This window comes from Brienomyrus brachyistius, chromosome 20 (assembly GCF_023856365.1).
Source record: "Brienomyrus brachyistius isolate T26 chromosome 20, BBRACH_0.4, whole genome shotgun sequence".
In the NCBI taxonomy this organism is placed as follows: Eukaryota; Metazoa; Chordata; class Actinopteri; order Osteoglossiformes; family Mormyridae; genus Brienomyrus; species Brienomyrus brachyistius.
In genome coordinates this window covers 2898843-2969616 of record NC_064552.1, presented here as the reverse complement: position 1 = coordinate 2969616, position 70774 = coordinate 2898843, and the positions used below count along the sequence as shown (strand labels likewise).

The following is a 70774-nucleotide window of genomic DNA, read 5'->3' as shown; positions in this document are numbered from 1 at the left end:
AATGTGAAAAATCTCTGTCAGCGTGTGAAAGCAGCCAGGTGAGCCGTTTTGGTCTACTTTGTACAGCGGAACAGGTTTGTTTGCTATGTCAGTGTGAGGCGGCGAGGCCTGTGTTTCCTGGTTATTGGGGAGACGAGCTTCGCGACGCGCCCAAGGTCAGCCCGGGCGAGCTACTGCTGGTTTTCCGAAGAACACAATGAGGAAGAACATGTCAAACACCAGCCTGTCTCGGCTAATCTGCGGATCTGCCCCTTATTCTGGCTTTTCTCCGAAAATTCCCCTGATTGTACCGAATCCATGCCTGCATGTTTATCTGTGAGCATCAAATTACCTGATAATAAATCACAAAAGAAAAACATGCAAGACATAACACAGTGCTAAAATTTGACCTTTAATATGCAAATGACTTAAAACACGTCAGCAAAGTGTGTAGAGCAAACCACAGAGGCAGGCGACTAAACACAGAATCTGCCGCCATGATCATGCTTCCAGAAACTGAAGGTACTTCTTCCAAATTTCCATTCTAGTCGTTCCCACTAAGGCTCATAGCTGGGATTCCCGAGTACAGCTGCAGCACGACTCGCATGCAGAAGTTAACGGGAATGACAGAACGGTGTGCCCGAGAGTACGTCTCGGTCTGTAACTTCATCCACTTGTCCCTTTTTTTTCTGGCGTTCCCGGAGTTTGTCAGAACAAATGTATCACTGAAAACTGTTGGATCTTCCTTTTAAATTCATGTTGCCAGGACCCACTACCAGCTAAGCTAACAGCAAGCCTCTGGACTGTGGGAGGTACCCCATGCAACATGGAGGGAACATACAAACTCCACACTGTAAACACAGAAGATATGAACTCAAAAAAGAGTGGAGGTGGGGTTTAAACCCACTAATCCATTGTGCCTCTCTAAAGCAGTGAACATATAATGTAAAAATAATAATACAACAAGCACACCTGCAACTTTGTAAAGAGAAGCTAAAAATGCCCACTGATTGGCCTTTAATCCTCACAGCCAATCAAACAGTCAGATGGCATCAGTTATGCCCAGATTGGATTGGCTCTGATATCAGGCACAAAATCACAGTGTGACTTATTCTTTGTGGCACCTGCTTCTCCGAGTATCCGAGCAACTACATGACAATGATGGCAAATAAAACAGCACCGTAAATGAAGGGCGGGTAAGTAAACGCAGGGCTCGGCCTCCCTCCAGATGGCCCAGGTCTTCCATTATTCCCACTGGCATGCAGACAGCGTGCACCTACTTTTTGCAGAAGAGGAACGTCAGTGGAGTGGAAACATTCGGTGGTCCATTCGGCGGGCTGGCTCACGCTCAAGGCTGCAACAGCTGAAAGCAGTAAATCTCTGTAGCACTCTCTGTTGGACCGGATAGTGATCCTGGTGTGAAGAACCGCCTGATCTGAAGGACGGCTGGATTGGATAGTAAGCCTGATCAGAAGGATGGCTGGACTGGATAATACGCCTGATCAGAAGGACGGCTGGACTGGATAGTACGCCTGATCTGAAGGATGGCTGGACCAGATAGTAAGCCTGATCTGAAGGACGGCTGGACTGGATAGTAAGCCTGATCAGAAGGACGGCTGGACTGGATAGTACACCTGATCTGAAGGATGGCTGGACCAGATAGTAAGCCTGATCAGAAGGACGGCTGGACTGGATAGTACGCCTGATCTGAAGGATGGCTGGACCAGATAGTAAGCCTGATCTGAAGGACGGCTGGATTGGATAGTATGCCTGATCTGAAGGACATCTGGACCAAATAGTAAGCCTGATCCGAAAGACAGATAGACCGGATAGTAAGCCTGATCAAAAAGACAGATGGACCAAATGGTAAGCTCAATCCATAGGATGGCTGGACCGGATAGTAAGCTTGATCTGAAGGACAGCTGGACCAGATAGTAAGCCTGATCTGAAGGATGGCTGGACTGGATAGTAAGCCTGATCTGAAAGGCAGATGGACCACATAGTAAGTCTGATACAAATGATGGCTGGACCGGATAGTAAGCCTGATCTAAAGGACGGCTGGACAGGATCATAAGCCTGACCTGAAGGATGGCTGGACTGGACAGTTAAGCCGGATTTGAAGCATGGCTAATGCATGGCTGTCAGCGTTAGCCTAAGGATGAATAGACGGTTTGATAAGCTTGGCATTCCAGAGACTACCTAGATATACCCATTATTCTGTTTTTCATTAGCTATTTGTTCATGGCATCTTAATACCCACTGTCCACTTCCCCACATGCATATCTGCATAATGCACAGCTGGAGGGTCCACACCCGCTGGTCCCTGCAGACCTTTGACAGGCAAAGTCTTTCCCAACTGCGGTTGGCCTACGAGCCGAGGATTAAAGTGTGTTTCTGAATATAACATACAGGGGCTGTGCCTCGGACTGGCTGGGGTGAAAACGAAAGCCACAATAACGGAAGGGGCACTGTTGGAGCTCACTGTAAACAAACAGTGAGAGCAGAAATTAGAACATGTTCCACAACTTGGGCCAGCAGTGACCTAGGTGGCCATGAACCTCCAGCATGTGCCAGGAGAGTGTGGCGAGAGCGTGTGGCAGAAGTGTATGCTAGGAGCGTGTGCTGAGAGTGTGTGCCGGGAGAGTGTATGTCGGGAGAGTGTGTCAGGAGCGTGTGCTGGGAGAGTGTGTCAGGAGAGTGTGTCAGGAGCACTTGCTGGGAGAGTGTGTCAGGAGAGTGTGTCAGGAGAGTGTGCTGGGAGAGTGTGTCAGGAGAGTGTGCCGGGAGAGTGTGTCAGGAGAGTGTGGCGAGAGCGTGTGGCAGAAGTGTATGCTAGGAGCGTGTGCTGAGAGTGTGTGCCGGGAGAGTGTATGTCGGGAGAGTGTGTCAGGAGCATGTGCTGGGAGAGTGTGTCAGGAGAGTGTGTCAGGAGAGTGTATGTTGGGAGAGTGTGTCAGGAGCGTGTGCTGGGAGAGTGTGTCAGGAGAATGTGCTGGGAGAGTGTGTCAGGAGAGTGTGTCAGGAGAGTGTGTCAGGAGCATGTGCTGGGAGAGTGTGTCAGGAGAGTGTGTCGGGAGAGTGTGTCAGGACCATGTGCCTGGAGAGTGCGTCAGGAGAGTGTGTCAGGAGAGTGTGTCGGGAGAGTGTGTCAGGAGAGTGTGTCAGGAGAGTGTGCTGGGAGAGTGTGTCAGGAGAGTGTGCCGGGAGAGTGTGCCAGGAGAGTGTGGCGAGAGCGTGTGGCAGAAGTGTATGCTAGGAGCGTGTGCTGAGAGTGTGTGCCAGGAGAGTGTATGTCGGAACAGTGTGTCAGGAGCATGTGCTGGGAGAGTGTGTCAGGAGCATGTGTCAGGAGAGTGTGTCAGTGTGTGCAAATGCATGCACTCATGATGACTTGAGAGTGTGTTGCACTTTGCCTGGGTGCTGCCACGGGACTAATGAGCTGTTAGAGGGGAAATCCGACCTCCTCCCTGCCCTCGAGAATAACCCCACCCTGCCCCCTCTGACCCAGCCCCTTTCGGGGAAGGGTTCCCTGCTGTTTTCCCGAAAGAGATCTCGCTCGGATAGCACTGCATGCCATTTAGCTTTTATTATCCCTTACATAACTGGTGTATTATGCGTATAGGATCGTAAGGCAGCAATCAGAATGTTTATACCGGCACAGGGAGTTCTGTAAGTCAGGGCCAATCAGCGCTGGCTGACTCCCCTGGAGCTAAATCTAGGGTCATCAGGGGGCAAAACTGCAGTCAAACAAGCAGGAAGGGGTGGCCTGTGGGACGACGCCCTCACCCAACCGGGGGATTATCAAGATATACACATGCAGCCATCCGGACAGTGTCACCTGATTGGCTGATCACACGGCAATATGACAGAACGCCACACAGATTCGTATATAGTAACAACAACGAGTGACACAGCCTCATAAATCTGAGTCGTAAACATAAATGTGTTGCGTATTATCTATCATCTGTTAATGCCGATTTACTCCAGCTTACCGCTATAAAACTCTCTTATCACCAAATATACCAGCAGCGCATAAATCATTTACTACCATGACAGGAAAAGATTAAGAAGGAGGGGGCACCTTGGGGGTGTAGTTTACGGCTCAGCAAGGTGCTGGCTTACTGCTCTCATTACATCACTGTACTTTCAGAGTGCTTAAACAAGACTTACGAAGTGAAATAGGCCTGTAACACTCTTATAGCATTACAGTCCTGTGAAAGAGCCACAGGCCTGCAACGACTCCTACGACATTAGCGTCCTGTGAAAGAGACGCAGGCCTGCAACGACTCCTACGACATTAGCGTCCTGTGAAAGAGACGCAGGCCTGCAACGACTCCTACAACATTAGTGTCCTGTGAAAGAGACGCAGGACTGCAGTGTTTCCTATAGCATTAGCATCCTGTGAAAGAGACACAGGCCTGCAGTGATTCCTATTGCATTAGTGCCTTGTAAATGTGACCCAGGCCTGCAACGACTCCTACAACATTAGCGTCCTGTGAAAGAGATGCAGGCCTGTTGCGATTCCTATTGCATTAGTGCCTTGTAAATGTGACCCAGGCCTGCAACGACTCCTACAACATTAAGGTCCTGTGAAAGAGATGCAGGCCTGTAGCGATTCCTATTGCATTAGTGCCTTGTAAATGTGACCCAGGCCTGCAACGACTCCTACAACATTAGCGTCCTGTGAAAGAGATGCAGGCCTGTAGCGATTCCTATTGCATTAGTGCCTTTTAAATGTGACCCAGGCCTGCAACGACTCCTACAACATTAGCGTCCTGTGAAAGAGATGCAGGCCTGTAGCGATTCCTATTGCATTAGTGCCTTGTAAATGTGACCCAGGTCTGCAATGACTCCTACAACATTAGCGTCCTGTGAAAGAGATGCAGGCCTGTAGCGATTCCTATAGCATTAGTGCCTTTTAAATGTGACCCAGGTCTGCAACGACTCCTACAACATTAGCGTCCTGTGAAAGAGACGCAGGACTGCAGTGTTTCCTATAGCATTAGCGTCCTGTGAAAGTGACACAGGCCTGTAGCGATTCCTATAGCATTAGCGTCCTGTGAAAGTGACACAGGCCTGCAGTGATTCCTATAGCATTAGTGCCTTGTAAATGTGACCCAGGCCTGCAGCAATTCCTGCAATATTAGCAACACAGAGTAGTACAGGACTCAAACTTTTCGCCAGAAGGTTGCTGTTTCTCTTCTTCTGTCTGACACAACGGAGGCCCGGACACCAGGTGCCCTGTTTCCCAGAGTTGGTAAATAATTCATTTTTTCCTTCCAGTTTGTTACACATTAATAGTGAGGTAGGTGTCCGTTCCAAGGCGTCCAAGTCCAGAGTGCATCGGCTGTACTGCAGTCATGCTAATGAAGACCTTTCCATGTACAGGCTCTCCTCCAATCACCTGTCAGCTCACTCCCCCCCATTTCATGACCAGTCCTCCTAGCAGATGTATGTGATGCTGGGCATTTGAATGGTGGTGGCAAGTTGGGGCATTAACACGGTGTGGGGCAGGTTATGTCCCTGATTTTGCGTGTGGCTATCACCAGCCATGACAACTGAAGCACGTCCATCTGTTGCCAGCCATCACGGTCTTAAAAAGGCATGAAAAAGCACTGAAAGCCCAGAACAGTAAAACAACACCTTCAGCAGCCAACGCCCCTCCCCCCATACAACTACCCAGAATGTTCCAGAACATGAAGCCCGGACTGGGAGCATTTGCGGCCAGATACATTCTTAACTGTGCATCGCATGAGTTAAAGAAGTACATGAAGGCATGCTTCTGCTGGTTCGAAAAAGCCAAGCATGCCAGCCAGCGTAGGGCTGGCGGTTCCATGATGGGGCTGTTGTCGTTAGCGACGTAGCGTGTAGTGGGAGTGACGGCGATGCAGCTCGCAGGAAGAGCAGGGACGGCGCTCACACGTGCGAGATAATGTTCAGAGGCCACGGTAAATTACCCTGAAATACAGTGAATGATTACAGTAGAGGAGTAGATGCATGCTTACTGTAAGTGAGCGCATGCGGCAGACACAAAGGCGCAGCAAGGATAGTGTGAGCGCAGGGGAGCATGTGTGAATGAGCGCAGGGGAGCATGTGTGAATGAGCGCAGGGGAGCGTGTGTGAATGAGCGCGGAGCGTACCTGTGTGTACGAGACAGCGTGCTAATAAGTACATCAAAACGTACCCATATGAAAGGCGTCAGCAGGAAAGAAGACGTCGATGTCACAGACCATCTTCACGTCCACGATCCCTCAATGCCCAAAATTGTTTTGAACTCCAGGAAATGTTAACGATCCCCATTGACCTGAAGCTATGGCCCGTATTTCGATTTCGTTAACACTGGTATCCCGGAAGTGAAGATTAAAACTAAGGGAAATAGAGGAATAACCTTGGTCACTGAGCGGCCCGGGTTACTGGTCTCACCCAGCTGCTCCCTGCGTGTGGAGCGGCCCGGGTTACTGGTCTCACCCAGCTGCTCCCTGGGTGCGGAGTGGCCCGGGTTACTGGTCTCACCCAGCTGCTCCCTGGGTGCGGAGCGGCCCTGGTTATTGGTCTCACCCAGCTGCTCCCTGGGTGCGGAGCGGCCCGGGTTACTGGTCTCACCCAGCTGCTCCCTGCGTGTGGAGCGGCCCGGGTTACTGGTCTCACCCAGCTGCTCCCTGGGTGCGGAGCGGCCCTGGTTACTGGTCTCACCCAGCTGCTTCCTGGCTGCGGAGCGGCCCTGGTTACTGGTCTCACCCAGCTGCTCCCTGCGTGTGGAGCGGCCCTGGTTACTGGTCTCACCCAGCTGCTCCCTGCGTGTGGAGCGGCCCGGGTTACTGGTCTCACCCAGCTGCTCCCTGGGTGCGGAGCGGCCCTGGTTATTGGTCTCACCCAGCTGCACCCTGGGTGCGGAGCGGCCCGGGTTACTGGTCTCACCCAGCTGCTCCCTGCGTGTGGAGCGGCCCGGGTTACTGGTCTCACCCAGCTGCTCCCTGGGTGCGGAGCGGCCCTGGTTACTGGTCTCACCCAGCTGCTTCCTGGCTGCGGAGCGGCCCTGGTTACTGGTCTCACCCAGCTGCTCCCTGCGTGTGGAGCGGCCCTGGTTACTGGTCTCACCCAGCTGCTTCCTGGCTGCGGAGCGGCCCGGGTTACTGGTCTCACCCAGCTGCTCCCTGGCTGCGGAGCGGCCCGGGTTACTGGTCTCACCCAGCTGCTTCCTGGCTGCGGAGCGGCCCGGGTTACTGGTCTCACCCAGCTGCTTCCTGGCTGCGGAGCGGCCCGGGTTACTGGTCCCACCCAGCTGCTCCCTGGGTGCGGAGCAGCCCGGGTTACTGGTCTCACCCAGCTGCTCCATGGGTGCGGAGCGGCCCGGGTTACTGGTCTCACCCAGCTGCTCCCTGGGTGCGGAGCGGCCCGGGTTACTGGTCTCACCCAGCTGCTTCCTGGCTGCGGAGCGGCCCTGGTTACTGGTCTCACCCAGCTGCTCCCTGCGTGTGGAGCGGCCCTGGTTACTGGTCTCACCCAGCTGCTTCCTGGCTGCGGAGCGGCCCGGGTTACTGGTCTCACCCAGCTGCTCCCTGGCTGCGGAGCGGCCCGGGTTACTGGTCTCACCCAGCTGCTTCCTGGCTGCGGAGCGGCCCGGGTTACTGGTCTCACCCAGCTGCTTCCTGGCTGCGGAGCGGCCCGGGTTACTGGTCCCACCCAGCTGCTCCCTGGCTGCGGAGCGGCCCGGGTTACTGGTCCCACCCGGCCATATATTAGTGCGCGCGATTACAGATGCTGGGCTCACTTCTCACCCATGAAGATTTCACTATTCATACATCAGACACAGCTGGAGGTGAAAGGAAAACAGGGCATATTCCCACACACACACATACAGATACGCATAAAAATACACTGTCTCTGTCAGAAATACAAAAACACACGAACAAAACATTCACATACACATACAGACCCTCCCTCACAAAAACCCTCACTTACACACACGGGGAGACACACACGAACACAAAAGCATTCAGAGACACAAACTCCTATTCCTGCGATGTAGTGTCTGAACTGGGCTTTAGAGGGTTTCTACTGTTGCTATTGTGAAGATACAGTTGTGAGAGAGTGGGTCACATGGACTGGATCGGGGTTTGGATCACTTATGGGTGAATTAGGTGACCTGGTTTTGTAAAAGAGGCTGTACTGTTTGGAGAAATATTTCTCATATTTTTGGATGGTTCCGCTGTTTTGTTGATGGAAACTCATCCATAATGACCCTGGACTTTTCCCAGGAACAGCAGGCTCCAGAATGGGGTTTTGGGATAGAAGCCAAGGTCCTAAGACGGTATTTGGTGTTTGAGGTTTTTAAGGTGCCTTTTAAGACACCTCTGAGCTTTTGCGATAAATATAGAGCGCGTGCACTCCCAGGCACACGAGCGCTCACATCTGCCAGCCGACCATTAATCACACGCGCTTAACTAAGAATACAGCATTTCTTCAGAACTCGCACTGTGCACCTTTGTACACTTCCGTGGAAAGATATGTTTGGGGGTGGGTGGGGCTGCTCTCGCTGTCCCACAGCTTAGAGGCAGATACACTCTTTGCCGTCCCTTAAACCGTGACTTTATGTGTCTAAGGGCTCAGTGTGTTAGCATAACTGGAGTTGCCGGACAGTCAGCTGACTTTAAACATTTGACATTTAAGACTTTAAAGATATATTGCACGATTACATTAGTGTGTAGATCTGGTGTGTAGATTTTCTCTGGTGTGTTTGGGTTATAGAAACGAACTGATAGCTGGTTAAATATATAGTTTAAAAAATGTGCGTATGTATTATATATGACTAAGTTCACCTGTTTGTTGTTATTTTTATATTTCTTGTGAATGATTATTCAGATGAATATTATTGCTTCATTGTGTTCATACCACCAAAGGGGCTTGAAATATGTGTGTGTATGTGTGTGTGTGTGTGTGTGTATATATATAGAGAGAGAGAGAGATAGAGAGAGAGAGAAGGGGAGAGATAGAGAGAGAGAGAACAGCTGCCTGCAATTGCGTAACCACGGTGACTGTACTGTATGTTCAATTCGCTGAAATCGCACTTCCCAGTAAAAGGCTATTATGTGGTCCTCCCTCTGTGAACTGCACTGAACTCGCTGTGCGGCCGATCACTGGCCACGCCGGGTCGCGTGTGCCCCCCCCCACCCCACCCCTGGATGCTGTGTCTGGGTAAAAAAGAAAATTCGCCGCGGGCTCATTGCTTGTGGTAACGGGGCTTTTCGATTGAAATCGCGGTTGAGTGAAGTTTCTGCTTGACGGAGGCGTTTCGCGGAGCATAAATAAATATAAACACTGCTGGTGCTGATTAACCCATAGAGAAAACTCCGCCACAGTAAATTATAGGACTTGAGATAAACGAAGGCTTGTTTGCCAATTGCGCAAATGTAACAGTACATAGGAACGATTCAGCTATCACATGTACCGTCATTCTCTCCTTTGACAGGAACACACACACACACACACACACGTTTGTATTTATGCCTTTGTGGGGACTCACCATTTACTGTATCTCTACGGGCTATGACGACCTTAACCCCCACCCAGCCCTAACCCTAACCAAACAACATACAGGACTTCTGGCATTTATACTTTTTTGATTGCATTCACAGATTATTATAAAATTGAGTTTGAGTTTGTTTCACATTGTTAAGTTTTTTTCACATTGTGGGGGGGCATTTGGTCCCTACAGAGTAATAAATTCATCGCCCACCCCCCCTCCCGCTTTGGATTTCCATGTATAATCCTGGCTGTTTCATAACCCTAATAGTCCTTTTCGATTTTTCTTCAATACAGGCGAAGTGAGTTTGTGTCTCTGGCTGGAGCCCCGTCAAAGTCTCGCATTAAAAACCTGCCCTGACTGCAGCCGGCCAGCTGACCCGGCTGCGACGCTGCGGTGGCACCTGCGTCAGTTCGCGTTCTGAGCCTGTAAGCAGCACGCAGACTTCGCCCGTTATCTCTTCACACATGCCGTCGTCCATTTGTGAGCCTGAAGTGAAGCACTGGAGAAGCCGTTCATCTTCCTGGAAGCAGCGCATGACAGCAGCGTGAGGAGCTGAGGTGTGATTTTTATACCCCCCACCCAGCCATAAATGCGGGCGCAGTGGCTTCTACGAAGCCCGTCCGGTCGCCCACCTGCCCTGCTGCACGCCGCTAGCGTTTCCTGCCCTGCATGGCTGCAGAGGCACGCCGATTCTTGGTAAGGCTGTTGTTTTTGTGGGCCGCCCGGGGGGGGGATGGGGGGGGTGAAAAAAAGCAGTGCTGTTTTGGTAAGGTGAACATCACTCAGAGCCAGGTGTACTGTAGCTGCGCCCCCCCCCCCCCCCCTACAGGGACGGAAGCAAACTTCATCACTCTGCCCACCTCAACCCCCCCCTCACTCTCTCACTTGCTTTTTGTTTTTTTGCAAATAAACAGAGTCTGTGAGTTTTCTCTCATGCCGCGTGTGTGTTTCTCATGGTTGTCGTGTGCAGTTTGGGGGACTGCCAGGAGAACAGCCTCTGCTTTGCACGCACACACACGCATGCACACACACACACACACACGCACACACACACACACATTCCGTGTATACATGCTACACGCAGATGCACACTCACAGACAGGCACTGAGACTCAGGTTAACCCTGTAACCAATAGCTATGCTTCATCGGCACTGATTCTGCACCCTTGTCCCGGAAACATTCGCACATGTGAGGCTCCCCCGGGGTTTTAATTACTTGTCCCTGTACTGTTCCCCTTCTTAAAGGGACCTCATCCCCATTACAGAAGCTTGGCTCTTATCATGCAAGAGGCCGATATATATCATGACACAAGGCAGTGACCCTGCTCTGTCCCACCCAATCTGCTCTCTCTTCCTACCCAATCTGCTCTCTCTTCCCACCCAATCTGCTCTCTCTTCCTACCCAATCTGCTCTCTCTTCCCACCCAATCTGCTCTCTCTTCCCACCCAATCTGCTCTCTCTTCCCACCCAATCTGCTCTCTCTTCCTACCCAATCTGCTCTCTCTTCCTACCCAATCTGCTCTCTCTTCCCACCCAATCTGCTCTCTCTTCCTACCCAATCTGCTCTCTCTTCCCACCCAATCTGCTCTCTCTTCCTACCCAATCTGCTCTCTCTTCCCACCCAATCTGCTCTCTCTTCCCACCCAATCTGCTCTCTCTTCCCACCCAATCTGCTCTCTCTTCCCACCCAATCTGCTCTCTCTTCCTACCCAATCTGCTCTCTCTTCTTACCCAATCTGATCTCTCCCCATACAATCCACTCTCTCCACCTCTCAGTCCAGGTATTTCTGACTCCATCCCTCCCCATGTGTCACAAGTCACGTTTCTGAATCACCGCCATTCCTCCCCTGTCCCTGTAGTTATGACCCCAGAGGATGACCCCTCATCAGTTGCCATGGAAACCATGCGAGCGCGCACACATGCAGCATCGGGTAACGGATTTGGCATGTGACAGGCCACAGATGAAGAGGCGGAGGGCAGGAACAGGCCGCTGCACATGAACTGAGAGTATCTGTGAGCCGCCGTGTGGGTCACTGGGGGGGGGGGGTAGGGGGTAGGGGGGGCTGAGGCCCAGACTTTGCATGCCGGGCAGGCAGCTGGGGGCAATTCAATTAAAAAGCCTTTTCCTGGAAACAGGCTCCTGACGGCACAGAAGGTATGTAGGGAATGGAAACCATGTGTAAAACTGAGGGGGGGGGGGAGGGGGCCCCACCCCACTGGCTGTGCGCAAACACACAGCGGCAAAAATGAACAGACACACATAGCATTTCTATAAAATTACGTTTCCCCCAAAATAATTCTCCATAAAATGGTCCCCACAACATCAAAATAACAGACACACACACACAAACACACACACACATGCATATACATGCAGGCCTACCTCTGCCTTTCAGAGTAAAAATCATACCCACATCCCCATTCCCCGTACACACATATGCAGCAAAACCACAAGCTCTATTAAAGAATCTGTACTCCTTTCATCTGCCCCCCCCCCTGCCATCCAGGGGGGTGGGGGGTTCTGAGGAACCATTCCCGCTTTGACAGTGAGCCCCACCGAGAATGATTAGATAGCGCTGATATCACACGACGCGTTTTATCACAGGATATGCTTGGTCTCTGTTTATGAGAAGCAGCTTGACTGCTTATGAATTCAAGTCCTCATAGGGGTTCAAACCTCCTCGGCGTGATTTGGGTCAGCTCTGCCAGCATGCCGGTGACCTGCCTGGGGCAGCGTACGGGGGGGGGGGGGGGGGGGGGGGGGGGAGTTAGAACAGTGCCAAGGTCCCCTGAATGACAGGGGCCATAAAAAATTTGGAACATTATTGGTTTGGTTTGGTTTGGTTTGGGGCCCTGATATACTTTCATAGTGTTCAGAATTTGTAGCAGTGCCCCGGGAACTGTTTAATGCCCCCCACTGGGCACCAGGGGGGGCTGGGGCAGGCAAGAACCCAGCGGGCCTGGGGGGCAAGCACCACACGAGCTGGCAGTTCGGGACATGATATTCCGGCCTAGGGGCGGGGGTTGGTTTCTGTGCTACCTTCAGGATGAACTGACACAGAGGGCCAAGGTTTCATTACAAACCGGCAGCCATCTCACAAGCCTTGCAGTCTGAGAGTGACCCCCCCCCCCCCCCCCCACCGGTGGTGACTGCCCCTTGCCCCGTCTTCCTCCTGTCTCCATATCCCCACTGGAGGCATCTCCAGCCGTTCTGCTGAAGCACTGCATGAATCGCCCCAGTGCTTGAAACAAGCTTAGCCCAGCGTGGAACAGCACTGCATTCAGACAGGCGGGCAAGGAAGTAGGCAGGCCAAGGAGAGGCACCCCACCCTACGCCAGTCTGCCCCCCGTGCCTCACCCCCCCAATTCGACCTCTAAAACTGTGGACTCAGCATCGCGTGCAGCTATTGATCCATCTCTTTATTCTGCTAAATGCCCTACCCTCCATGGAAATTCTCCCATAGACGAGACCCTGGTGGGCTGTAAAGCAGTCGCTCCTTCACCTTCGGGATCAGCAGAGAGCCAAACCATCCGGAAGTATGATGAGAAGAACACCGTTTACTGTAAGGGCTACATGCTAACGCTAGTACTAGCGTTTGATGGAGACGGGGCTATCGCTGCCCAGGACTCCGCAGGGACTATGCGTGCCTGTATGTGTGTGTGTGTGCGTGTGTGTCTGTGTGTGTGTGTGTCTGTGTGTGTGTGTGTGTATGTGTGTGTGTGTATGCATATGCTGAGATAAGCTGCCCCCTGCTAGCTGCAACTTGATTTCCACCTTTGGCACACTTAAAAGGCCAGACAGAGCCGCCACTCGCCCCCCCCCCACACACACACATGCGTGAGTGTATTTACAGCCTTGAGGATGCGGGGGGGTCTGTTTGGGAACACCTTGTCCTTGGTGTTCTGAGGGTTTCCTGACTGGCACCTCTGTGTGGGGGGGGGGTTCTTTTGGTTGTGATGATGGAAGTCTGGGGGCGGTGGTGGTGAGGTGGGGTGGTTTGGTGTAGGAATTAATTGCACCAGAGTTTTCTGATGCGGTAAGAGGAATTAAATCAACGACAAGCGTGACTCACCTAACCATATGTCCCTGGGTGGCAGAACTGGCAGGAACAAAACAGGGTAGGATAGGACAGGACAGGACAGGACAGGACAGAATAGGATAGGATAGGATAGGATAGGATAGGATAGGATAGGATAGGATAAGATAGGATAGGATAGGATAGGAGAGGGCAGGGCTGAGTAGGACAGCATAGGACTGGACATGCCAGTACAGGACACATATGTTCTCATAAGAAGTTTGTTGTATTTTATGTGCAGTTTGTATGTAGTTTCTCATGTGTGTCATAACTGCATGTGTATGGTTGTATCTATGTGTGTTTATCTGTGTCGGTCTCAGAGTGTATGTCTGTGTTCATGGTTTCCTGCCTTTAGTGGTGACGGATTTAAAAAATAGCTCCACATAACTACAGAAAAACAGTCATTGTGGGGACATGTGCACCAAACAAATGCCATTTTTAATCTCATCTGCTGAGACATTCTTAGGAATTTTCATCTGTTTTTGAGTTGGGTTCATTTGGGGCAATAAATTGATAGTCAGTGAGACGCCCTGATAAGAAAACTTATGTGTATCCCATGAACATATGATTTGACTGAATGTGATGGACCTCACATGCACACACACACACACACACACACACACGCAAACATGCACTGACATGCATGAACACAGAACACATGCATGCATGCACTGACATGCATGCATACATGCACACACATACATGCACTGACATACACACACACGCATACACATACTAACATGCATGAACACAGCACAGCACGCATGCATACATGCACTGACATGGACACATACATGCAAACACACATATATGCACTGACATGCACATGTACTGATATGTATACACACACTGACATACGCATACATGGACATGCGCTGACATGCATGCATACACACATACATACATACACATGCACACGCAAGTATGCAAACAGGCATGCAGACATGTACACAAGCTCTTTTCCTCTCACCTGGAAGAACTGTAGCCCCCGGCGTGGGACCTCATCGGACACCACTTCCTCAAACCGGCCCAGTAGAGCAGCATTGCGTGTGTCGATCTTGAACTATTAACAATACCAACCACTTCTACCTGAAAATGCAGAGACACTTTACGAGTTTATATTATTGCTGCTGCCTGCAGACTTTGTTACATATTTATCCATCCATCCATCCATTTTCCAAACCGCTTATCCTATTGGGTCACAGGGGGTCCGGAGCCTATCCCGGAAGCAATGGGCACGAGGCTGGGAACAACCCAGGATGGGGGGCCAGCCCATCGCAGGGCACACTCACACACCATTCACTCACACATACACACCTATGGGCAATTTAGCAACTCCAATTAGCCTCAGCATGTTTTTGGACTGTGGGGGGAAACCGGAGTACCCGGAGGAAACCCCACGACGACATGGGGAGAACATGCAAACTCCACACACATGTGACCCAGGCGGAGATTCGAACCCAGGTACCAGAGGTGTGAGGCAACAGTGCTAACCACTGCGCCACCATGCCGCCCCGTTACATATTTATGTTAATTTATATTCTGTTTTATTTTCTGTGGCGAAAGGAGGATATACAAAGTAGGAATTCCATCCTACAGCATGTTTTCTGTGCATATGACAGTAAAAATATCTCTCCTAACTGCTACAGAAACCATCTGGTTTCTCCCTAAACCTACCAGTTCCTCTCAGAACCATAGTTTGGGTCACACACATCTTAGTACACGCTCATGGAATGTTCTGGTTAGAACATGCCACCGTCCAGACTGGTTTGAGTCAGGGGAGAAACATTAATGTCAGAACAGATTGTGCTTCTAAGTCACACAGCCGTCACCTTTTACCTGCCTGCCAAATTTTTGTACATGGATTGTTTTTATGAGGCTGGATTATTTATTTTTTACGATGTGAAACTGTGTTTAACCTCGGGAGCATGTCATCCTCTAGGGCCCCTCCCACACCAAGCAGCTTTTCGTCCCTCTGAAGTTACCTGCTGCTCAACACCATCCAGACAGTATGAGATGAAACCAGCAGAAAGGGTTAGGGTTAGGGTGAGGGTTAGGGTTAGACAGCTGCTTCAAATGCAGTTCAAAAAAACATGGTGAAAAAGGAGACCGTGTTGTGTTGAGGAAGGGGGGGGGCAAAGTCTGCACGGACCTGGGCTAGCAGGAGGGGGGGGGCACCGTCTGCACGGACCTGGTCTATCCCGAAGCTCCTGCAGACACCGCGCCGGCGTGGGGATGCCTGGCAGGTTGGGTGTTCTTGGCCCAGAACACATCCTGTGTTTAGTGACTCACCGGCTGACTCAGTCGCTCCTGGTCGTTCTCCTTAAGTGAGCTTTGCAGACTCTCTGGTGCCGTGTGGCCGAGGCGGGCGAATCGGCTTCAGAGCCCAGTGCCGGGGTCACGGCCCGTCGAGGCACTTCGGTAGTGACGACATGCAGCTCGCTAGCTAGTGTGCCTTGCGCACGTTGTGAGAATGAGGTGGAGCTGATTCAAAGTGGGTGGAGATAATACTGGGGAAGGCGAGGCCAGTTCTAACACAGCAACAAGCACTGGTCATTGCACACAGGTCATGCACATCCATCCAGCAATCTCTCTACCTGTGGGGGACCACAGAGAAACCACGACCCTGATTTCTGTGAGATGCATGGGTGATATTTCCCCCTCAGGCTGCCCGCAAAGCCCGCCACACACTGTCCTCATTCCTGCTCTCTGCTGCCCTTCTCCATGTATCTGCAGCCAGCATGACCAGCTAGCAGGGGGATAAAATTGCCACAGTGTCAATCACTTCCAGCTTCAGCAAATAGGGATGCAAGAAACTAACCAATAGCAGGCCAGCCGGCACACAGTAGATCCCACCCACTGGTGGCTTTTCTCCCTCTTCTCTCCTGCTCCTCCTTCCCGCTCGGAACACCGACTCCGTGCTTCTCTCCTCCAGCAGATGGCCTGAGCACACAGCGAACCGGATTCTTTATTTCAAGTGTGGCCGAGTGTGTGAATAAGTGCTCTGGTTGGGAATTTGCACATTTTTCAATGTCAAGGATTGTTTTCTTTTCCTCACGCCAGCAAAGTCAATCATTAATGGGAGGGGGGGGGGGGGGGGGGGGTGGGGGCAAGTCAGCTGGTCCAACCTTCAGCTTTAAGCAGACGCACTGACGTAGGAGTTGGGAGGGGGCTGGCAAAAAATATGAAATATGTCAGGGGGGGCCTGTGATGCCGAGAACCTCGGGGTTATTTTAAGTGGTAATTCATCTGGGGGGATCACTGGGGAGGGCAGAACAGACACAATTTCAAATTCCCGGCACCTAGAGCTGTTACAAGCCAGCACGGCTTTTTCATAAAAATAGGCCGACCTTCTGGGATCCTGGGCGGATCCAGAGGAGAGCAGATACGGCGGCTCGCCTCCGGCCTCTGGTCCCGGACGGGATTCCCTGGAGAAATTAACTTCCCGTCGGAGCGCTCCGTCCGGGAAACCATTCTAGAGCACAGCTGGCTAAAGTCCACATTTCTCTTTGCACAAGAACAGCAGCCAGACACCGGGATCTAGAATAACGAGGCTTAGAACCTACAAACACAGAAATCCTGTCTGTTCCCGAATGATCTCGAGTCAATGAGCTTCTTTCTCTAAATAGGATAGATATGGCTGACAGGATGAAGAAGTGTGGATGTGAGGGAGAGGGTGGTGGGGGGGTCATGTTTGAACAAGCACAGGAAACAGGGAGCTGCGCCCAGGCCATGTGACAGAGAGGGTGGTGCCTGTTTATGCTGGGTGCTGGTCTTGCAGACAACCTACTGGGTCACGGAAAGGCCTGAGCAGGCTGGCATTTACTGCAACATCGCAGAGGAATCAGACTGGGCACTCAAGTCACAGCTGGGACAGGCAGGGGACTGGTGAGGCCCTCGCATGGGGCATGAGGCCAGCGTGACTTTGTGGAGATAAAAGATCAAATGATTATCTAAATGCACGAGTTTGCACTGAAGCAGAATAGGGAAAAAAAAATGAATAATAATAAATCACACACAAGAAAGGAATGATTTTGTAAAAATAGTGCTCTTTAATATAAATTATTGAAATGTCTGAAACAGTCTATAAATATAAATATGTGCAAAGTTTCCTTTTTGTTTGCTTTTGTTATCTTTTGTGTTGGTTTTTCAGATCTTCAAGCTTGTCCTGCCAGAAATCTGGCCGCCATTACCAGGAACTCTTTATAAAAGACTGGAAAATGAACACATATCATCCGTCATCTGTTTTCATACATGTAAACATTGTCTTAAGAACAAAAAAAAAATACGAAGTACGGAATCTGTGGCTCTTCCTCTGAGGGGGGGGGTCTGCTTTCCCCTTTTCGGTACATTCATTAACAAGCACATCAGGCATCCTACTTGTGAAATGAAATGCGGCACAAATGTGTCACGCGTGGCTAACCTGGCAGATAACGGCATCTACCGGGGACACAGAACGAAACCCCTAAATTACTGAATGGGCTGGGGGGGTGGTGGTGGCGGGGGGGGGGGGGGGGTTTGACGTCTCTCTCGGGAACAATGGTGTCATAGACATCCTCCCCCCGCCCCTGTGTTGCCTGGCCCCACCCCCAGCCTCTTTTCACAGATCGCTCACTTTCTGCGCCGTTATAAGACCACTCTCTGTTCCTCCTTTTGGAGTGCCAGCCCCACCAGCCAAATTTGGGGGAAGGGGGTAGAGGGGGCAGAGACAAGGGGCTAATGCACAGGGGGAAAAAAAAAGCCCCCGTTCCGAGTCCTTCTTCCAGTCTCATGGCCAAAACTGGCTGTGGTTCCTCAGAGAAACACCGAGACCCACGGCTTGGGTCTTAAATCCGGGGTAGGGGGGGTTCGGCCATTGGGGGGGGCGGGCTGGTGGTGGCGAGTTCAGGCTACCCCCTCCCAGCTCCATTTCCTGGCCACATATGAGGCAATTGTGGTTGGCAAGCAGCAGTGGAAATGTGTGTGTCACCACGGACTGCTGGCTCCAGGGCTCAGCGAGTCAACAGAAGCAAATCAAAGGGAAGAGGGATCCCATCCTTCCACGAGAACTGAACAGGCAGCCATAGCAGCATTCCCGACATTTCCCCCGGCAACATCGTCCCGGCGTCTGCTACACATATGCCAGGTTGCTGCAGCGATGTGGAGGGGGGGGAGGGGGGGGGACCTGTCACCTGGGCGGGCGGCACCTCGTCCGGCGTCTGGCATCGACTCGAGTTCTTCGCTCCTCCTACCCATCCGAGGCTAATGGAAGCCAACCGGACGGTTCTTCACCAATTGGGCCTCCTTCTGTCCTTCTGTTCCCATGCTCTGCAAGTTTCCTCCCTCCCTGGAGGGGGTGGGGGGGTTAGCATTAAGTCAGCGGAATTTTGTGGTTGGACCTGGGGCCCATGGACCGAGATCTTTAGATGGGAGCATCATAATCCTCCAGGAAGTTCTTCAGACCCTGTGGCAGCTGCTCCCTCTTGCTGGAGACGTCCAGGTGCCCGTTGACAGTCTTGCGGCACAGGTGCTGCAGCGAGGACATGCTGGTGGTGAGTGGCCGCAGCAGCTCCAGTGGGATCTTCTCCATGCCGGTTTGGATGAAGAAGGTGCTGTGAGGTCCCGCCTCGGAGGACATGTAGTGGTGCACCAGCTTGAGCACGCAGTCGAAGCTCGGAACAGGCGATGGGGCCATGGGGTCCGTCTGCAGGAAGAAGGAGGTGCCGTCGAATTGGATGCGCAAGTTCTTGGTGCCCGACGTCGTCTTGACACTTAGCGTGAAGAAGTGTCGGTTGTCCGAACTGTCCCGCACCAGGAAGGTGCCGGCAGGTTCCGCACTGAGGAGCCCGTTGGCCTCCTTGCCACTGACGGCACCCCAGTAGAAGCCGCTCTCCTGCAGTTTGTGCATGACCTTCAGAACCAGCTGGTACTCGGGCTGCGAGCCGAACATCTTGTATCGGTCTTCCTGCAGCTGAGCGCCAGTGTCAAAAGGGCTGCTGCTCATGACGGGCTCCAGCTTGCTGTAGGTTACCATGGCGCTACACCCACGCCCTGCGAGCTGTCCCGGCGGATGCCGTGCGGGGCCCCGCGGCGGGTACGGGCAGCCAGGAAGCAGGCGGGCACCGCTGTAGCATCCAGGGCGGGTGGACGTATTGGCTCTGCGGTAGGCAGCTGGAGGGTGGGGAGAGAGCAACAGAGGTCTGAGTCAGAGAAAAAAAGATCGGAGGGAAACTCGGGCCAGGATGCGTTGGTAAGCTGGAAAGCAGCTCGCTTACCCCTGACAGTAATTCACTCTCCACTGGTCGTGCAAGGTGTCATAACGAGAGCGCAACAAAGACAGTGGCAGCGCGCAGCTTTCGAAAGCCGAGCCGACGTAGGATGGCGACTCTGAACCCAACGCCAATGATGCAACTGAAAGTTTACTGAGAGTTCAGCCGAATTCCGCTAGGTAGCTGTTCGTCTGTCCGGGAATCACCGATCCGGATCTCCCAGGTCTCCTGCAAGCTAGACGTGTATGTTTGCCAAGTTCATTAAACACCTATGTCAGTGTGCAAAGCGCTCTCTGCGGTCATGGTGCACATACTTCACATTCATTTACTCCATTAACTGATTTCTTTACGTGCAATGGGCAGACTCTCCAATCAGCACGGTAAATTATACTCCAGCAAGCTGTCTGCAGCGAATGCCGTAAGGTCTATTCATAGAGACTGAATCCCTTTGGGGGAGAGGTCCCCCATTTCCCCCTCACCACTCGCCCTTTTCATTCCGCCAAGTTAGGTGAAGTTGCCGTCTAGCCGGACGGCATTCAGCGGCCGCAAAGCCGGGCTGCGATTGATCGGCACGCCGCGATCGCACGATGAGGGAAGCGCTTCAAAAACACACAGATCCGAACGCTTCCAAAATGATTTATCGATTAAATTCCTCAGTTCTGCATTTCAATCGCTAATCTCCATTCCGTCGGCGGTAAAACATGCACAAACCCACGGAATCGCAGACGCGGGCATGTAGATCGCATTTACTTTACAAGAACATGCAGAAAAAGTGCAAGTTTGCTGAGCAGAGCAAGAAAATAAAGAGCAAAGGAGAGGCGCCTTTACCTTGACGGTGACTTTTTCCTCCAAAATGGAAGATGTTTTTTCGGTTCTGTTTGGAAGGGAAAGCATTCAGATGGCAAGGCGCCCGGGAGATTGTAAGGTCCAGTGTTTCCGCCGGTCACTGATGGCTGGAGCCCGTCAGCGCTGCCCGCCGCTATATACTCGGCAGTGACACCAAGTTGCGTGTGAGCCGCACAGCTCTACCGCTTTATAAATAAATGGCTCCACCCCCACATCTTCCAGTAAGGAAAAGAGAAATCTTGTGTTCTCTCTTTCTGGAAAGAGACAGAGAGGCATCTTATAAATATTCTCTCTCACCCTCCCTCCTCTCTCTCTCTCTCTCTCTCTCTCACACACACACACACACACACACACACGGTTACAACCCCCCCCCCACACACACACACACACACACACACACACACACTTTCTCTCTCTCTCTCTCTCTCTCTCTCTCTCTCACACACACACACACATAAATAATCATCTCGACTGCTTTTTTTTACTCGAACGATTCCTGGTATTCACACAGAGAAGTGTACCCCTCCCCCTCTCTATTCTTGCAAGGTGAAAAAGTTAAAACGAGCCGGGCTGCTGCATTGCGCGGACAATGACAACATTACTACCTACCTATTGCTCGTAACAGATGTGAGTACTACACTGTGGAATTATAAGTTAAATATAACTACCAATCGTAAGACCGGTATTTAGAAATACGACTTATATGTACTAAATAATACAACACACGTTGCATACAGAAAACTCGTTTAAAAACATTAATTACTGGCAAGCTGTAATTATAATTCATATTATTAGTGTTGCCTAATGTTAGCTTTTTTCGTCATGCATAATTAATGGTTGCCATTTTCTACATGGTTCTCACTGTAGCCCAGGGTTTGCAGACACCCCCCGCATAGTATTATGGGTTTTGGGTGCAAAAGCAAGACAGACCCCCCAATATTGAGAAGGGAGGAGGGGCAATCTCCCTAATATCATATATAATATTATGCTTGGTTTACAAAAAAACACACATCGTATAAATATATCTCACCATATAATTTTAAGTATTTTTAAATTTATCTTTCTGATAGTTTTCACCTAGGAAGCCCCTACCCTCGGTTAATTAAATTCTTAAAAGCATAGTTGGTGACTTGTATAGTTGGGAAACGTGCCCCGGGCTGGCGGAGAGTCACAGATCTGCGAGCGATGAGACAACAGACGAGCGGAAAAGCGCTGCACGGCTTTGTATGTAAATTTAACTCATAGAAGACCTCGTAGCATAATCAACAGTTAATCAATAAAAGATTAACTAGAATTTAATTGTCCCGTGTCGATCAGATTTCATAAAGATTATCTTTATGCAAACTGCAACTAGCTTGGTTAGTTAATAGCATAACACAAATTGCAACGCTGATAACGCAGCGGTAAATAGCCATTTACAAATGCGTTCGTCACAATTCTCATCCCATTGTGTTTGAAAAAGAATGAGTAAGAAGCTCATCAAAAATGGGAAACCAGACATTCGGCATTTATTTGGAAAACACCATAAAGTTACTCAATTACCAAAAACCGGGAGTGCTGGGAGAAAGTACCTTTTATTGCAAAATTAGATTAAATAAATCCCCTATATTTACTTATATAACTCTCATTGTCGATATTTTATGTGTGTTGTGTTTGTGCCAGTGACATGAATATTAGTGAAAATGGAAAGATGAATATCACTATATATTGTAATTGTAACAGAAATAGTTCACGAATAAAACTTATAGTGCGACTACAGAACCGCCCTATAACTATAATGCCAGGTGACGACACACCTCTGACCTGGTACACCCCCCATAATGTTAATATGAAAAATACGCCCCTGTTCTAAACACGTTTATGCGCCGTACTTCACGGTTTAATACGGAACAAAGAACGCCCCCTACTGGAATACTAATCTCAGCAAATGAAGTCGGACAGTTTCTGTTCCTGACTGTTGTGCCAGCTACCGTCTCTCGTAAACCGCCACGATGCATGCCATGCATAAAAATAAGTTGCATAAAAATACCATGCATAAAATAGGCTACATGCATGACAAAAATCAGTTATGAACTTTTTTAATGATTAATTACTTAAGTCTTGTTTTCTACCCGCAAATTGAAAAAAATGTAAGGCGTATGGTTATTTTGAACGACTGTTTAAACTGGCTCACAGATTTAAAATGGGTTTGTTAATACCACATCGCTTGTAAGTTGTCTTAAATAATTGAACGAGCCGTTCCCCAGAAGTCATGTTGTAATTGTGATATTGAGTAATAGTTTACTAATAGCATGACACATATTGCCAGTAATTTTCAAATAGGATAATTCTCTTGTGAACTCTCCGAACCACGTGTTTTCACCTTAATATATAAATCTGGGAAAACACTTTGTTGTGCAATCTATACGAGCATTTTATCCAGCCCTTATTTCCGCAGAACTTCAATAATTTCGCTATAATTTTGCCTGAAAAATAGCGACCTACAGGAACAATATATTATCGGTTACTTTTCCTTGGCTAGTACAGAGTATGTTGGCATTAACATCACGTTGAGATTTTATGCGATTTGTAGCCGCACATACAATAATGCAAATTATTGGACATTGAAGGTCTAGTGGAAACTCGACATTATTTAAAATGTCATGCGTGGGTTTGTAGCAGATGCTTTAGGGGAAATGGTGCAAAGCATGCTATTTAGTGATGTAATGCTATTTTTCCAGTTAATTTGCACGCCGTTTCCTCCAGGATGTAAGGGTTACTCCAGTGAATGATGATAAGCAAAGGCTTGGCGCAGAGCTCCCTCCATGTTTCTGTACAATAAAGTTTCCTTATTCAAAGTCCTCCAGCGTAATGGCGGCTCCCATGGCGTGGAGGAGACTCGGGTATCCGGCTTTGGCGCCGGCCTTGTGTTGTGTTTTTAACCGCATTTCAGACAAATGCTTTCGGATGCGGGATAGGAGAAGGAGGTAAGAGGCAGAGGAGCACGTTTCTCTGCTTATTTTATCTGTGAGGTGTTCTTTAGCTGTACATGTCACATGTGGTGTCATTGCACTGCACCCCGGGCGGCAGTTTAAATCTCCCAGATCGCGCTGTGTCCGGATATTGTGCAGCTTGACACTGACATTGCTGTTAGTGGCGAGACAGTATGTCTGTCTGTAGCTATTGTTTGAAAAAAGGCGATCATGTGCCTCTAAGCGGAAATCGCCGTAATGGATAGTCGTCTGATTTTTGCAGTAACCAGCTATGTGGAAGTTCTGAGCCTGGTTTTGACACTTATTCTGTTGTGTGCTAAAGCACACGGCGCGTCCCTTTTATTGTCAAACGTTCTGAGTCGTTTTGGGTTTATATATGCAGGACAGGTACCGCCCAGTCGTAGGAAGTAAAGCTTCCTTTCCGATGTTCTGGCAGATTACGGGATAAGCAGGCCGGTCGTTAATGGATAAACATGCACACTTGGAAATCAGTCGTGAGGACGATTTACTGAAGAGGATAGGGACTGCGAGGATTGTAATGCGCTGTGTTGCACACTAACCTGGTGATAAGTTTATAAGTATCACTCTCCCCCCACTGCTCTAAGGCCAGAGACTAGCTCTTTCTGGAGGAGATCCTCAGGTGCTCCTAAGCCATCTGAAAGGGATTATTTTGTCAGCATGTTCTGGTTCTGCTCCAGGGACTGCACCCGCTGGGACATGACTGGAATGGCTTGTTTGCAAGATGCCCCGACCAGTTCGGGAAATTCTCCTGAATTTGTAGAAGCAACGGCTTCACTTTGAGGTTTCTCCAGATCCTCAGACCGTTCACCCTGCACTCAGTGACCCTCATTTTGAGCTCCTGGTCTCTCAGTCAGCACCCATAGATCATGACCACAGCTCTGCACAGAGACACAGTCAATTGCATGCTTTGATCGTGTTTGGAGAGGGGATATCTCGTGGATTCTCTTTGGAGGATTCGGTTTAGCTAAGCTTTCCCAAACCTCAAACTCGGTCCTCGGGCCCCACTGTCCTGCTTGTTTTCCAGCTCTCCCTGCCCCACACACTGCTGATTACCTGGATCAGGTGTGTTCAGTCAATCAGAAGCTGAAAGACAGCTGGGACTTGTGTGTGGGGCAGGGATAGCAGGAAAACAAGCAGGGCAGTGGGGCCCGAGGACCGAGTTTGAGAACCACTTCCCTAAGTGAAAGGCCTAATTCCCATAAAACCCCCCATCACCACCACTTTATGCTCCTAAATCTCCTTTAGCACACTAACTGGTGGTGGTTGCAGCAGATGTGGTGAATGGCTGCATGATGGCTGCCTGTCTTGATGGATGGCAGAAAAACCTGTCTTCCTTTAGGGGGCTGGGCTGGGGTGGGGTTGGGGTGTCATTTGAACCCTTCCCCAGAAGTTTTTGTGACCCTGGCTGATAGACGGAGGCCAGAGGAGGAACCATTGGAGGTCATGACACAATGAGGGAGCTGCCTGCTGAGGCTTCAGCGGTAAAGCTTGCCAAATGACTTGGGGTGGGGGGGTTGAATGGATCTGAGGGTATGCCGAGTGCATTGGAAAACAGGTCATCTAGGGGGAATGGATGGGCAAGGGAGTTCCCCTTATTTCCAGAAAATTTGCGTAAAGGTTCTCTGGGGGGCCGGCTGGGTGGATCCAGCCTTTCAACTCCTTGGAAAGCATGAAACGTCTCTGCTCCGCTTCAGTGCTAGCGATGATGCTCATGTTTGTGCAATAACATTGTTATTGGTGTTATTGCTTTTCGTTTCAGTGCTGCTGAACTCTCACTTGCTCGGAGGCGGTTAGTTTTGGGTTCTCACAGCTGGAATGTGAAGGCGGGTGGGGGGTGGAATTGCTGGAATTGAGTGGTTTTGGTTCGCCGTGAAGTTCCAGCATGGTTATGATGTCACCTCACCTGAGGATCTACCATGCTGCCCCTGGTGGCCTGTACAGAATTTTCTCCCAGAAACGATGCCTCGCACTCCTCTTTGCTCTGAATGAGTATTTGCAATAGTTCCAGCACTGGTATTTGTTATGCAAAACAGGAGATATCCCCCCACAAGGCACCCCCACCGGCCCATGAATATGTGTGAAGGATTTTTATTTTAAATAAAAACGAAAACCAGTGTTGAGCATAACTGGACTCCCTGCTGCGGTGGTGAGGGTTTTGTTGACGGCACCTTTTTTGGAGTGGATCTCCGCCCCTTTTTACAAACGCCGAGACGCCTGTCATGCCAGGTCTGCAGACTTGCGGCCAGGTGTTTTTTAAAAGGGCAGGTGACATCACACTTTGCATTTGTGTTTATCGAAAGACCTTAATCTGAATGAAGTCATCCCTCTGTGTCAGGCTGGAGCCTGGAAACATCAGAGCACCTTTATTTTGGACTCCTATACCATTCACGCTTGCTTTTGGGTCTTGTTTCTTTGGAGCGTCATCAGCTACCACACACTTGCTATCTCTCCTGAAAATGGGTTTGTGTCCCGCTAGGGCCCAGCTGAACGTGGGTTTCAGTCCCGCCAGGGCCCAGCTGAACGTGGGTTTCAGTCCCGCCAGGGCCCAGCTGAACGTGGGTTTCAGTCCCGCCAGGGCCCAGCTGAACGTGGGTTTCAGTCCCGCCAGGGCCCAGCTGAACGTGGGTTTCAGTCCCGCCAGGGCCCAGCTGAACGTGGGTTTCAGTCCTGCCAGGGCAAAGGCTGCAGGTTCTAAGCCAACTAATTGCATATTGACTTATTTAGCAGAAATGACTCGCTGAGCCATACAACTTTGCATGGGGACCCCCCCCCCCCCAGTTCCTTCCCTCCTCTGTTTCTTGTGTTTTCCCACTGGAACGACCAGTTGTGGTTCAGACAAAGGCATTTTAACAGCTCTTGTCCAGTCATGCACGGTAGATTCCCTGGTCAGACAATAGAGAGCAGCATGTTTTGTTGTTGGTGTGACACACCCTACTTCCCGCTCACAAACGCCCAAGGGACAGCAGTGTTATTACTGTCGTTATTTATGTGTTTGCTTGACTGGCAGCTTTGTCACAAACTACTCAAACTTCCACATTCTGCCTGGCTTTGTTAACTGGAAGTTACGGCATGAGACGCATGACTGACACACGGAGTCCTCCAAGCCCGGGTGGGATCTGCCTCGCTAGCCTTCCATTCTTCTGCTTAGATGCTTTTGTTAAATATTTGACGATGACCGCCCCCCATCTTTCTCCATTGTGTCAGGTTGTTCCAGTTTATCCAAACCCCATTTTCATCTAGCTGGAAACCTTTCCCCTCGTCTTTATACTCCTTGTAAGTTTCACCTGGGTGTATCGTATTTTGCAGTCGGAAGCCATTGACCTTAGAGTGTGGACATTTCTAGCGGTCTTACCGACGGGTGCTGAAGCAGGGCCGGCCGCAGCTTTGTGCCGGTGATAGCTAGGGTGGGGCCAGTGACAGGCCCATAGGAAAACTAGCATGTAGTGTGACACCAACAGTCAGGATACAGAAGTGTGGCAGGCGCTTAATGAGGCGTGTGTAATTTCATTTTCCCGTTAGCCTAATTATCGCATTAGTGATGCCTGACAGTGCCATACATGGTTTTCATAGTTTCATAGTGTCTCACTGATCAGCTGCCTGTGCCAACTACTGTTCACCATGTTAGCCTGTGTAATAGACTCAGCATCAAACATTAATAGATGACAGTAGCTGTTTTCATCATGTACCAGGTGGTGTTTGGGTCCCTGTCTACTCCAGCCTGTCTCAGGCGGTATTTGGATCACTGTCCTCTCTGACCTGTCCCGAGCGGTGTTTGCACCCATGTCCTCATTGTGTGTGCTCCATCCTAGGTCCTCATTGCTCCTTCTTGCTCCCCTGCTGGCTGAAGCAGAGCCTGTGACCCCCCCGGCCACGTCGAGCCGCCCCAGCGTGGAGGGGCTGCCCCCGAGGTTCCGCTGGTTAGCTGAGCATGCACCAGCCTTCCGGGTCCCTGGAGCCCAAGTCCGTGTGCTGCATTCCCCTGCCGAGTTCTACCAGGTCATGAAGGTCAGTGTGCCCGCCTGCCTATGATTGTCCAGGTGGATATGTTTTTATACCTTGTTGGCATTAAGAACATGTTGTACTATTTATATAAGCCACACCTAACATCACCCATGCGCACGGCTGCCGTGAGCTGGCAGAAAGGTGACAGTAAAAGATCTGCTCTGTGTTTCTGACCGGTCTCTGGTAACCTATCCTTTTGCTTACCAAGGCCACGCCTGCACAAATATCCCTGCACGAGACTGGGCTCCCTCCTCCGTTTTCTTTGCATTCCTTGGTTCCGAGTGAGCAGGAAGCCTTTTGCCATTTTTACAGCCATATTTCATCTCTCGCACACCTTTGCCACTGTTTGCAGAGCCAATTTATACTTTTACGTGGAATGTGGATCAGAGCACTGTCAAAGGAGCCGTCCTTTGATAAAAGTGACACAGGCTCCGAATCGAGCTAAAAGACAACATGACCTGACAGGACGGATGTTGGGGCTGCTGCGCTTCTGGCCCCATGCTAAACCAGTCACTTCCCGGAGCGATTGATTGTTTCTTTTTAGTATAAAAATCCCGTAATGCCATTTACGCGGCGGCTCGGTGACCTGCACGGCCTGTCCTTTCGATTGCAGCAGCCGTGAGGATGTGACAGTGGGCTGAAGGTTGCCTGTTTGCTGCCTGGCCGGCTCTGTGCTCTGTGCTCTGTGCTCGTCCTGGGCTGCAGAGCTGCCCTGTGGGGAGTTTCACTCCGTGCTGTTTATTTCTATCCTGTGGGAAGCTTCCCGTAACCCGGCGCTCTCACTAACCTGAAGTGACACCATACAAAGGAGAGGGTGTAGTTCATGGCGATGGTGAAAGGGGGTTTTCTTACAGATGATAACCAGTTTGGATGTTGGCCGGACGGGCGGTGCTGTGCACATCAAAGTGTGTCAGATAACAAAGTGTCTGTGTGCGATATGACTAGTGCGGGCCGCCTTAAGTGCCTGCCTGGCTCAGGGAGACACGGGATACTTTGGAAAAGCGCACGTCACCGCACCAACAAAGCCCGTGCGTGCGCAATGTGCTCAACGCCGCCGTTCTCCGACAAGGTCGTTAAACGTGAAAGCAGGCATTGTTCAGATCACGTATCACGCTGATTAGATATCTGGAACACGCCACGCATGGAATAAAGGCATGTTTATGGGGGATTTTTTTTTTTGGGTTCCTGTGGAGGAGTCGAGCCGCCGCTTGCCCCATCCTCTTTTCTTGGACCCTTCGGACCCCGGCATTCCAGTCTTTCTCGTGCGCTGTGGGGTTTGTAGCAGAAGGTCATGGAGTGCTGCTCTTTTCTGGTATCATAAGCATCATGCCAATGCCAGAAACTGTGGCTTAAGAATTGTTACGGTGCAGATCTGGATGGCAGCAGCATGCATGTTCTGTACACACAGGGGTGAGGGTGAATTCTGATGTATGTCTATATATGCAAATACACGTATTGCATATACGCTAACTCCTCCTATAAATAGCTGAGAAACCCCCTCAGCATTAATGTTCGTCCGTACGTCTGTCCTTCCGTCCCCTTCCTCTGTTACAGGGTCATGGCGCCCCAGAGCCTGTCCCAGGAAGTATTCGGCTTGAGGCAGGATGCCTCCTGGGCGTAACAGCTGTCCGTCAGACTTAAATATCTGATTCATTTTCGGGAAATACAGTGTTTACATCCTAATGCAGACTGGCAGCCTCAGGCTGGAGGGAGGGGGGTGGTAAAGTGGATCCCAGTGGGCTGGCATCTGCACCGGCGTGTTCTGACCCGTGCCAAACGGACCCGTGTTTCTCTGAGAGGCGCCTGGCCTCTTCCTGGATGCCATTTAGCCCCGGCCCAGTCCGAACACTCTTCCCTGAGGCGAGACGACTGGCTGGCCTTTTTATTTTTTCTTTTCATTTTTTTTTCTATATCAATGAAGCTTACAGTCAGAAATAGGACCCAGTGAGCCGGGAAATGCGTTTGTGGCCGCCTCACAACGGCCAGCCGCCCATCGATCTGAAATGATATACGTGCGTTTGTGCGCGACAGCATTCGCCATGGATTCCCATTGATTGCAGCGCTGGACTTAGCGGTACTCGCTGTCTCGCTTTACTTACCTGCTTTTCCGTTTGTTTTTTTTTTTTTTATCTGTTTTGATTCAGGCACGCATTAAGACGGCCAAGAGCAGGGTGGTGATGGCCTCGCTGTATCTTGGGACGGGACCCCTGGAACAGGAGCTGGTGAGCCTGGCCGGGGTGCTGTCTGTCTGCCTGGCTGAGATGGAACTGAGAGTTCTCCAAATTCATGAGTCCTTTCCATTGGCAATGCTTGGAGATAGTTCACTTCACAGTTCAGTTCAATATACTTCAATTCATAATTCAGTTCAATTCAATTTGGTTCAGTTTTATATAGCGCCTTTCACAACCGAGTTGCCCCATGGTGCTTTACACGGGTGTGTTGTGGTACGTCACGTCATTAAGGCAGAATAGTGCAAAAACAGGGGAAAACAAAAAATAAATGAACAGGGAAGAACAAAAGCTCCAGACCTCCCACTGCCCAGCCTTGTTTATAATATATATTGTTTTGTAGACATTCCAGGGTTATATAATTATATGTACACCGTGACCTCCTCACTCGCCCCACCTCCTCGTTGGGGCTCTGCAGGTAGACTGTCTTCAGGAGGCTCTGGAACGTTCACAGGACACAACCGGCACCTCTGGCCTCTGCGTCTCCATCCTGCTGGACTACACCCGCGGCTCTCGAGGTGCGGATTCTGCCGGCGGTTAATACCTTCCTCAGCGCCCATTTAGCTTCCGTGTGACTGGAGGGGTGGGCTCAGCTTGGGTAACGCCTTTCTCTGCTCATCATCTTCTCGTGCCCTGGACCTCATCTTCTTTGCCTGTCTTTCGCCTGCCGAGGTGCTCAGACCCACAGGTTGTCTCAGAAACTGGAAGCTGAAAGCAGGAGGCTTGAAATTCCGCCGTGTGCAGGAATGGTGCCACGGGGGTTTATGCTCCCAGGGAGGTTATCTGCGGTTCATGCACTGTTGTGCATTCTGGTTGCATCATCTGGAAATATGTTGCAGTTCTTATCAGCATTAATCTAGTTCTGCATATGTTGGACATGTCATGATGCTGACTTGCTCTCAGCCGTTCATTGCTGAAGCAGGTGACACCCAGTACAGGTTTGCATTATTTATTTATTTTTTTATTGCTGCTTACCCCACCCCCCCACCCCTCATTCCCTATCTTTGTGCAAATGCTGTGGGGGACAGTGGGAACTGAGAGCAGAGGTGGAACGCCGTGAGCGTGATCGGCTGTGTCTAAGTGGCCCGGTGGCACCTTGGTGTAGTATCAGTTACCATAGGCCAGTCCTGCGAGTGGGTGGGCCTTCCAGCATGTGTGGAGGATATTTGTGCCACGTTGGCGACGTAGCATGTGAATTCAGCGTGTCCGCGCTTCTCTCTCCCTTGCAGGTACGAATAACTCTCGCTCCATCCTGCTGCCCCTGCTGCGCCGCTTCCCGCAGCAGACCCGTGTCGCCCTCTACCACACGCCCGATCTGCGGGGACTGCTGCGCCTGCTCGTCCCCGAGCGCTTCAACGAGACCATTGGTGTGCAGCACATCAAGGTCTACCTCTTTGATGACAGCCTCATCATCAGTGGGTCCGTATCTGTCTGTCTCTGCCCTCACCTGCCCCCCTGTCACGCTGCCCTTTCTCTCATACTCCTGTACTTCTTTATCAATGTGCCATGCACATTTCCTCAGGCTCTTCTTGGGTCAGGCCACGCCTCTTTTCCGTTTGTTTGGCTGACGCCCTTCAGGGATCAGCGGAAGTTGTAGCCATCCCAAGAGTGACGGGAATGCTACCGTGGCACATCTTGAGCGTCTTGTCCTTGTCTCTTCTGCAGAGCCAACCTAAGTGACTCGTACTTCACCAACCGCCAAGACCGTTATGTCCTGCTGGAGGACTGCCACCAGGTGGCAGACTTCTTTGCTGAACTAGTGAGCGCCGTGAGTGATGTGTCGCTGCAACTGGGGCCGGATGACAGCGTGCGCATGGAGGAGGGAATGGTGCACCCGTACAAAGGTGGGCAGCGTCAGGTTTAAAGCCTCGGAGATGCCCCCTGTTGGCAGCAGTGTTACCATGGGTTTTTACAATTGTTTTATATTGACATTTTTGGTGAGACGGTCATAACTCCTCTGGCCAAGCTCTGGGGTTGTGCGTATAAGGTTTTGCTCGAGTCAGACCTCTGGTGTTTGCAGCTTTCTGCAGTTTATCCGTAAATCCCTTATCTTTGGCAGTTTGTGAGACGTGCATTTCTTGGTAGAGATCGTAGTGGCAGTGATGAGTGGAGAGCAGAAGCGGGCCCAGATGTCACTGGGTAGCGGTGTAGGGACAGATGGGCACAGCAGGTGCGACAGCATCCTTCAGGCAGAGCCACACGGCCTGCATCCCGGATTCTGCTTAATTTTTAATCAGGCTCCCAGAGCTTTACTGTAAGTGTTGCCCCTCTCACTCATTCATCCCGGATCTGATCAATTCACAGCTGATTGCTGCATGGTGAGTGAGTGTGGGTGTGAGTCAGTGTGTGTGCGTCAGTGCGTGAGTCAGTGTGTCTTTCTGTGTGTATTAGGCCTGCACGGTTTTGAGATTTCTCTCATGATTCTTTCGTATTATTTGCATTTCATATCGTCTTTACGAAGACGGACCAAACACTGTGATTGTCACTAATTATACACTTAATTATGACACCTTCAAACAAATGTTTTTTGCTCCAAATTCATCAAAAAAAAAATTATCCACACAAGCGAACGTGACCCTGCTTTGGCGTCAAGCACGACATTTCTTCGCCTTTCTTCTTCCTCACTGTCACCAGAAGGGTCCTCATGTTTTCGAAGCTCATTCTTTCACCATGTCACACACTTCTGACTTTTCTTTTCAAATCCGCCTCCCATTCCTGTGCACAGTGCGTCATGCAGTGTAATGCAGTCCCTGTCATTTGTTGATGCTGCCTATGGAGAAGAAGGCAGAGCTTGATTTGATACAACGGATGGTCCCGAACATGCGGACATGGAGGAATCGCAGTCATGTAGGAGTGAGATCGCACAGGCATGTGAATCCAGATCGAGATTTAAAGATGATTAATCTTGCAGCCCTAGCGTGTACGGCAGTGCACAGGCTCCGCCTCCAGCCTCACTCGGCCAGCCGCTCTCCTTCACACATGCACGCTCTCGCTCTCCCACTCCAGTACAGCGGGCGAAACCCGATCCTCCTCGGTGCCAGTAACCGATGCTTGGCCTCCTGTTCGGCTGCCTTTACTGTACATGCTGGGTCCCGGGGGGTGGGCTGAGTTACTATATATAACCCAGCCTGGCTTGGAGGGGCTAGCCCCCAGCTGACCTGACCTAACCCCATCCCACTGCGGGTCGTCAGGCTGTGACCTCATCGTGCTGGTCTCTGATTGGCTGTAGGGCAGTGCCGTGATTATTTATGCAGTAAACTGCTTGTTGCTGTGTGTTATGGACCCTGGTGGCTGGATATCAAAGTGTCCTCCTGACACCCTCCTCCCCCCCGCCCCCGGTGCAAATCTGTTTCTGGGCAACACCCTTGTTTATCTGCATTTCCCGACAGGAGACCCCAGGGAATGCAATGGGTTGGGCTGGGTCAGGAGGTGCCGGGGCGGGCGTGCCCCCCTTCCTGCGGTTTGGCCGGCTCGCGTCTCCTCGCCACGCCTCCTGGCTCTCCTGATGCCTCCTGTTTCTGTACGCCTTTTCCCACTCAGCTAATTTATGGGCTTTAGGGGTCAGTGCACTGAGATTGATAATGGAAGATAAACAAGTTTTATATGTGTGCGTGTGTCCGTCCCAGTAACGTGCCGGTATATGAGAGTGCCCCTATGTGCCTGTCCCGCCCCCCCCCCCCCCTGAGCAATTTCTGTAGTTCCTTAGACCCTGGACCCTGCCCCCCTCCCGCTAACTCTCTTGTTCCCGCTGTCCCCCCTGACTCCGGCTCACTCTGCTCTCCCCCAGGTGACCGTGCCCAGTTTTCCAGCTCATCGCGCTGCAGGATTATGGAGGTGGTGGACACTGCACGGCTCCACCAGCGGGATGCAGACTCGGCGGCCCACGGAGACACCTGGGTCTTCCCGCTGGTGCAGATGAAGCCACTGGGCATCCAGCTGGACGAGGAGGCCACGGTGAGGCTGCTGACCGAGGCCGGCCGGGATGCCACCGTCTACCTCACGTCCGGCTACTTCAACCTGACGCGCGCTTACATGCGACTGGTGCTGGCCACCCGTGCCGACTACCACATCCTCATGGCGTCGCCCGAGGTCAATGGCTTCTTTGGCGCTAAGGGTGTGGCCGGTGCCATCCCTGCGGCCTACGTTCACCTGGCGCAGCAGTTCTATAACCAGGTGTGCCAGAGGAGCCAGCAGCACAGGGTCCGGCTGCAGGAGTACCACCGTCAGGACTGGACCTTCCATGCCAAGGGTAAGTCTGGTGCGACGGCCCTGTCGCATGTCACAATTGATTGTTTTAATTTTGATGCTATAGCCGCAGTGTTAAACTAACCCCCCCACTCATACAGTGATGCATACTTCGTCTCCCCCGCCCCCCAGGGGGGGTTTCCCAGCAGTGCCTCCCGGGACGTGTGCCTGGCCTGGCTATGAGCAGTTCTGTGCGTCCTCTTCCCCAACAATAGCAGGGAACTCTATGTGCCAGTCCCTCCATCCTGCTGCCCTTCATTACCCACTTTGCATTACACCCCCCCGAGCCCCCTCCTCGGCTTCCCCAGGCCAGCTCTCCATCTCTCTCTGTCCCTGGAGCTCGTCCAGCCCCGTCGGGGGCTCAGCATTCCTTCCAGCCCGACACAACCCTAAGAAAACAGCACTGCTGCTGGCCGTTGGCTTACAGGAAATGAAACCCCCCCCCCCCTCCCATCACCACCCACCGAGCCGATCAACAACACTGCCTGCCTGCTCCTCTTACTGGAACAGCCGGGCCCTGGGGTAACGCCACAGAACACTGGAACAGGGACATGCACAACACTGCTTTTTTTCTGCTTTCTGTTTCTGTTAAGCGGGAGGTATGTCAGCAGTTGGTTTCCATAGTGTGGCTGACTGAGTGTCTGCCCCCTGCTGGGCGCTGCTGTGTATTTCCCAGCCCGGGGCACCTCCCGGGACTTAAACGTACAACCTTACACTATCATCAGCCCTGCTCCATTGAGTCCAGCACCTCTACACCACCTGCCGTCTTTTCCAACCAGGTGGCCCAGCCCCAAGCAGGAGACTCTTCTCACGGCATGTTTTTACGAGGCGTGTAAGCGGCAGGCGGATGTGAACCCCCCCTTAATTATATTCAGCTGCTGCAAGTATTCCCGTCATAATCTACAAATGAGGTTTATTTATGTTGCCGTGCTGCGTCCTGCTCACGACGGCGTGCCCTCTGGGCGTGCCCCTTGTAGGGCAATCCGTGGGGGCGTTGCCAGCATGGTAGCGGTTCTTGTGCTGCAGCAGTGTCCTGTTATCTGAGGGAAAGTAACCGGCTGTGTCCAGAACCAAAGTTCAGAAGGTTCAGAAGAACCTGTGACCCCCAGTGTGTCAGGGCCCGTGGCTCCATGGCTGCCCCATCTGTCAGATGTTCCTTCGAATGTGTCCTGGTGCTCCGTGCTCGTCAGGGACACCTGGGTTATCTTCCCTGACGAAGGGTTGGTCTGTCTGGGAAGCTCATTAGGAAGATGAGAGATGTTTCTCTGGAAGCAAACAGGCGACACAGGCGGCATTCGATTTCATGCGGCCGCCAGTGTGCGGAGGCCGGGTGGAGAGCAGCCGAGTACTTAGCGGAGTCGAGTCAGACGGACATTTCTAGTAAACGCCGCAGCCGTTTCACACAGAGAGGCAAAGTGGAGCATTCAGAGGAGCCGGGAACAGTCGATGGCCATTAAGAGCCCTGAGATGCTGACCCAGAGTCCAGGCAGGGCCGAGGTTCGCCCGCATGCTGAGAGGTGAGAGAGGCTGGCAGCGGGACCATCATCGTATGACAGCAGTGAGCAGCCACAGCAGAGAAAGTTGGATGGAGTAGAAGCTCTGTCACTCCGGGACTGTATGCCGCTCACTCACCACCGCTTCGACACCCCCCCAGCACCCTCGCCCTTCTGTGGCGTGCAGGTAACTCTTAGTGACGCTTGTCAAACCGCGGCCTGACGCGCACTGAACCGCCACCTGCACTGGCACGGCGCACGGATGCGTGCAGGTTTGTCAGTAACCATGGCGCCAGGGAGCCTCCTTTTACTGGAATGGGGCTTGGGTTCGGGGGGGGGGGTGGGGGGGGTGGTGGTGTTCGCTGCCTGGATGGGATCGGACTTGAGGGGGTGGGGAACTTGGGGAAGGGGAGGAGCCTTCTCCCTGACTGGAGCACAGAGCAGTGTTCCTGGAAAAGATCAGCACACACACACCACCTCTGTCTCCGCTGCCTCCGTCCCGCTGTACCTTTGTCTCTCATGACTTAACAGTTTGTGCCAGGAGCACATGATTTCATTACAGCAGTACATGGAGAGGTGACTGGGGGGGCTCAGGTGTGACTCCATGCGCCCCTGAACCTTTCAGCTGCGGTCCCGGTCCGTCCTGAGCCCGGCTGCCTGCCCCTCGGTGATGTCTCGTGTCAGGGGGGCTCCTAAATGCTTCTGCATCAGCTAGCTGATCTCATTGCTGTCTGGTCAAAATACAGAATTAACACAAAACCCCTCCCCCATGTGACTGTCCTCAACGGTCAGAGGGACAGGATAAGAACTCTAGTAGAATAACGTAATTCCCCGAACTTGAAGAAATGTCAGATTTCCTTTCAGCAGACGTGCCGTTATCGGTTTGTTTGCTGTCCCGGCTTCTTCATAGGTCGCAGATTTTCATTTCGAATCCTCTTTGTATTTGAGTGGCTTTTTCAGTGAAGTGGGAATTGTGTGGCTGCCTGAGACAGCTGACTGTAAAACGATATGCTTTTTTCTTTCTGGTTTAAAATCCATATATTGCGATTCTGTTTGGAACAAAGTTTTCCTTTCTTTCAGAAGCGAGCGCCGATAAAAGATCTCTATTGTTCACACAGAAACGGAAAAATAGATTTCTCTGTCTCAGCAAGTGGTTAAAAAAAAAAGCCCGTGATGCCTGGTTCCAAAACGAAGACTTCAGGAAGGCTGCAGACGGCCCAGGCGAAGATGCAGCCCAGACGAAGACCACAGGCCTTCGCTCGCTTACGCACTTCAGTCAGGAGGCCCGACTCAGAGGAGTCACTTCATGCTTGTTTTGTTGCTGCTGAGTCTTTATGTGCTCGCGGTTTCAATAAGGAAGCGTTTTTCTGCAGGTGCTGTGAAAAGTCTGCAGCGTTTCATTTTCGGGTCAGTTTGCATATAGACTGTATGGCCAGAAGTATGTGGACCCTCCCTTACAATGATTACTCTGCTTTTTATCTACTTATGTAACTATAGAGCGATTGACTAATTAAGCCACGCCCATCGCTTACACAGGGGTATCATTAAATGCCCAGTTCACACGATATCCTAAAGCAAACATTAGCAGCGGATTGGACAGGAGTGGTTACTTACCATCCACTTGGAGCATCATAGAATGCCATCACAGGATGCCACCTTTCCTTTAAATCGGTTTGCCACATTCCTGCCCTGATAGAGCTGCCCTGGTCAACTGCAAGTGCTGTGAGTGTGAAGATGAAAATGCCTGGGTTAGGGTTCACCAGCGAATTGGTAGCCGAGCTCACAGAAATGGACCCGATCACCCAGCATCAATGGCGGCACATCCCACCAGCAGTCTTCCAGCATCTAATGGAGAGCCTTCCCAGAAGGGTTAGATGCTTTTACAGCAACAATGAGCCGGCCAATTTCATATTAACACCCTTGGTTTTAGAAAAAGAGATCCACACTGCAGGTGCAGCGTATAGTGTGTTACCTGGAGGGGGGCGAGAGTGGTTCGGAGGGATTGGCCATCAGTTCCATCTCCAGGAGGTCAGCTGTACGTTTAAGCGTCAAGATACTTCACTGGAGCTTAAGGTGGTTTTGCCAACAGCAGCCTTGACTGGGGAACAAGCTGGCAAACTTCGAGCTTCGTGTGCTTGTTCTAAGGCTCTACTTGACCTGCTGGCCACCGGAGCAGATGCAGCCTTTGTCGTGGTCACTGAAGCATCCTGGCTCGGATGCTGTGCTCATAAAAGCATAATGGCCAGTAAGGTTAGGACAGTTACTGGGTTTGGCCTGCTGTTTAAGGTTGAAAACAAGATGAATAACTTGCTACAGAGGAAGGACTTTCCTTGCACATTTTCTCTGGAAACTCACCTCTGCATAATTGATTGTTACATCTGTAGATCAATTTCTAGAGAAATGGAGGGGCGGACCATCGCGTACTCACTGAGCTGTTTTAAGATAATCCTGTCCTCATCCTTTTCATTTGTCGTTTGCGCACGTGCACTGGAATTCTTCTCTTCACCTGAAACAAATCTATAGCTCTGTAGCTTGGGGGTCACAGCACAAGGTCAGCCAACATTCAGCAATGTGCTGAAGGGCCCACAGTCATGCGATTATTTTGCTGAGGTTGGGACTCAAACCATCAAGCTTCTGGTTACTTTGCCCACTAAGCCTCTGACTGCTCCAGGAACTATTTCCTGTGTATTTTCTGGTCACATCCAAGGCTGAAGTCAGACAAGCTCAGTGACTCCTGTCTGTCCTAAAGATTGGGTGAATTTTTCGCAGAATTTCATGGTTTGAATGAGTGTGTGAGTATGTGTATATGGATTGTACAAACACACTCATGTATGTGTGTGTGTGTGTGTGTGACGTTAATGATTGTTGCATAAGAGCAGCGAAGGGTAACCATCAGTATAACATGTAACAGCTTTTCTGGCAGAGCGTGTGTACGAGGTCCCAGATCATGTGGCATCACCTTGGGCCTCTGCTGGGCGGCACTGTTTCAGCTGCTTATTCACGGAACAGACTGATGCAGTACATTAAACATGATTAAGAGCGCAGTAATTACACAAAGGAGCAGCCAAACCTCAGCTTAGACTGTTTAAAGGACCTGTTAAAGCATGCCTGAAATGGTAGCTATGGGGTCAGATGTGCTTTTTTTAACATGGACAATCCCTGAATTCCACTTGGGGGGGGAGCGCCAGGTGTCTCCCATCCTGCCTGCTTGCTTAAATGCCCGTAGATGTGCAGGTTCTGATCAAGGGAATGCCGTACATAAGAAAGAGCTAGTTCGACTGACTTGGGAGTTAAATTCTTTTCAATTTGAGAGAAAACCCCAGATAGACGACTTGGTATCGAGGAGAATTGTGCGTCCCCGGTTTTACTTACAATATGACCAGTGATTGCAGACTAGTTTATACATGCCATCAGTGCATTAACCGGCCGCTGTGAGACTTTGTAATATCTGTTGAGGAAAAAAAGTCTAGTGTTTGGTTTTTTTGCAAGAAAGCTTTACGGAAAGCACAGCTTCAGTGCGGGGGAGTTGCACCTGCCGACACTGAGGTAATAATGACAAAGTAAGCACACCTATTCCTATCCAGGCTCTCATTAGTAAGCAAGCAGCAACAGTGCATGCAGCCTTTACGTGGTTATGACCGTTAGATGGGTGTGAGCCTCCCAGGGTGCAGTGATATCTGGCCGTGGGTATCCATTTCACCTTTACCGTATAATCATGATATAAGAACTGTTTCTCACTCTGCCAGAAAATGCACACACACCCCCAATGTTTGATCTCATGCCCTGGTCAAGGGACTCTTATTTACTTGCTTCCCTCCATTCCTCTGCACCATTTTCATTAAATATCTCTTCTGTATTGTAGAAAAGTTGTGTGTTACACAAGTCATAGGATTCTCTTGAACAAATTCGGTCTGAGTAGATTTAATCGACAGATTAATATAGTGATGGAACCTCAAAGGCTGGGTGATTATCTGAGTTGTGACTTCTGGAAAATGCACGTGAGCTGAGGATTGATCCAATTTTTATAAAAAAGCCTGCCCCCTTAAAAATATTTGCGTCACCGTGATCAGATGGTTGTTGGATCAAATCTCATTGCTGGTAGGATATTGTTACGATTAGGATCTTGAGCAAGGCCGTTAACCTGAGTTGCTCCAGGGACACGTACTCTTGCTTTGATTGAGTGCATGTGAATCGTAATGCTCTCCAGTTATCCTCTCCGGACAGAAAGGGCAGGTTTCCTTCCTGCTTTCAGATCAGCAGCAGGACTTTGTACTGGTACCTGAGCTATTAGTTTGGTATGGTGACACTATGAGCTGCTTGGATTCTGTCTGCTGATTGCAGCTGCCACAACAGTGACTTGCTGCTATAGTACAGAGCTGAGCTTTATCACGTCAGGTGGTGAGCGGTGTTCTACAGGATCTGAGTCAGCCGTGGATTTGAATCACACACGTGCTGTCGATCTGATTCAACCATGTAAATCTATTAAAGTATTAAACTATTCAAGAAATAAAGGACTTTAGACCATCTGCCAAACCTGCACCCAGTCTTAGAAATTTAAGGTCCATCTCATGTATTTGGATTTTGGGCTACATGTGTCTTTCATTACTTCAAGGTGGTCACTCTTCATTCTGCCGCCTCTTGGGCGTGGGCAGTTCTGCTTGCATCCCTGCAGGGAACGTTACATGAAAGCAGTTTAGGGCACCCTGACACTCCTCCCTCCCTGTTCTTGTTCTCGCCTGCAGGGTTATGGTACTACCTGCGTGGGAGCGACCGGCCATGCCTCACCCTCATCGGGTCCCCGAACTTCGGCTATCGCTCTGTCCACCGAGACCTGGAAGCCCAGGTTGCCATAGTGACTGAGAACGAGGGACTGCAGGCCCAGTTGCAGCAGGCAAGGCTGCCGTCTGGCTGCTCCGCTTCCATCTGGGTGCTGGGTCTGTCAGTATTTTATTGTGCGTGTGTGAGCGCTTACATGTGGCCTGTGTGTGTTTGTGCCTGGGTCTGGCTCTGATCCCCTCCCCTGCTCGGCCGGCGTCACTTCGGAGGCTGTGCTGGTGGCTGGGGAGGGGTAGCTTTCTGGGAAGCGGGCTGGGAGCGACGCCTGCACTCTGGGTGTCCCGCTCAGCCAGTTTATGCCCCCCTACCCAGGAAGCCTTTTTTTTTTATGACTTTGCTAAGTGGAAGCAGCACAACTACAGAAAATATTTGAGGTTGGGGGGGTGGGTCCTGACAATTTGACAAAGGCAAACAGGGGTGACAGCACTGTTTCACACCCCAGGCTTCCAGTCCGCTTGGAGCAGCCAGCCAGTGAGATGCACTGTGTCACAATGCTGAGTTTGCAGTGTAGTGTGTGCCTTCGGTTTCTGTGTGTGTAATAGTATTATTGGGGTGTGGGCATCACATTTATGACTTGTTTACCTGTCAAACTATATATCTAGATTTTTCATGAAATCAGACCGCAGTGCAATCCTTGTTAACGCAGTTATTAACTCAGAGAAGGGGCTCAGTTACCTTGTCATATTCATGTATAATATATACTCGTGGTGTTATTGTTTTCATTGAGTACTTAGGTGTACTGCAGAAATGTGTCTCCCGCATTGGAATTAAAGCTGCAAGAGTTGCGTCCTTCGTGACTATGCCATCTGCTGGTTGGCTGAGGTATTTGTACCAGTTTGATGCAGTTGCAGCACTAAAGATGGTCTGTCTTTCTCTGACAGTCTTACAAACAGGCTTTTGTGTGCCTGCCTATGACATCTCAAAACAGGTGGCATAGATAATACCGTGTGGCCAGAAGGACTAACGTAATGTACTTATCTTCAACCCTAAAGCAGCAAGTGAGGGGCACTAAGGGTGTTTGTTGTCTATGGAAATAAATCACTCGTGTACGTACTTGCAGAATCAAATGGAGCCACAGATGATGTCTGTGGGCCCTCTGCTCTATTCTAATGGTTGCCGGACAATATGGATATTTTTAGGGGTGATCTCATGGTGTCTTACGCATTGAATCACAACTCGTACACAGATCCGCACTCAGCAATTGAGAAATGTGGGGGAAAACTCATTCATTTCAAGGATTTAAAGCCTCCAAATGAATGCTGCTTCTGAATACTAATTAGTGCCGTAAAGCCTTCCTGTTTATTTATGGTTCATTGTTTGTTTTTTTTTGGATTTTTGTAATCTGCAGTCACCCGGAGTAAAAATAACAAGGTTTGGCCATTCGTATAGTAGCAGGAAACAAGAGTGATCTTCTGTCTTCTGCCCTCTCTGTCTCCTCAGGAGCAGGAAACATTATATCAGAGGTCCACAGAGGTATCCAGTTCCACATTCAAGCATCCTGACCGCCGTGTCAAACTTTGGGTCAAGCTAGTCACTCCATTCATCAAGAACTTCTTCTGAGTGGCTTAAGGACTGTGGCGTGGAGGTCTTGGCCCCCAGGTAGGTCACGTGAATGCAAGCTACCCTGGCTGTAACGGAGCTTGGCACTCTACTGCCATAGCTTAGAAGTCAAAGCTACGGCTTTACTGGTGGTCAGAGACCCTGACGGGACCCCGAGACGGAGTCTGCTTCTGCTTCAGGTTCTCACTGGTCAGTGATGGCCAGAGGGCCTGGTATTGGTTAGCAGTCAGGAGCCATATGCTCAGGCCTGTTAGCCGTGATGTAGATCCAGTGGCTTTATTGCTTAGTGCTCCATTTTTCCTTAGCTTCCTTTATCAAAACATGGAAAGCTGCCATCGCAATCAAGCTCTTGCTCAGAGATGCAGGACAATCATCTGAATTTAAGTGTGAGATCTTTTTCTCGAAAGGTGCAGAGTCTTGTCCCGATTCAGAGGTTGCAGGATTCTTGCAGTTCATGTATATAGAATGGAGAGCTCAAAGCTTGTACCATGCGCATAATTCAGATGGGAAATTCCTGAATGCAACCTGCCTTTTCACAGGGTTTAAAATTCCGTTTCAGAGTTCAGAGGTTTTTTTTTTGTAATGCCTGCATTTTTTTTTCTTGTTGTGGTTGGAAAAAAATGAAAAGCTTGGATGGAGGTCAGGGATAAGATAAAGCAATGCTACTGAACCGGAAATGAAAGCGGTGAAATGATGAGCACAGTCTGCCTTATCTTCACGTGGCCTGAGAACACACGCTGCTCTGCATGTGCCATGTGACTCCCTGCAAAGCCACCAAAGGCAAAGTAAGATTCTCTGATAGCATGGCCCAGCGAAGGCTGCAAGCTTTCTGCAGACGACTCCGCAAGGCTGCATGTGCCTGGGCTGAAGTGGGGGCTGGGAAATCTAACGTCTTAATCTATCGCCTACTTACTTAGCAAGTGATTTCAGCGTCATACATAGAGATGTTTGCACTGAGTGAACTTAAGAAGGCACAGAATCATATAGCTCCACATGCCATTCTTCTAAGGACCTGCCAATGGGCAGCGAGGCCCAGCTGTGTCGCTCGTCCCCTCGCAGCCACAGACATGCATCATGCATCACGCCCACACTTACTTAGAAAAATGTGGCTGTACTTGTGAAGCAACCGCAGAGGGGAAAAAAACCCCAGAAAAACAAAGGTCGCATTTACAATTGTTATCAAGAAAGTGAATAGGGGATTGGGTAGAAAAGTACTTTACCGTAATTGACAGACAGGATAAAGACGTGTCTGTTATACCTGTCACTTTGGTAAAGGCGTTGGTAAAAAACACATACTAAAAGCCTGCTGTCATTGTTTCCATAGTCACTGAACAAAGCAGGCAGATTTAGTACAGATTCATAGATATGGACCAGTGTGCTTCACCAGTTTGAATCCTCGGGTTAATGCACGGCTCTGAGGAAGCGCGTGCATTAGCGCGCTCAGGGCACACGTTAGCGTGGCAGGTTGCTGTGAGGTGATTTGTACACTGAAGCCTTTGTCTTATGCTGGGAAGCGGGAGGCTGTTTGGCTGGAGTGGCCTCTTTGTTGTGGCTGGGAGGGGGGGGGGGTGTCACTACCTCCTCTGCTCTCCCCTGCAGCTTTGCGGGAAAGGGTTGTGCTGGGAACCCGCCCTTCTCGTGCACCCATTTCTGTGGGGTGGGGGGGCTGATTATGCCCTTTTTTTTCACAGTGGAGGTCACAGAGTGGACAGTGCATTAGCATCTGCGCACGCTTTAATGCCGTGCTTCTGTCATGCGCATTGCTGGGAAGGCCCACTCTGCCGCTTTTACACGCTGCTCCAGCTGCATGTGCATGAGGGCATGACTGATGCCTGTAGTGAGGATCAGCACGTCCGGCTCCACGGTACTTGAGGAAAGAGGCTTGAAAACACAAGGTCTCGGGATAATGCATGGTGAAGTAATTGCTGTCGCCTCATTGCAGGCAGGGGGAGGGGCGGATATGAACGCTGTTTAAATGAAACTGTAAGCTGGATCAGACCATCTACTAAGCAAATAAATAATATGTCATGTGATGACAATTAGTGGTTTTAAAATATGGTATTAGTTGTTAATGGCCTTAATGAAGGTATTAAATTTTGTTGTGATGATGATGCCAGGCTGGCCCTTGAATTATTTTAGGAAAGGCTACCTCCCGGCGTATCGCATTTCAAAATGCCGCAGCTACTTGAAGCTACAGGGTTGCACTTGGGTGTATAGCAGGTGGGGCTGTTATTTCCCCATCTGACAAAATGCTGATGTGGCATGTGGCTGCAAGAGTGATGGCTGTAACAGACAGAATGGCCCATAGCTGACAGTCAGGCTCCCCTGATATTATCAGCTTCTTGAATTGAATTGCTTAAAAGTAGGGCTGCGCGATACCGATATTACATCGCACATGTACGATAATCTCCAAGGCTTCAGATGACAGGCAAAGCATCTGGCTGGACGCCAGCTTTCTTCGTACTAATCAGACGTTTATTCACACCCTAACCCTAAAATATTAATGAGATGCATTTTGTGACACCCATAAGTTAGTAACCTGTATAAACTTGGCGTATCTTTATCTTTAATAAACTCTGTTAGCAGAACACACCACATAATACTGTTTTGGTATACTATTGTTGTGTGTACTAAGGTGCAATAGGCACTGCAGCAGGGCACACCACATAATACTGTTTTGGTATACTATTGTTGTGTATACTTTGGTGGAATAGGCACTGCAGCGGGGCACACCACATAATACTGTTTTGGTATACTATTGTTGTGTGTACTTCGGTGCAGTAGGCACTGCAGCGGGGCACACCACATAATACAGTTTTGGTATACTATTGTTGTGTGTACTTCGGTGCAGTAGGCACTGCAGCGGGGCACACCACATAATACAGTTTTGGTATACTATTGTTGTGTATACTTTGGTGGAATAGGTACTGCAGCAGGGCACACCACATAATACTGTTTTGGTACACTGTTTGGTATACAGTGGCGGTGAAGGAAGGGACAGTTCTGCAGCCGCAGCCACAACATCTTTTAAAAGAGGAGATCTTGTGGATAAATAAGGTAAAAAGACAATGGCTGTGTGCTGGTACTTTTTGCAGGTAAGTCTGACAGCATAAGGATATGCTGAATTTATACTGATTACTACCTTTTGAGCATCATACAATGCCTCATTCGTATTTTAGGCATATTACTAAACTGTTTACCAAATTGTGGGCACAAATAAACATCCGTATAGCACCGAAAAGCTGCCGTCCAGCCAAAATGTTTCACCGGTCATCTGAAGCCCTGGTGATTATCGCGCATGCGCGATATAATATCGATATATCACCCAGCCCACTTAAAAGGTAACACTGCCATTCTGTTTAAATGTACTGTGCCCCATTAAGTTGTTTATTTTAGCATTAATTTTCTACATTTAAGTTCTGGGGACATTTTTTGTTCTGTCAACCAGAGATCAGTTAGATTATATTTATTTAATTTTGTTTTTTTTAGGGAAAATCTCTAGATAGCCTGTATAGGTTTTTAAATGAGAAATATTGAAAGCCTTGATGTTGGCAAACCATATCAATTACAGGAGTTATGGAAGGAGCTGCAGCGTAATATACCTAAATGTGTGAATGAGTGAAGGTATATTATGGTTTCCACACAGAGCTGTGACTGTGTAATAAGGACCAGCATCATTACTCTGGCAATTTAACCATGATAAATTGTTCCTAGTGTTGTATTTATATCTGGATGTGTGGGTAGACTGAGTAAAACATCGATAAGAACCCAAGAACCAATTACATGTGGTTACATCTCAGGATAATTAGATTGGATTTACAGTAATATAGATCTGTAGATCTCAAGGGATTTGAGGAAACTACCATCTTTCAGGGGAGGATTCTGCAGCAAGCTGGATGTGCACGCCGAGCTTGGGAGGTTCCATGGAGCTAAGCCAGTGTCTGTGGCACGTGCCACCCTGCTGGAAAGTCCGAGGGCCTGGGGCACCTGCAGGGGAAGGCCTTCCAGCATAGCCTCATGGGTCTTTTTAGATGCTCTCAATCTTCTACAGACATTTTTTTTAAGAACAGGAGGGTGATATGGCCCTGAGGCGATTTTTACCTCTTGTGTTGCTTTAAGAAGTTTCATCAGTCTACTGTGCTGTTTGCGTTTTTGTAAGACTGCATCCTTTGTGTTATACCCAAGTGAATGTATGCCCTTAGGAATCACATTTCACTATGCCGTGTTTCTCAGGGTTCATACCAGGCGCTGATGCCTGAGGAGGAAGACGGGAGCGAAGGCTTCTGCATATTCAGACGCGGGCAAACAGCTGCCAACACCCACCTGCCTGGTTTCTTCAGGGTCTTCAGATTGAAGGGCTTGTATACGGAACACTCGTAGGCTTTTTGGTTCCCCTGCCAGTCTGTGGGGCTGGGTATGATGAAGATGACCGGCGTGGCGGATGTCGGCGGCTCCTGCTTTGCCCCTGTGATTGATCCTATTTATGTGTTCCAGCCTGGCCCTGAAAAACACATAGGCAAGTCTCTCAGGCCGGCACGGACTTCCCCATGGAATACGGTCGGCCTCGTCTAAGCAATCTGCAGCACAGAAGCCTCCGGCCTCTTTGCTGTGGCTGGTCCGCATCACCCTGCGTTCAGCAGCTGCCAGTAACTTCATGTACATTAGCGTCAGACCTGTATCTGACAGGTGTCCCATACTCAAGCTGCATGTCTCTGGGATAAATAAGATCTCTTCCAATTGTGAATGCCAGCTGCTTTTGATTTCTGACTTCTAACTTGACGTGAGATCCCCCGGAAGTACCACCAGTAATGCTGCAGGTTTTGATATCAGCAGAGTGACTGACAGAAGCATTCAACATTCATCATGCGGCTTTATTACCCAAAAAAGCAATGTACTACTTGAGCTCAAAGAACCTTCAGTTAGATACCTCAAAGGTCATTATCTCTTCTGTTAGTTTGTCGTATTGTACAGTGTAATTTTTTAATGACATAAAAATATATAATGTAAGATTTTAAATAAAATTGATGTTTAAATAATGATACCTGTTGAAATGAAATGAATATAACTGATTTTACAAGCTATGTAGGGTTCCTGTGTTGGCTCGGTTCGTTAGAAAGCCAGCAGCAATTGGCATATTGATTCCACCCCACCCTTGGTTGGGAAGAAAATCAACTGGAGTTACCAGTCCTGCTTTGAGGGAGTGCAAAGGAAGTACAGCTCTGTTGGAATGATCTCCCTTTGTCATTAAAATCTAAACAAAAGAGCACGAGAGGGTCACATGAACACTTTTCGCAGAGCAGTTGTGGCTCATGTTCCAAAAATACAGATGCACTCATTAAGACTGGCTGATATCACGATATCGGTAATTAGCGATACCAGACCGTGACTAACTGGCCTTTTGTCACGGAAGTGGGCTTGGGATATACACAAACCAAGATAAAGATTTATGATTTGCCTTTCAGTTCGGCCTTCTAGCCTGTGGTATTATAGTATTGGTGAGCTCCGCCTGCACAGGCCACAAGACCTGTAAGGGAAAGTGGAACATACCAACGCTACACAGCCATTAAGAACTGAGGGTTACTTCCATTTTTTCTTTTTCTTTTTGCCATCCTGTAATTTAACGTGCGGCAGAAGAATGCAGTCCAGGTGGGGATACTGTCATGTACAGCTGGTCCCAATAATCTGGTAGAGTTTGAAAGTGAAATCGAACTCTAGTATTCCCAGTGTGTACAATACTGAGTACACATGCAAACTTCCAGCTCTTCCAGATCAGGCCTCTCTCTGGCAGCCTCAGCGCCCAGCAGCTTGTCCTCCAGCTCATTCCTGCTCACCAGAAAATGGGATGGAGCATACTGAGCCTGCATCTCTGGCTTGCAGGCAGGGCTGGAACACCTGGTATGCAAGATGACAAAGTCTGGATGATGTTCATCCTCCATGTCACCAATCTGAAGGTAACTGCCAAATCAAAGCACTGCAATGTCAAAGAAAATCAATGCGTGCGTGAAATCTTTTAACATCTTTGATGTCTGATGCCCTCTCAGATTGTCTCACGTTGCCTTCTTGATCGTATTTCTTCTGAGGAGAGAAGCCAGTGCAACTCTACAGTCTTTCCAGTGGTGTCAGCAAGCAGGACTCTGTCACCGTCTGTAAGGATTCCGTGGATCTGTGATGGGATTGGGGACATGAGATAGACACATCAAATGTGATTAAATGGATTAATTCATATTGTTTGAAAAGTAATGGAGTATCATACTAATGTCAATTTACTCAATCTATACCTGTTATCTGTAATAAACAAAAGTACAGACATTCAGACACTAAGCAGCGTTTTAAGTAGATTCTGAATTGGAAGAAATCAGAGGAGCTAGATGAAAACCGTGACATGGTAATTCTGCGCAGAGGTAGAGTCAGATTCTAGCCTGAACGCTCTAAGGGTTTAGCTTGCTGCATCAGGACCACTCTGCTTATTCAGATATACTTATCCTTGGAACAGTGTCAGTCAAAAGTTATAAATATTCAGGGGTTTATTTGATGACTTTATCCAGCTCTTTTAGTTATGGTATCCAGTATTTATCTATGAAGGTGGCGTGCTGTTTCTTGGTGAAGTAACCCACACAGGAGTTAAACGCATAGACGAGCACAACTACTCATTGTCTCCTTCGAGAGCTGAGCCCTAGATACAGAGCGCCAGACCTTTCCACACACTAACCCTCCAAAGACTCTTTGAGGTAAAAGCACCAAAGCAGAGATCACCGCCATCTGTCACTCTTAGTCAGCACTTTGGGAGTCTCAACCTTTTAATATGAACAAATGCTTCAAATGATTTCATGACAAATTAGTCAGCATTACTACTGCATGCTAAGGTGCAAAAGTAGAAGGTAACACTTCACTTGAGGAGGCACAAGTAACCAGTTACTACTCAAGCACAAATCATGAACAATTATAGTACTTGCAACACATTATGAATGATTAATGATGAACAAACATGGGATTAGTGTGTAACAGTTTCTAGTTTATTGATACTTTAGAGTGTACTACTACATAATTTGTGACCCTTCAAAGTGTCACCAGTAAAATATTGTGATGCTGCAGTAAATTTGCACTGGACATTTTTACCTGTTAGGAAGATTGTTTACTTCATGCTATCTGCCTCCTGTTGGCATTTGAGTTGCTTGGCAGTAGCTTTCTCAAATTCCATGGTTAAGTTGACCAGAGTTTGCATTTAATTGCTAGAATTACAACACAGTGTTTTAATAAGATGGTAACCTGGTGAGCACATCAAGCATAGCTCAAGAAACAAGCTCAAGAGGAATCGCTGTCATACTCTTAAGCAGGGTACTTAGGTCATGTTCATTCATTAAATGCCCGGCCTAGTACAAAAAATGCTGGATGCCATGCATTTCTGCATAATTGTATGCATCTGCTATATGTAACGAAAGCATAATAATAATGTATCAATTGCCCCCACCATGGAAAGGCAGTGTTTACGATTATCTTGGGAGGCACCCTGTCGCGTGCCGCAGCAAATCCTGTGGTAGGCCTTAGTCAGGGCCTGCCTCCCGGGCTCGACGTCACAGTGTGACCCTCATGATATTGAAGCACAGCAAGCAGTGGTCGGCAGTGCTGATGGACTTGGACCTGATCAAATCTGGCTCAATTGTGGGGTTATCCTTGAAGGGTCTTTGTTGGCAGGGTAAAAACTATTTGAATGAAATTCAGGAACATGTAATGTAAGCTGACATTGTTACACTGTTTCATTGCATTTCAGCAAAAAGTGAATCCAACAAAACATTTAACAAAAAAAAAACATGACAAACTTACTGAAAAGCTTTGATGTACGCAACTAGAATTATTTCTTTACTATAGCTAATGAGACATTCAAGAATGACGTCTCCTTTGGTTGCCATGTTTTCAGCTGCTTTTCCAGTTTTTGTCCTTGGGCAGGGCATATGCAGGTTTGACTGAAGACTTTTTAAGACTTCTTAATATCATTTAAAATTAAATTCAAGGCCAGTCTCATCACATGCAAAAAGCATGCAGTCACACCAGTTACTGTAGGTTGTTGGCCGCTTTGCGTTTCCTTCATGCAGGGTGTGATTCTACAGCTTTGACGAGTTTGAAGTACCGTTTACAATGAGTCTCATATTCATGATTTCAAGCATCCAGTTTTTGTTGAATTGCTACTTTCCCCTTCCAAAAAATGGCAGGTAAGGCTGGCTTAGAACAGCTTGTTAGTTACCTGAAGCTAATGCACCCCCCCCCTTAAAAAAAAAAAAAAACGATTGCTGTCAGTTCCGCTCATTCTGGTCTGTGACATTGGAAATATAAAATGGTAGCGACATGTAAAATCTTCCCATTCATGAACCTGTTAATGTTATTTTCCATATTTGTGCCATTTTAAAAAGCCTTAACGTGATTTTAATACATTTTTGGACCAATTAAAGCCTGGATTTTAGATCAATGTAATACTTATCAAAGGACTGGAGTATCATCACAGCAGTCACCATGGCCTCCGGAGATGATCCAAAAGACTTCAGCTCTGTCAGCTTGTTCCGAGGAAAGAAAAAATGGGAGGGAAAAACTGAAAATACTGCTGTTGTGATTTTTATATGCAGATGCAGGTAACCATGGGTAACACTCTGATTTTACTGAGTGTGTTCAGAACTTCCGGGGTAGCAGGCAGTGCTGGTTCTGCTTTGGCCAAGTCCTCGTCGCAAGACCTTTGTTTTATGGCAACGACTTGTGACTCTAATGGGTCTCATGATTAGCACAGGATGCAGATATCCGGCACTGACTAAATATAATATCTGAAAACAAATGAGTAGAACGTGCAAGTTATTGCAAGTCAGCTCTAGTCTTTTCCTTGGAAATCTCCACACCCACTATTTGGATACGTTTGTCAGCATCCTCATTCTTTTGAAAGTTAAGCCCTTTTAAGCAATTTATTTGTGTGGAATTATTATAATTTATTTGATCTTCCATAGTTCAGTAGCTCTTCATCTGGGTACCATACACTATTTACTATACTCATTATAGTACTAGTGCTGCAATCTACACTGTTCAGCAACCTGGAGCTGCCATGTCTGAACAAGGGCTGCCAAAAACCCACTACCTGAGCTGTAATGTGCACCGGTTTGGTTAAACCAATCTCGCCATCTTTGACAACTCTTGTCTTTTGGTGGCCAGCAGGTTTTGGTACAGTTCGATTTGCTCCAAAAAGGTTTCTGGAGTACTGCAGCTATAGCAATGGTCTAACAAGATGTAGAATTTGGGCATCTCATTGACAGCGTTATGCACAAAGCTCATAAACTTGGCCAGGAAAGTTTTCACCTTAGGCTGGTATGCAGAAGTGGAGATGTAAACTGCTTACTGAAGAAGAGGAAAGGTAGACCACCAAAATCTGCTATATGTAGCAGTTAAAGAAAGGTGACCACATTCCCATCTCTTACATGCAGGTCCCTTGAAGACACAAGAATGTAATTATAATTCCTCCAGTTTCAGAGAGAAATTGGGCACTGACACTAGGGCATCTTCTGGCCATTCATTGAACCAGTTGACATACATGCAGTTGACCAAGGCTAGGAATTTCCTGTCCTGAAGCCCCCAGTAGGGAGTCAAAAGCAGAGTGACCTAGGAGGAGGACTAGAGCTCCCCACACTTGAACTGACATTCAGAACATAGATGTTATATCATTAATAATCATTAAAAAATGAGCAATTTAGTTAAACTGCCTTCTGACTCTGTCACTGAAGAACTTCCAGCAGTTGTCCTGAGTGTCTTGTAGGTCTGTGACTTCATTTTTTTATTGCCTAAATGATGTTCTCCACCTCATCATCCTGGAACAGGCCAGGAATTTCACCTGAGGATAGTAAGTAATTGATAACCATCAGAAATTCTCCGTCAACAACTTGTGAGTCAGTCATTTTAATTATTGTCCCAACATTCTTCATACCTGCCTTCACTGTGTGACTAGGTCCCACACACACACGCACACACAGCCGTGGGAAAAATTAAGAGACCACAGCAGTTTTTTGTTTCACTCATTTCTGAATTTATGGGTGGCATCTGTGAGTTTATATGCATGTGTGTGTGTGTGTGTGTGTGTGTGTGTGTATATATATATATATATATATATATATATATATATATATATATAGCATTGTTCAGGAAGGCCCAGGAGCAGGCATGGTAACAGTAGGGAGACAACCTTTTCAGAGAATGGTTATTTACTGTATTTTAAATTAAGCATTTTAACCCCTGCCAGTGGTTAAACCTAAATGAAGATTACCTGAAAAAAATGCTAAGGGCATTGTATTTATTTGTATTGCTGACTACACAGCACTATGCAATGAGGATGACATTTAAAAAGGCAGTGACAAGGTATACAAAAATGTATATATGTAGCTCATGGAATTTATTTCATTATACCCATCATAAAGTCAAAATATAACAAGGACCATCGTCACCTAGGGAGCATCTGCAGTTGTCACGGACGTGGGGCATGGTGCAGGCGAGGAAAGGAGGTGATGATCCACTAGTGGCTCAGACACAAGGGGGTTTATTACAGAAACTAAATACACTACGTAAAACTACGAACAAAAGGATCACTAGGGGTCAGAACTAAATAGGAGTAAAACACTATGAACAGAAGCATAAATGACCTATAAAGGGAAACCGGTACTACAGAGAATGGGTAGAGTAACAAACACAGCACACATCTACCATTTAGGGACTTAAACACTCATGGAAAACTACGACAAACAAGGAACAGGTGTAGGACATAATCAATTAACTAATCAACACAGGACAACAAGCAACAGAATGGAACAATTAACAAGCACTGGCAAGAAAACAGGCAAAAGGTGAAACTAATAATCAACACAGAAACTATGGAAAGTAATACCAAAAACGAGGAACATTAGCTACATACTGGGAATTAAACACTAGGAAAAGAACACAAGGAGAATTAAACGGAACCAGAATGCAATAGAACAGGCACGAGCAGGGAAAACAAGGACAAGAAAACGAATAGAAAATAAACAATGGGAAACAAAAAGAAGAAACATAAACAAACAGATGAGAGTGGTGCCTGGTCAGCCTCAAACTCACGGTCAGAGGGTTACAGTCTATGTCACATGCCTCAAACTCACGGTCAGGGGGTTACAGTCTATGTCACATGCCTCAAACCCACGGACAGAGGGTTACAGTCTATGTCACATGCCTCAAACCCACGGTCAGAGGGTTACAGTCTATGTCACATGCCTCAAACCCAAGGTCAGAGGGTTACAGTCTATGTCACATGCCTCAAACCCACGGTCAGAGGGTTACAGTCTATGTCACATGCCTCAAACCCACGGTCAGAGGGTTACAGTCTATGTCACATGCCTCAAACCCACGGTCAGAGGGTTACAGTCTATGTCACATGCCTCAAACCCATGGTCAGACGGTTACAGTCTATGTCACATGCTCGACCTGTTGAGCAATGCATCAGTCTGGGGAAAAGAATAACACAGTAGGGCCATAAACAATACAAGACAATAAAACAACAAAGGGGATGGGCAGTGTTGTGTCCAAGGGTAGGTGAGCAGGTGGGAAGCGGGGAAGGGTGAGGCAGGCTGGCGATAATGCGGGATACAAGGGATTATTTGGACAGGCCAGGGCAGACAGTGACGAACATCAATGATGGATCTGGGGAAACTAACTCGGACGCAGACTGAAATACACAAGACAAGCCGAAAATAACAGGAAACAGGTGGGCACAATCGGGGAAGCACACGTGGATGATCAGGAGGCGTGGCACACACGAGGATCGGACGCGCAGGTCGTGATAGGCAGCATTTGCTGCTGGCCACGCGGGGAAAAAACACAAGGAGAGGGTCAGATGGGCGCTGACCCTGACAGTAGTTCTATATCAGCTTTAAAACCTACCTTCCTTGACATCTTTACAGATTCTTTTAGAGCTGGCAAGTAGGAATGTTCAGTATTTTTGAAATTCGATCTGCCTTCAGATTTATCACCTAAAAAGGTAAAGGGAATTTGGCTGCATTCGGTCTGTATGCCTACAAATATTTCCCAAATTGCCAGTTTGTGGATGTGTTCCAAATTATCCACGCTGTCACCCCAGAAGTCAAGCCCCACTTTAGGCAAAGGATTTAAACCATCCAGCAAAATCAGAACCATCCAGTAACAGAAAGAACCTCTGTTACTTGAAGAGTCAAGTCAAAAATAAGTTTAACGTGTGTCAATTAACTTGCTATCAGGAGGCTGTGAAACTCTGTCTTGAAATGAAACTGCAATAATTCCACATTCATTGGGACCTCAGTTGCATCAGCATATACATTCTTCCATTTATCTGGCATTCAATCACAAATGCCTGTTTCTCAGTTGCTGTGCACTCATGCATGTTGTCAAATATCACTTTTGGCTACTGTTACAGTATTTATTATTGTTTCAGCATAAAGAAAACACAACCTGAAAGTCCGAGACGTCATTAAGCCTTTCATTTTTTCCAGTGTCAGTTCCACTTCATTCACAGCCAGTAATCTAACAGGTTGTTTTGCATAAAGTGTGCAGAGGAATTCATTTATCTTCTAACCGCTTATCTCGGTCACGGTTACTGGATGTGTACAATCATTTCACCACATAGGTGATAGTGTTTATTTACATGTTCTTTCGTTATAAGTAGCAACGCTCAATAAACTTTAATATATTTGTGAAAATGTGTAAACTTTGACCCGCACATTTCTCTTAACAGATGACGCCAGTTTTCCCATGCATACTACGCTGTTCGCACAGCAACAAATTTAAAAAGAAGTTCATTATAAATGGGGATGATGGTGTTTGTTTGAGACAGTTCCTGTTTACCGCCCTCTTCGACCACCACGAGCGTCGCTTCCGCTGGGGAGTCTGCCACGTCTTCGTCATATTAGAGGTTCATAAACATCTGTCGCCATTAAATTAATGAAACACACAGCCATGTTTCTGACTTGCCTTCCCCAAAAAGTCCATCTTTGCAAGTCGGTTCTTCTCTGCACTAAACATTTTAACATTTGTCCGGGTTTTACTAGTGTTTTAAGTGTGCAGTCCTGCAGACGCTCTATTTTTTATGGCCGGTATTTTTGCTCCTCTACTGCGGCGTAACGAAGCTAACTCTAAGGAAAAGTTAAAAAGGCTAAATGTTTTCAGACACGCCTCTCATCTAAAATACCTTAACAATAAAGTAAACGATTATAGCATTAAAAACTTAAAACGCTTAAAAAAATGTAGACTCGTGAATGATTTAGTGAATTAGGCAGTTCAACGACGCGCCCACTAGCCGGCTGCCTTCAAACAAACGCCTCGCGCCTCCCGAAATTCGACACCCGCCGACCGTTATAAACCGCGTGCCGCCCATGTTTATAAATCCCATAGGTTGCTTCAGTTTAAAGCAATTAAACGTCACCAAACTGCCCCATTCATTGAAGACATATATATATATATATAAGCTGTAGTTGTATGTAAATAATCAGTAAATAATTCAAGAAAGCGCGTTGTTTGGTTTGTAATACTGGCCTACAGGTGGTGGAAAGGCACGCAACTTATTTTTCAAATGTTTTAAAAAAATGTTGCCGCAAATAAGTTCTGCTTTGCATTCTGCCAAAGGGGAAACATCTCCCTTTGTCCACGTTGATTTCTGTAGCTAAACCCTGTTACAGAAACGCCAACAAACCAATAACTGCCTTTAATCTCTATCAAACACTGAAATATTGTTACTACAGATGGTTTTTTTACTGTGTCCTGTAAATGGTTACAGTCTTAATCAGTCCGTTACTGTTTGTTTATTGACTTATTATTGTTTATATCATTATTACAGTCATGAATTTACAACTGTAAATAAGAATTTTGTAATAAACATAAAATGTCACTTTCCAGAAATTTTACCTGATGATTTAGGATGTGAATGACACAAATAGGCACTAACTACAATTCATTGCTGTTTCTGAGCTGGACTGAGATGTACTGTAACTGTAAACACATGTCAAATATGATTTTCTGAGGTTCTAATACGGAGCATGTGGTAAAAGGAGATTTTGCAATGTATTTCGCTCTCATTCCACAATTCCCCTTTGGTTTTTTTGTGAAGAAAAAAAAGGAAACAATGACTAGGCCTCATGCCTTTATATTGAAAGACTTTGACCGCCCCCTTCTGGCCATAGAGTCACATTACAGTAATCTGATTGATAATGAAGTGTTTAATACCAGGGGTGGCCAATCTTATCCAGAAGGGGCTGCTGTGTTTGTTGGTTTTCGTACAAATATAGTCTACTTGAGATGCATCATGATTCATTAATGATGAACAAACATGAGACCAGTATTTCACTTATGTTATTCATCACTTGTTCCTTCAGCAGTTCCTTAGTTCCTTTATAGTTCACTAAGGTTTAAACCATTAACGGATATAGTAGCAAACATAGTAACTGCTTGGGACAAAAGTTGCATCGAGATTCATGAATGATGAACAAATATGAGATCAGTATATAACTTGTGTTATTCATGAATTGATCTTTCGGTACTTCAAAGAGGTTTACAGAATTAACAGATATAGTAACAATTATAGTAACTGCTTGAGATAAAACATGCATCTAGATTCATTCATGAATGAACACAAGATCGGTATGTAACTAAGACTTAGTTTATGCTTAATTAACACATAGGTAATCACATTACAGACGCTCTTCTACTTACGACTGAGACACGTTCTGAATGGCCGTTCGTAACTTGAAATGTTCATAAGTTGTTATTCAACATCATTTTAAGGGCTTACAGAAGTACAAAGAACTAGGATGTTGGGAGTACGCACGCTACACTGTTGCGCGGTGGGAGTAGTGGCCAGAAATCGTACTACTCGGCATTGGCACGCAGAAAAAAAAATTGATGTTGCGGACAAGAAATGGGAGCCCAATGAACACAATTTGGACTTATAGTCCCCTTCGTTTGTATGTCTGAAAGTTCGTATATTGAAAGTTCGTAAGTAGAGGAGCGTATATATTATTTGTGCCCCGTCAAGTGAAGTGTTACCTTTCTCATTGTGGGTAGTGCCATGATCTAACCTGGCCCTGTAGACCATGAATGTCCTGCTTATTACTAATGTTAAGTGTATAACTCAGGTTTCCACAATGAATTGAAATTTTGGGCCTATTAAGGAGACTATCGGGTTTTGTAGTTTACAGATTGCACATATTATGGTAACGATATATGTCAGTAACAGTAAAAACCACAAACCAAGAGGCTACATAAGACATGAATAGAAAAGGAAATATCATGATGATTTAACACTATTTCAGGCAGATCATGTGGATGTAGTTAAATATGTTGATTTAAAAAAGTGTCACATAATGTATATCTCACTGATACACCTTCCTGAAGTGGTATGTCTAATTTTAATGGCATTTCTGGCCTCAGATGCTGCCTGTCTGGTGTGCTGCATCACGAGTGAGATTCATCATGTGGCCTTTCGAATCCCTTTCAGGAAGGGGCAGGGACTGGGGGACGGGCCGGCCAATAGCTCCAGGATAATGGGAAGGGAGGCAGACGATAAACAGGAAGCGTGAAAGGCCAACAATCCCTGCAAACTCTGCACACATTTTTGGGGAATATTATGTAGGATACCAAAGGCAAGGCTAGTGTCTCAAATCCTGAAATATCCGTCAATCTTAAGCCCTCATGAAATGAACTTTAGGCATGTTGTCTGTTACTAAACACTTGAAATTCACGCTTACTTACCAACTGCTGTGCTTATTATGTTGATTGGAACAGTTTTATTGGAAATTTACAGCAATCTGCTTTTATTGAGCGCTTTGAATTTTTTTTTGTCATCAAAATTGCGAAGTGCTGTAACGCCATAATAAATCAGTAATTAATTTTATTCTCTTTATCAGCACGAGATTACATGGCAATGGAAGAAGCTTCAAATCAGACAAAGAAAAAACAGATCTGGCACTCAGTATATTTCTACACGAACGTAGATCTTAAACATAAAATAGACAGTAACTTACACATTTTGTTATATACAGTCTTGAGAGACTATAAACGGATACTGTCACTTTATAAGGTTGGATTGCTTTGGCTTCTCAGCAATCAGTACAGTCATCTGTGTAAAGAGAAACAAAGAAACACAAATGATAGCAAACAAAATCCAAACAAAAACCTAAGTGTTGACCAAGATGTCACCAGGAACTGCATTTCAGATGAACAGACAAGAAGCGGAAAGTCGTTTCAGCGGTGGTACCAAATATTGGTGCAATTTTCCTCATAAAAAAGCATACATTTTTCCTTTAAAATGATACAAAATACCTTTATTTATTGAAGACAGACATTTATGCTGGCTGAGAGAGAGCAGGTTGAACCCTGGTCAGCCTGGCAATTCACATATTTATATGAGCAAGGTGGCCTAGCAGGAGAGGAATCCTACACATAGAAATAGAGGAGCATAGAAGGGCATGTTTAGAGCATCTGAGCAATACTGAGTAGTTCTGAACTCTCTGTTGGCCAATAGGGGACAAAAGTCTAAAACAACCAACCACCAAGCCGACCCTGAGTCAGACTCCGCCCCCTGAGGATATACACATGCACTTCGTGCCCTGTCATTCATACTGGACCGTGCTGCTTAGGTCCGTGCTCTTGTGGCAATGCTCAGTCCGACGACCCGAGCTTCATACCAGCACAAGTAGCATTATAGCTCAGCAATCCGGGTTAATAGCCTAGTAGGAATGTGGAGGGAGTGACCTGAAGCGTCATCGGCTGCCCAACCAGGCTTGGAGGAGACAGGAATCACCTCAGCCTCACTGTTCCTTCTCCTGCCAGCCGGTCCCTCACAGGAAAGATGCCTCACATGTTCACCAGATGCTTCGTATTTATCTTCCAGTCCACCCTGACCTGACCTGTCCTGTTTTTGTGACCTTTCATCCTTAGATGGGCTTGCTGCTCCAGTGCAAAGGTTTACCACCAGCCCCAAGCCCAACTGCAGTCCCTGCCCCTTTCGGGGGGGGGGGTCCAGTACTAATCCGCGTACTTCATGTCGGCACACATCACAGACCTTCAGGAATGGTGTCATGCTTGCAGGCTTTGGGGGAACCTCCAGGCTCACCTTTCTCCTCATTGAGCACTGTTAACCCCTCCCCCCCATTCAGCTTTGATTACTCCCCTGTCCTGGATCACATGACCTGACCGGTATTCACAGTGCACAGTGCCTGTCACCTTACACTGCACATAAGCTTCCAGGCAGTGAATGACTTTATCAGAGAAAACTGGCATCCACCTGCCTGACCACGGGAACCGGAGCCGTCCCCAGAGAGAGTGCGAGGGCCTGTGCGACGACGAGGACAAGCTGCCCGTCTATTCATAATAAATACGAAAGCAGTAAAACACAAACAGAAGTGATACCTTCTCGGTGTGGCGGGGGTGTTTTCGCTGGCTAATCCACATTAGAAAATTCCAGGAACCATATTCATTCAGACCTGCTGACTTGGTTTTTGAGTGTGTGTGTGTGTGTGTGTGTGTGAGAGAGAGAGAGAGAGTGAAATTTCCAGCAGGAGGCTAGAAAGTCTCTGTGTGGGAGTTTGCAAGTTAGAGCAGGAGCTGTACATCATGAGGAAAATCCAATGTCATGCTACACCCCCCCCAGCCCCCAGCTGAGACCCCCACCCTGAAAGCACAGGTCCCTCCTCCTGCACAGCATGAGCAGGGCCAGTCCCGAGTCCGCAAGCCCCGCCAGGCTGCAGTGGGGTCCAGTCAATGAGCTAGTGCCTTTTCACGGACGAGACCTTCTTCTTCCGGGTTGCCAGCATCTCATAGAAGGGGTCCCTGCTGATGGCCGCCCTGTCACACAGGAGGGAGAGGGACCGATTAGAGCCCAAAACCCAATGCAGGTCTTCCACAGCATTTACATGTTCTGGAAAAGATAGACATTTCATCACTGACCACTAGGGGGCAGTATCAAACAATGTCACGCTTTCCTGCTCATTTAAAGAAAGGTCTTTATAAAGGGACACGCCAGCAGAGAACGTAAATTACTATCACAGCTACAGTAGAGGCTACAAACAGGTGAGAATCTGGGCAGGTGGTCTCCCTCACTGAAAGTCACATAAAGCCTTTGCTGCTGAGATAAGGCGCAGATATTCGGGATTGGAAATGACATGGTTGCAGGCAGATTAATTCCTGGGGAGGTACAGCCTTCAGTGATGTATCTGCATTGCACTGTAGGGTGTGCAGAGCCTCTCTCACTTGATGCTGCTGATCCACTCGTCCTTTTCCTCTGCGGTGGGAGCGGAGATGCGGTAGAAGGTGTGGTTTCCCTCCACCACGCGGCCGTCCGCCTCTGTCTTGCAGGCCTTTATCACCTGGTCCTTGTTGTCAGGGATGAAAAGCTCGAAGCAGTTCTGCAGAAAAAGAGGTCAGAGATGGAGGGTGGGCAAAGAGAACACTGGGCATTATTATATTATCCTCTGGGTCTTGAATCCCCCAGAGGACACTGGGTTTGGGCTCCAGTACAGCAGGGGGTTGTGTCCCCTTGCATGTGTCGTTTATAGAGGGTGGTCTACAGTCCCCTACAGAGAGCAGACAGAGAGGGTGGTCTACAGTAACCTACAGACAGCAGACAGAGAGGGTGGTCTACAGTCCCCTACGAGAATGTGGCTGGTTAAATCCCACATTTTGGTGGTATTTTATTATTATTATTATTGCTGTTATTTGTTTTTCAAAACTGACTCACCTTTTATTTTTTCTGTACTCATTGTTATGCTTCATGTTTATATTATTCTTATGTTTAAATTCCTTTCTTTTAAATGTCTGTAAAGCATTTTGTAAACTGTGTGGTTAAAACATATAAATATACTATATAAATAAAGATTGACCAAATGATTCATTATATTTATTATTAAACAACGACATTTTTTAACAGCATGAAGGTGTTAAGCTCTGTTTCGGGAAACGACCGGTAACACTGCTCAGCTGACTGCAGCTGGCGTGAGGCTTCCCAACAAACACCACAGGAGAAGATCATGGCTTACAGGCTTCTTGGAGTCCTCCACCTCCCGGATACTCAAGTTCTCCAGGGGAATGATCCCTCGGGGCTCCTTGTCCTGTGAAAAGGTTCCCAAAAAATAGTGGGTGGGCAAATTTTTTTTTCCAGATAGTCCCATTAAACTCTAGCCTGTGGGATTATAATGCCAGGAGTAGAACTCTACAGGCACCAAACGCAATCAAGGAGCTCTCATCCATCCTAATACCTTATGGGACGACGTGCCAGTGCTGGCCAATCACTAACTGACTGTGCATTCTGGGAAGGCTCGTTCAGCCAATCCCCCGCTGCTACTTACTGTGGTGTACTCAAAATAATACAGGCAGTTGTCTGTGAGGATGAACCATCTTCTTTTCCAGGTTTTAACTCGTCCACCTGTGGGGGTGAAATTACTGGGGTCACCAGGGATGGGATGATGGGGGGGAGGGAAGTGGATGGTGACCAATCAAAGCTGAGAACAGCAGGAGAGCAACAGCCAATGAACAAGGCTGACGAACAGCAGCTGCTGTGAACAGACCTGAAGCTACAGGTTCATCACGGAGACATCCTGAGCGAGCGTGAGCACGGCGCAGCGGGGGACACGTCCCCAGCACAGCACACACGCCAATCAAACACACAGAAACACACGCCCCAGACATCAGCTGCATGTTCTCATGCTATGAGCAGCATAGGCCCGTAGATGTCAGCACAAGACCAGACTAACAACAACAGCAACACAATGACGGTAGGGGTAGGCCATGTGACACTGGAATGGAACCCACGCCACGCCCCCACATTCCCTTATCGCCCCAGCTGCTCCAGCATCTCCGGCAGCACTGGAGGGGGACACACAAAGCAGGCATCGGCGAATGAGACGTTAGGACTATGGGAACACGATGGAAGCTGATTGGATAATTGGTATAGTTGTAGGTTGTGGATTAATGATCTCTCAGAGGTGCAGACATGGAGTACTGGACTAGAGCAGAGCAGAGTCTTCTCTACCACCTACCGCATGCCCACACACTACAAAGGTCTTCATTAGCTCCTCATAGAAAGTGTATCCAATCTAGAATGGCACTACCCACCATAACGTCACCAATGCCTGTAATTGATCAGTTTGCACTAAGAGCAGAGAAGACTTGACCTCCCAGCGCAACAAACAGACACCCTCTTCCCCAGCTACTCCACTGCAGTCCAGTACTGGGGAACATTGCTTGCAGATTTATTCACCCATACAGCCACTCTGGTACAGAGGCAGTGACCCCCACCCCTCCCCCGCCACCACTGTATTCCCACTCCAGAAACCCCAGGCAGAGGATATTCTGTATCCAGATCAGAGTGCAGCATTTCAAATCAGTTCAGCCTTCAGTATCAGCCACAAACCCCTCGAATATGAATGCCGAACTCCCTTCTTCTGAAGAAATGTAGCAGACAAGTTCAGTTTACGTGGTTTTGGCGGGGAATGGAGTGGAATCGGGGGAGGGGCCCGCTTGTCCCAGGGCTGGCACTCACACAGCTGCAGACCTCGCAGACCCCTAGCAGGCTCTCTGCCAGCGTCAAGCAGCACTAACACGTCCCGGGAGACCCGGCAATGCATCACGGACAAGCGGCACGAAGCACAGAACGCAGAACGAGCACAGACAAAACGAAGGTTAAGCAACTAATAAACAAACCGAACAAGACGATACTTAATAAATAAAAACAAACAAACGTGGGGAACGGAAGCATGGCGGAGCTCCAGGGAGCCCCTGGCAACAAAGCGAGGAGCTATTTGGGGGATAAAAGGGTACATACCTCCTGGAGAAAGACAACAGCCAAAATCATGGAAACGAATGAACGAACAAACAAACAAACGAGGAAGAAGAGAACACAAGATGAAGTTAAAAAAACATAAATCATAGACTGGGGTATAAAGCTGAGCGTAATGTTTCGCAAAGTCAGGGCAATCGCACGTGGGGGGGTGAAATTACACCCCCCAGGAGAGGAATGACCGCACATCAGCAAAGCCAGTCCCTCCTAATTCACAGGTGCTCGGGGGGGTGGGGGTACACTCCTCCAGGGCTGTGGTGGGGGAGGACCTGGTCAGGCAGGCGGGTGGCCGTGTGTGATTTGCTCTTCATCGTACTACCGGCAGGCCGCGTGAGAGAGGATGTGGAGGCAGCACCAGCCAGCAGTGTGACCCCCACGCCCCTGTGAGCGAACAGAGCCTTGATTGTGTCGCCCCCCCCACCCCCCCCTCCCTGCCGGCGCGTTAGAAGAGGGGGGATTGTCCTCCGCTCTTACGACCTGGTGTTGTTGGCTGGAGGCGGGTGGGTGTTCATTTGTGGTGTGTGTGGGGGGGGGGGGGGGGTGTAGCACAGCTGTGAATAAACAAACTCGGACAGCAAAGTACCCCCCTTCCTGGGGGCCAGCCTTCACGGCTTGTTTGTTTGGACTGGGCTGGATTGCAATAGGATCTTGGTTACCCAGCACAGGCCAGGATGGGGGCAAGGGGGCTGGGGGGCTTTTTTGCACACTGCATCACTGCATCACTGCAGTGTCTTGTCTGTGTCAGATGTCTGTTTTTTGTGTTTTGCTCTCGAAATCTGCAGGTAGCATCTTCCACAATTTAAGTCCCGTTTCAAATCCACACAGGCAAAGAGGAACAGACTGTTCCAGGGGGGGGGGGCTATGGGCCTTTTTGGGCGCACCTACAGGCTTCCACAACAGCGACCATTGTGACTGTCTAATCAGAATCCACGGAATTTGGAAAAAAATGCGAACAAACGTGTTTGCACCCGAGGGACGGCGGGCAGCACTCACCCAGTTTGAGGAGCCAGCCCTCACGGTCCGGGTTGAAAAAGGTGTGCGTGAGGTCATTGCCGTCGTCTTCCGGGATCTTGAAGGGCTCATTCCTGATGCTGTCATACAGGTTCTGTAGATGGTGTGGGGGAAGATGAGAAAGGTGAGGTAGCCAAAGCGAGGTGCAATGGTTATACCCCACACACACACCCCACACCATCCCCTCACCCTCAGCAGGTCCTCGGGTAGGTCGCCCCCCGCGTTGATGCCCCGGTTCATGGCGATGAATCGCTCCACCGAGGGCTTGTCCTTGACGTTGGGATTGTGTAAGCTGGTGTTCAGCATGATGATGGCGAAGGATAAAACGTAGCAGGTGTCTGGGGGACACAGGGACAGGGAGTCAAAGCGCATGTTCGGACTGGAGAGTCAAATCACATGTAGGGACTGCAGAGTCAAAACCCACAAACAGGCAGGAGAGTCAAAGCCCATGTTTGGACTGGAGAGTCAAATCCCATGTAGGGACTGCAGGGTCAAAACCCACAAACAGGCAGGAGAGTCAAAGCCCATGTTCGGACTGGAGAGTCAAATCCCATGTAGGGAATGCAGAGTCAAAACCCACAAACAGGCAGGAGAGTCAAAGCCCATGTTCGGACTGGAGAGTCAAATCCCATGTAGGGACTGCAGAGTCAAAACCCACAAACAGGCAGGAGAGTCAAAGCCCATGTTCGGACTGGAGAGTCAAATCCCATGTAGGGACTGCAGAGTCAAAACCCACAAACAGGCAGGAGAGTCAAAGCCCATGTTCGGACTGGAGAGTCAAATCCCATGTAGGGACTGCAGAGTCAAAACCCACAAACAGGCAGGAGAGTCAAAGCCCATGTTCGGACTGGAGAGTCAAATCCCATGTAGGGACTGTAGAGCTAAAGCCCACAAACAGGCAGGAACGGTGTGAAGCGGCCGTGTGCTGATGCAGTTCTCTGCGTGTCTAACGGCAAAGTCAGCAGGAAGTGTCTCACTGACTGAGGCTGATGTGGCTTTGACACCACAGCTGTCAGGTCCAAACGGGCCCCACGTAGACACAGGGCTTCTGAAAGCTGCTCCGTGTTTGACCCTGAGGTAAGACGCACACACACCTGTAGACTGAAAGACGCCAGGGTTGCACTGGCAGTACCGCTGAGCAAAGGCCTCCATCATGCGGTCAATCTTCTGAGCCTCTCCCGGCAACCGGAAACTCCACAGGAACTGCCTGCGAGGACACCGTCGGCCAATCAGCTGCAGACGCTCCCCTCACCCACCATGGTACAGAGAGCACTGCCATTACTCCTCCTACCTTAGGGCCTGTACCAGGTTCAGGTCTGTGAACTCGTGCAGCTCCACGAAGGCGTGCAGAACTTGGATGTTGAACTCGTCCCTGTGATGTAAGCGAGTGCCATTAGCAATGGGATGCTATATACACAATGAGGCACGTTCAGCTCCATTTCCCACAATGCCCTCACCACACACCACACCCCATGGCCGCACACATTTTCCTTTTGTTTGGATACTCTAACGTTATTTGGTCATGGGGGGGGGGGGGGGGGGGGATTAAAACTGACCCCGAAAAAGCTTTCCCTCATCGGGCTCCATGCTGGCTAATCGGGCCTACATTACCCATCATGCACTCATGACTGGTTCTGACCCTCTGGAGTGCACTAGAGAGAGACAAACGGAATTCTCAGTCGGTGGACAGAAATGTAAGGGTAGGCGTGAGGGCGGGGGCAGGTAAACACCACATGCAGCCCAGCTTCTTTTGGGTCCGTCGCAGCTGCATCGCGCCCCGCAGTGTGTTTATCGGCTTTGAGGGCCGCGAATGCACTGGCCTACTTCGGAATGTCGTTATTCCCTCCTAAAAAAACACTCCATCGGATTTGTGCCGCTAACATGAGGATCTGTGACTGAGGGCCTGAGAAGGTGCTAGAATCTCTTGGAAGACCGTGTTCATGCACTGCGTGTGGGGGGAGGGGGGGTTAGTCATAAATATTTGACAAATGGGGAACAGCATCTGACCGCTGACCCGCTTTGCAAAATTTAAAAGCGGTTCGACGGCACACAGCTGACATCTCTCCTGCTAAGCCAGGGGCAGCAGGAGCGTCCGTAAGGATTAGCGTGCGCTTCCCTGTTGTTGCCATGACAACCTGCAGCGCTCGGAACTCGCCGGCGAATCGCGGTTACACGCGTCCTGCGAGCACGCCGACGCGGTGATGGGAGCTCTCGGCTTTCCTGATGCCGGCCTTTACCTCTCGCCCAGGTAGTCGCCGATGGCCGTCTTGTTGAGCCCCTCACCCTTGTAGAGGAACTGGGCGATGTCTTCGCAGGTGTTCTTCAAGAGGTCGTTCTCCATCAGGAACTGGATCCCCTGCGGACGACGGAGCAGATGGAGCGTCATTGACTCCGGCAGGCCGTGGCACCGGAAGCTACCACCAGGGGGCGTCCATAGGTGACCATGCCTACCTTTTTGGGATCCATGTTGAATTTTTTGCGGCCCACGGCCACCTGTTTGTTCCTCTGCATGCTTTTCCTGAAAAAGCGACGTTAGCGTGACATGCATGTGGGATATTTCCAGGAGTTTCAGTGATAAAACACACAATGTACATCCTCGCTATATTGATAACAATCAAAGCATCCCTGTCAGGGGGGTCTGCACCCCCATAAACCCCTGCTCTGTGACCTGGTATTCTAGAAACAAAACAGACAGGGTCACATGGCAGACTTGTGCCATGACATCATGGCCGGGGCCTTCGAGGTCTTCACAGCGCTTCGCTGCGGACCCGAGGGGGGGGTTTACTTACACCCCTCCTGTTTTAGTCATTGCCATAGTTACGTCACTCCTGGAGAGGAAGAGCAATGACATACAATGCCTTGTGTCTCACCCACACACCCCGAACAACAGCTATTCTGGGTAACTGATCCATCTCTAGAACAGACCCGCCGACTGATGAGGAAGACAGTTCCGCAATATCCACCAGGGCGCCTTCCATACCCACAACGTTCCTGCTCTGAAGTCACACAGCGTGATCCACACTCAGCATGGTCTCTGGCCTCAGCAGTCCCCCCCCCCCCCCCATGCACCCCCCACCCTAATCATGTGACCCGGCTAGACATGTGGAAAAGGAAAAGCCAAGAAAAAGAAAATCGACGCAGAATCCACTGGAAGCCAGCAGGAAAACGGACATCCATAATACGGGGTGAAGTCACATCATAAATCCTTACAAGCTGAATAAAAGGCTTAATATCCAACCGTATGACACTGAAGATACCCGCCTGCAGAGTGGGCCGTGGTTAACTCCGGAACGAAGGCCCTACTAGCACCTGGGGTATGGGGTGTCCAGCACTCAATTATTCACCGTCAACCCTGCCTCCGAACGGGACGGTGTCATAAAACATTTAAGGCACCTCCTTAAAGCCAACCCAGCCCGAAATCCCAAGAAGGGCTGAAGATGAATATTTAACGTGGCCGAGATCCGACGGCACATTTTAAGTCGCCGACCAGCCCCCGACCCTGATAAGCAACCCGGCCGCACCGAGCTTCACCACCCGGAAGCACCACCCTCAGGGACGCGCACCCCCCTTGTGGCAGGTCACCTTTCTTCAGTGGAGCCCAGGTTCTCAATCTCGCTGGTCACCTCTGCTATCTCATCCTTCAGGCGCTGGAACAGGAAAACAAAAGGGGGGGGGGAGCAGGGTGAAGATGGACCTGGGGGAGAATACTGTCAGGGAGCACCCCCCCCCACCCAACTGCAGCTGCAGGGACCTTGGGTGGGACTGAGAGGGGCGGCCCCGCAGGGTGGGGCCTCCTACCCCAGGCTCAGAGGCAGCAGCTGGGCGTAGAGCAGTGTGAGGAGCAGAGTGGGGGGGGGGGGGCAGGTCAGTGGGCAAGTAGGGGATGTGTGAGAGGAGATGGAAATTAAAGATTTGCGGAAAAGGGATGGTTGGACAGAACGGGAGTGTCGACTGGGGGCTTTTTTCCACAGAGCTCTAATACAGCCCCTCCCTTGCTATCTCGGCAGTCTATGGAGGATGGGGGGGGGGGGGATTCACCAGCAAGGGGGCCAAGGGAACAGGACCTGGTGTCTGTATGTACCAAACAGGCGAAGCAGACTGGCCTTAATCAGCGGCCAAGCAACTAAAGTTCGCTAAAGTCCACTTTAAATATCAACATAGATGCTTTTGACGAGTGTTGGGCCAGTTTGCAAACCCTACAGGCTATTTACAAGGTAATAAATCTGTTACATAAACTTGTGTATGTGAGTGTAGACTTGTCTCGAACTGAAAATCTCACGGCAGCCAGCTGACCGGAGTTGGCAGCCCCGTGGGCGGCCTCTCTGAATTTGTAAAACATAGAAAAATGGACAGACCTGCTGCTGTGGTACGTACGCAGGGAATATTAGATAATAATTTACATCATTATTAATAATTAAAATATAAATACAACATATTGTGTGCATGTGCAAAGTACGTGGCTTGAGCAGAGAAGTATTTCCAGAACAGTTTCCTTGTACGCAAAGAGGACATGCGAGTGTCGCGCTTGTGTGAAGAAGAATGAACATACACACTAACATACACACATACACACACACTAACATACACACTAACATACATACATACACACACACTAACATACACACATACACACACTAACATACACACTAACATACACACATACATACACACTAACATACACACTAACATACACACATACACACTAACATACACACATACATACACACTAACATACACACTAACATACACACATGCACACACACTAACATACACACATACACACACACTAACATACACACACACACACACTAACATACACACTAACATACACACATACACACACACTAACACACACACTAACATACACACATACACACACACTAACATACACACACACACACTAACATACACACTAACATACACACATACACACACACTAACATACACACATACACACACACTAACATACACACACACTAACATACACACTAACATACATACATACACACACACTAACATACACACTAACATACACACATACACACACACTAACATACACACATACACATACACTAACATACACACTAACATACACACACACTAACATACACACTAACATACACACACTCGCTCTGGCAGAAACATGAGCAATCTCACCCTGAGAATGAGCATGGCCACTAACAGCCCCGGAGTGGACACCCTGCCCCTTTTTCCTGCAGCAGGGCCCCCGCCGATCCTGAGCCCCAGCCCCAAAGTGCACCACGATCCACAGCTCTGACCCCACCTTCCCCTCTGAAAGCCGAAGCCCCAGTTACACAAGCTGCTCAGGAGAGTGCCCCCTGCTGGCCATCTCACTGGCCACGCCCCAGCCCCCACCTCTCACCCTGCTGGCGGCGTCTTAGGCCCCCATATTTAATCTTCGGGCCTTTGTTGTGAGCCGGATACCTGACCTGCCTGCTGATGGAGTGTGTGACCTCCCCCACCCCCCCAGATCCTGAGAATCTATGGGCATCCCTGAGGGTGGGGTTAAGTGGCAACAGGAGAAGGGCGACATCACAGCACAGACGCCAGATGGTCTTTAATCCGGCAACCCCCCCCCCCCTCGCTCTAGCAAGCACACTCAACCACTGTAAGCCACAGTGAGTGAAAGTGAGAAAAGAGCATGCAGGGAGGAGGGGGGATTGGGAGGGCGATGCGGAGGTGGGGGTTGGGTGAGGCAGATGTCACCGGACGAGATGGCACTGTGTGTTTGTCAGCAGGGGGGGTCTCCATGTCCTTGAAGATGCTGAGAGAAGCTCAGAGAAAGTGCGGCTGTGGCGAAACTGGAGTAGTGGGGTCACCGTCCCTGGGGGTGGGGGGGCTAATAGTGCCAGTAGGTATAAGCTAACCTTCAGAGGAATTATGGGAAATACAGGCACATGTAGATCATCAGAACATGGGATGGGAAGAACAGTGCAGTAACTGTCCCCCCCCACCCAAAAAACTACCCACAATGACACCCCCGAGAGACACGGCAGCAGCCCCCCCCCCCCAGACAGCCGACCATCTTCCCGGTCACTGTCATTTGGGGTTCCGAGTAAATCCGTCACTGCTCCAGCCAATAATGTTTTAGGTGTCTCCCTTAAGCTAACGCCCCCAGCCCTGACACCCATTCAGCTAAACTGGGGGAGCAGATGAAGGCGTGCAGTGACGGGGGGCACAGAGTGTAATTGGAAAGGAATGCAGGAGGAATGTGCTGCAGGCTTCTTACTCAATTTGTTAATTAATGGCCTAAAAAAAGAGACTGACCTCCCCAGCTGCTGGTTCAGTGCCACTGCTTAGACAATCAGAGTAATGAGATTAGGAGGCCCATCTGCACCATACCCCCCGCCCCCCACCACACTCGGCTGGGGTATGACCTGGGGGGATGCCAAGTAACGGCGGCTAAAATAAACAAAACAACCAGTACGATTTGGTCAGGTGACCAGTACGCTTAGGTCAGTGACTACAACCTACAGCATGTGAGTATGGTAGCAGGGGAAGGTGGGGGGCTGATCGCTGGCTTTCAGGTGTAATCTTAGAGGGCCTTTACGGTTGCCAAAGGAGAGGAGGATCAGAGAAAACAATGAGGGATGAGCGAGATGGAGCATCCCCTGGAAAAGGTTAATGAGAGTGACACAGAGCACCTGAGGGCCTGGAAGCCCATGACCCGGGGACAGAGGAACAGCTACAGGTATATGTAAGGTTCTATGCAAGTAGGTACCTGTATGGGGATGGGTACGAGTACAGGTACAGGTACGAGTACGGGTACAGGTACGAGTGCTACTTATAGATACAACTATGGATAAAGATATGGGTTTGGGTATAGACACATGTGTAGGTGCAGATATGAATGCAGGGTACAGG

The 70774-nt window shown here is 48.9% G+C and overlaps 3 protein-coding genes and 1 long non-coding RNA gene across 15 annotated transcripts in view; 1 reads left to right on the top strand and 3 right to left on the bottom strand.

Annotated features, from left to right (window-relative positions):
• Positions 1 to 17611: 17611 nt before the first annotated feature.
• On the bottom strand, positions 17612 to 20944 carry socs3b (suppressor of cytokine signaling 3b). The gene is made up of 2 exons (XM_048986811.1): positions 20659 to 20944; positions 17612 to 19732 (listed from the first exon to the last, which is right to left on the bottom strand). The coding sequence occupies exon 2, from the start codon at positions 19593 to 19595 to the stop codon at positions 18984 to 18986; it is 612 nt and encodes a 203-aa protein (XP_048842768.1). The 5' UTR covers positions 19596 to 19732; positions 20659 to 20944; the 3' UTR covers positions 17612 to 18983.
• A 224-nt stretch (positions 20945 to 21168) lies between these two features.
• Positions 21169 to 48346, top strand: LOC125715388 (CDP-diacylglycerol--glycerol-3-phosphate 3-phosphatidyltransferase, mitochondrial). Of its 8 annotated transcripts, XR_007384044.1 has the most exons (12): positions 23040 to 23642; positions 26874 to 26942; positions 27479 to 27674; positions 29816 to 29893; positions 30318 to 30417; positions 31129 to 31318; positions 31565 to 31743; positions 33687 to 34148; positions 40380 to 40528; positions 41914 to 42072; positions 47911 to 47984; positions 48075 to 48346. XR_007384044.1 is itself a non-coding variant. In XM_048986801.1 (11 exons), the coding sequence occupies exons 1-10, from the start codon at positions 23527 to 23529 to the stop codon at positions 42031 to 42033; spliced, it is 1659 nt and encodes a 552-aa protein (XP_048842758.1). In that variant the 5' UTR covers positions 23039 to 23526; the 3' UTR covers positions 42034 to 42072; positions 47793 to 48346. The 8 variants fall into 8 exon arrangements, 6 of the variants coding, with proteins under 6 accessions (XP_048842761.1, XP_048842758.1, XP_048842757.1 ...); XM_048986801.1 differs by having other exon boundaries at positions 23039 to 23642; positions 47793 to 48346; XM_048986800.1 differs by lacking the exons at positions 47911 to 47984; positions 48075 to 48346 and adding an exon at positions 45014 to 47069 and having other exon boundaries at positions 23039 to 23642.
• Positions 48074 to 49794, bottom strand: LOC125715392 (uncharacterized). Its single transcript, XR_007384046.1, has 3 exons — positions 49502 to 49794; positions 49150 to 49262; positions 48074 to 48196 (listed from the first exon to the last, which is right to left on the bottom strand). It is a non-coding gene; the product is annotated as an uncharacterized LOC125715392 (long non-coding RNA).
• Positions 49795 to 57917: 8123 nt separating this feature from the next.
• Positions 57918 to 70774, bottom strand: part of LOC125715389 (cytohesin-1) — a 52674-nt gene continuing 39817 nt past the window's right edge. For 4 of the 5 annotated variants that reach the window (XM_048986809.1, XM_048986807.1, XM_048986808.1 and 1 more), the window contains exons 3-13: positions 67472 to 67536; positions 66341 to 66407; positions 66127 to 66245; positions 65181 to 65261; positions 64984 to 65096; positions 64079 to 64227; positions 63871 to 63983; positions 61389 to 61467; positions 61080 to 61151; positions 60295 to 60449; positions 57918 to 59889 (exon numbers count right to left, since the gene is read on the bottom strand). In XM_048986809.1, coding sequence (XP_048842766.1) covers positions 59811 to 59889; positions 60295 to 60449; positions 61080 to 61151; positions 61389 to 61467; positions 63871 to 63983; positions 64079 to 64227; positions 64984 to 65096; positions 65181 to 65261; positions 66127 to 66245; positions 66341 to 66400 — 1020 coding nt within the window. In that variant the 5' untranslated portion in view covers positions 66401 to 66407; positions 67472 to 67536 and the 3' untranslated portion in view covers positions 57918 to 59810. The remainder of the gene's footprint in view (positions 59890 to 60294; positions 60450 to 61079; positions 61152 to 61388; positions 61468 to 63870; positions 63984 to 64078; positions 64228 to 64983; positions 65097 to 65180; positions 65262 to 66126; positions 66246 to 66340; positions 66408 to 67471; positions 67537 to 70774) is intronic. The other variant, XM_048986805.1, reaches the window with a different exon arrangement.

Coding starts and splice junctions, on each gene's coding strand:
- socs3b (XM_048986811.1), bottom strand. CDS start 19,595: ATGGTAACCTACAGCAAGCTGGAGCCCGTCATGAGCAGCAGCCCTTTT.
- LOC125715388 (XM_048986801.1), top strand. CDS start 23,527: ATGGCGGCTCCCATGGCGTGGAGGAGACTCGGGTATCCGGCTTTGGCG. Junction 26,943..27,478: donor CCCTCGTCTTTATACTCCTT/GTAAGTTTCACC, acceptor GCTCCATCCTAG/GTCCTCATTGCTCCTTCTTG. Junction 27,675..29,815: donor AGTTCTACCAGGTCATGAAG/GTCAGTGTGCCC, acceptor GTTTTGATTCAG/GCACGCATTAAGACGGCCAA.